Source organism: Sylvia atricapilla, chromosome 10, assembly GCF_009819655.1.
Source record: "Sylvia atricapilla isolate bSylAtr1 chromosome 10, bSylAtr1.pri, whole genome shotgun sequence".
NCBI classification, from domain to species: Eukaryota; Metazoa; Chordata; class Aves; order Passeriformes; family Sylviidae; genus Sylvia; species Sylvia atricapilla.
In genome coordinates, this window is record NC_089149.1 from 2,299,460 (window position 1) to 2,371,548 (window position 72,089).

The window sequence follows — 72,089 nt, forward strand, 5'->3', positions numbered from 1 at the left end:
CCTGTTACAACCTTGGCTCAATTTGTGCAGGTGATTATTTCACACTCTTCTCATCCTTCAGTTCAGCACTGTGGAGAGTCTGTAATTCCTGCCCTCCGTGTGCCACTGTCCCCACTTGCTCACTTTCTGAACTAACCTGTTGCCACTCCTGCTTTTTGTCTATTTTTAGAAGAGGAAGATGAGTTTAGATGTTCTGGTGGTGTGTGAGATGGGTAATGGCTGCACTTGTCCTGTTGTGCTTCAAAAGCATCACAGGAATTTAAAAATATTACCAATATTCCCGGGCATGCACATTACTCCAAATGCATCCTGATTAATTATTCATGTTTAATGTATTTATAATGCCCATGTACAAGCACATCATTAAAGTGAATCATGTTTTTAGTAAAAGCAATATATTTTTTTATATTCTTCCCCCTTTGCCGGTATCATTAATTCTGAGAAATGTCTGTTGCAGTTTAGGTGGGATTGTGATTTACCTGGCACCTGAGTCTTGATGTGCTTTGGAGCTCATTTTATTCTACTAAAGGGTGTTTCTGTTTGAAACACAATGCTCATAATAAGAAATAACACACAGATTTGGTCCCCGAATTCCCAAAACTCACAGAATCACAATGATATCACAGTGATATCCTGAGTGGGGAATGAGCACAGGGATCATCCAGACCAGCTCCTGGCCCTGCCCAGGGCACCCCAAAAACTCCACCCTGTGCCTGGAACACTGCCCAAATGATATTTTCTGCCTAAAATCCATCATTTTGACCCACCTGCCTCACCCAGTGACTCTGTACCCTACAGATCTCCTAAGCAACGCCCTTCAATCCTTCCCCAAGCTGAATTTTCTGCATTCCAAAATCCTTTCTGTTCCTACATTTGTGACAAATGTTGCTACTCCACTTTTCTAGGCTGGTGTTTTTTTTTTGTTTTTTTTTTTTTTTTTTTTTTTTTTTTAAATCTGGAGTGCTTTAATTTGCTACCAGTGCAAATAATGTCTCTAACAACTGCTAAACTCCAGCTGGCAGCACCTTATGCTAATGTGGCAAATAATAGGACCACTTTGTTATCAAGCAAATAATTTAAAATACTTAAAGAAGAATTCATTATGATCTGTTATAAAAGCGGGGAGAGAAGGCAGACAGCTTTTCACAAGGCCATAAAACATGGCTGGTGGAGCTCACCTCACAGCACAATCATCCAGGAGTAAACGATGCCATAAAATCAGCCTTGCCATCCTTAATTGCTTAATTAACACCGGATTTTAAAGCAGAATTTTAATACAAGGCGCTGCTCAGCGCTGCAAAGATTCACCTGAGATAAAATGTAGGCGAGTGAAGTCACTTTTAATTTGTTTACAGCAGACCTCGTGCCAGCCTTTGCTGCAGCTGTTGTCTCAAGGATCAGCTTTGGATCCTGATTCTGCCACTGCAGGGCAGGACCTGCCAAAATATTCTGGATTTCTGGGCTGCCACCCTCCCAGGTCATTTGTCTGGAAGAGTGATGGGATCAGCATGGAGCAGCAGGGACATTTTTAGAGGAATATTTATTTATTACTCTGTTGGACCCCTGGGCACTGAGAATTCCATCCTTTCTGTGCTCACAGGCACTGACCCCTGAGCAAACACTGCACTGACCTGAGGCCGTGGAAAAGGCTCCCAAAATTGAGTGACAGCCCTGGGATTGTGGGTGTGGAGTTTGGATAGAACTGTGGGATACCACAGGGTGGGAAACTCAGAGTTTAAGGGTTTAGAATACAATAACATATATGAAGCAAGATGGGGGTTTTAGGGTGGAGGCTGAGTCCTTCTTTTTCACCTTCTTCTCCATGGCTCTGGGTGGGATTTTGTAATTGGGTAGAAAAATCCTCATTGCGGGTCACAGGTGGTTGGTTATTGGGTTAAAAGTCAAAATAATTGAGGGGTCATTTCTTAATTGGAAAGTTTGTACTTAAAAAGCCTTGAAGGGAGAGAGAGATGGGGCTCCTTTTTTAGTTTGTTACCTAGAAGTGCTGTAGAACTCAGGGTTTGTGAGACTGTAATTAGATAAGAATTAATAAACATCTGAGTCCCAACAAGAAATACTGTCTGGAGCATTTAATCCCTGGCAAAAAAAGAAGATAAATCTAAGTGGTGCCCCCTGTGAGGACATTACTCCACAGTGCCACCATAGGATAGCATCCAGTGATCCAGGAACAGAGCCTTTGACACCACAAATGGGACCCAGATAAAAGAACATCTTCAAATGTGGAGTGCCATGTTGTGGACCTTCAATTAATTAAGCAATTAATTAACTGATACGGGGTCTTTTCCTGAGAGGAGCTCTGTGTGGTGGTGCTCTGTCTGTATTTGTAGAATCTCACAAAGTTATTTGCTCCCTAAAACTCCCTGAGGAGAAGTTGTAGCCAGGTGGGAGTTGGTCTTTTCTCCCAGGTGACGAGAGGAAAAAGCCTCAGGTTGCACCAGAGGAGGTTTAAATTGGATGTGAGGAAAAATTCCTTCCCCAAAAGGGCTGTCAAGGATTGGGACAGGCCCAGGGAGGGTTGGAGTCACCATTCCTGGGAAGGTTCAGGAAATGTGTGGCTGTGGTGTTTAGGGACATGGGTTAGGGCAGGACTTGGTGTTATTGGACTTGATGATTTTGGAAATCTTTTCCAGCTGGAATAATTTCGTGATCACAGCTTGGACAGGCTGCACAACGAGTTATACTTTAGTTTTTCTCCTGTGTGGTTTGGTTTGATTTGGTTTGGGTGTCGTTTTTTGGCTTCTCAGGTTGGTTTTTGGATTATTTTTTTTGTTGTTTGGGGCATGGTGAAGCCCAGAGGCTGTGAAAAGAAAGCTCAGCCTGTATCAAAGCTCTCCCATTTTACACTGTTCCTCCTGAGAGGTTCACAGCCACACGTTGATGTCATTAACTCGGTGCCAGCTCAGGGATAATCGATGGATTTGCAGGTGACACTCTCCCAGATGGGAACATCCCTTTGACTGATGGGTCCCTGCTCCTTTGTCACTTGAAATTAAGCCAATAAATTAGCTCCAAGTTCTGTGTGGAGTGAAATGCAGCCGGAATGGGAGGCACATTCCCAAGCAGAGGTGTTGGGGCTTTCCAAAAATTCAAAGTGACCAATTTAAAGTGCAGTTCAGACCATCATTTTCCAATTATCCTGTTTGCTCCAGTGCTTTCTTGAGGCATTTATGAAACCCTCAGCACTTTACTGAGGGTTAAAGGATGGTTGCAGAAAACAAAATGTTTTATTTATTTACTTAATTTATTTATTTACTTAATTACTTAACTTATTTCTTATAATAGTAAGGTGTTTCTTAAAATAGTAAAGAATTTTTGTTTCTTAAAATAGTAAAGAATTTTTGTTTCTTTAAATAGTAAAATAGTAAAAGTTTTATTTCTTAGAAATAGTAAAGTAATAGAAAATAGTAAAAGTTTTATTTCTTAGAAATAGCAAAGTAATAAATAGTAAAAAAAAAAACTTTAATAGTAAATATGAAAGTAATTACAGGCTTGTAACAATAAAATTAATCAAATTAGGTCTCTTTTTATAGAAATTCCATGAGATTTTTTTGATGCTCCTCCTAGCCCATGAAATAATTGCTCAGCCTGGTGCTCCTCTCCTGCCCTGGGAACAGCCTCCATGGGAATTGCTGGGCTGGTGGCTGCAGCAAGGCCACCTGCACACAGGTGACACGTCTGCCTGTGCCCAGGGACAGTCTAGAGACTGGAGGAGTTGGTTCTGTGCGAAAATTAAATCCACTTTTTTCATTTCCCAGTTTCTGAGGCAGCTCTGCTCAAAAAAAAAAAAGGATTTTTAGGAGGTAACACCGTGGTGGCACTTTGCTTGTTTATTTATTGAGCTTTATTGTGAAACACAGAAGCTGTAGGATCAGGAATTTGGGAGTCCATGGAGTATGGGCATGTGAGCATCAGGAATTCTCTGAAATCCCATTGCAGATGTGGAAATTCCAAAAGAACAACCAGGAGCCCAAGAGGGGTGCTGGTCTCAGGGCAAGGTCCCCTCACTTTCCCCTCTGCCAGCCACAAAAGCTTCCTGTGGACACAGCCTTGAGCCCAAAATAAAAATGCTCTGGGAATAAAATGTTCTTTTGCAGCTTCCCAGTGCTCCCAAACAGTGAAAAATGAAGGAAAAACAAGTGTATGAAATCCTACCTTTGCCTTTGACCGTGTGAAACCCACCTGACACCAAAACTCCTTTTCTTGCACTAAAAAAAATGCATGTTCTGCTATGCTGCTCTTGGAAGCACGCTCCAAAGGGAAATGTTTGGATGGAAGACTTGAAAAATAATTATTTGTTTCCCTGCAAGACACCCTGTGTGATCTAAGCACATAGAAATAGCTCTCCAAAAATAGGAGCTATTGTTTCTATTTGTGCTGCTTCATCAACTGAACCACTTCATGATCCTGTTTCTTTATCAAGGAGACATTTAAATGGAGGAAATGATTTTTAATACTAGGGCAGAAATTAATTTCATGCATCTGCTGGCAAATGCCTACTATCAAGAACCGAGTAAACAAACATTTGCACATCTGCTCCTGCTCTGTGACAACAGGATTCAAATCAGAAAGGAAGATGGGGTTTGCTTTTTAACTTTCTAGAGGCTGTGGTTTGCCATTTAAAATGTTGTGAGGTGCAGGAGAAGAGCAGAACATGATTTTGTAGCTGAGATGAGGTAGAAAAATGTCCTTGGTGGTGTTATGACTCTTTGGTGTAAGCCACTGCTTTTTAGTTTAGTGTGTTTGAGTTTGGTGTTTGAGCAAGTCCAAATCCTGCACGTGGGGTCAGTGGGAGAAATATCTCCAAAAGTGTTTCTCACCCTTTTTTTTTTTTTTTTTTTTTTTGATTGGGGCGGTAAAATCTGAGGCAGCAAATCAGTGTCATTGAGGCTGCTCTCCTTCTTGGAGATGTGCTGCTCTTGGACAAGCTGGAGCCACAAACCTGATAAATCCCTGGGGTGTGGAGGCAGACCAAAGCAGCAGGTCTGTGCTCTTCTGAAGCTTTGAGGAAGTTTCCAGGTCTTTCCATGGCTGTTTTTGTGTGGTGTGAAGGATTTGGAGTGAGTAGGGACAGCCAAAAAGTGTTGGTGCAGAGTGAAATAAAGATCTCATTCGATCACACAGAGCAAATACATTTGGCCATGGAATCATTGTGATGGTTTGGGTTGGAAGGGACCTTAAATCCCATCCCATTCCACCCCTCCAAGGGCAGGGACACCTCCCACTGTCCCAGGCTGCTCCAGCCCCAATGTCCAACCTGCCCTTGGACACTGCCAGGGATCCAGGGGCAGCACAGCTTCTCTGGGAATCCCATCCCATCCCCTCCTCACCCTCACAGGAAACAATTCCTTCCCAGTAACTGATCCCAACCTGCCCCCTGTGAGTTTGAAGCAGTTTTCCCTTTTCCCAGAGAAAGCTGCTGGCTAAAAGGACTCGTTTTGGGAAGTTCTGGCTCTCTCTGCTGCCTGTTTGCTTTCTCGAGTGTCAGATGCCACATGAGCGTGTGTTCAGACTACAGGCTACAGTGGGAAGTGCTCTCTGAAGAGCATTTTGCCTAAATACTTCTGCAGTGTGTGTGCTGAACAGAAATTAAATTTCCTTTGGCTGCAGCTTTACTCATGGAGTGTGTTTTGGATGGTGGTGAGATTCCAGGAATAGCCATAGAGGCACCAGAAAACACGGGAATGTCTCCATGGGGAGGATGGTGCCAGACAGCTGATTACACACTATAAATAGAGATTTAAATTTGGTTTAAGCAGTCTGTGGAAAAGGCATCATTTAAATCAGTCATAGACACATGCAGTACAAGCATAATAACATATTTTATCTCTGACAGCGACTGGAGTTAATTCTCAGGTTGGATTTTTTGACATCTGGCTCCTCACAACACATCCCAAAAAAAAGTCCTAACAAAGCAAGAACTCTGATCCTGCTCAACAAATCGAGCTGGAGAGCAAATAAAACAAATAAAGGCAGGAGTTCTACATCATTAGCTGGGATCTTCTGAGTTCAGGTCACCCTTTAATGGCACTGCTAAAAGAAAAGCAGAAAAAGAAAAATCCCACCCCAAATCTAAACCTAAGTTGAAGGGTAAATCTAAATCTGAGTTGAGAGGTAAATCTAAATCTAAATTTAAAGGTAAATCTAAATCTAAGCTTAAAGGTAACACTGATTTAATGTCCTCAAAAACACGGAGGAGAAGATTAGGGAATGTGATTGATTATTTTGGAAATAGAGTTTATGCTTTTAAGATGCACTCAGGAATTCTCCTGGTTTTCTTGTCCTCCTGTGTCCCTCATATAAAACGTCACAGAAGGTAAGTAATGGATCAGAGGTGCCATTCCCAGAATTTCCCCTCACACAATAAGCAGGAAAACAGAGCATTTGTTTTACCCTTTTACTAAACTAGAAGCAATTCTCCTTCCCTTGAAGTCAGTGAGACTTTTCCCATTATCCTTCTGTGGGGCCCAGATCTCAGCCCGAAAATTGCTGAGGTGGAGTCCAATAGAAAACCTGTTGGGGTCAATGGAATTTCTTCTCCTGGTTTTAGTGGATTTTGCCTCAGGCCCAGAATGGACAGGATGTAAATATTCCATCAGGGGTGATTCAAAATGCTGAGCCCTCCTTTTGTTGCTCCTAAACAATAAAATACAGTTTGTTAGCAACAAGGACACAGATTTTTATTTTTTTTCCTGGGGCTCTTGTGCACCCTCCCTTCAGAGGAATCTGAGGATGCTCTGTATTGTTTAAATGTAAAACTCATTGATAGTTGCACATAAAAAAAGTCACATTTCAGCCACCCCAATTAGGCACAAGACAAACAGAAGAATATTTTTTCCTCAAAATTAAAAGCACTAAATCTTAATAGAGGGAAAAAAAAAAAAAAAAGAACAAAACCAAAAACCAAACCAAGCCAAGTGTCAGGCACAAACATCTTGAATTAAAATAACTTTTTTTTTGGATGGGTGAAACAGAGCATGGAGTAAATCTCAAATAAAATACCAGCACCCTGGAGGATTAGCTGCATGCTCTATTTCCCCCTGACAAACGTGGCAGGGAGTGCTGGGCACTCACCCCTGCCCTGCTGGAGTCAAGGTGTGTTATCTCCCTGATGCAGATCCAGCCAGCCCTTGTCAAACCTGTTGAACTCGGGGCCTTTCAGATTGTACTTGTTTATTGGAGGTGACAAAATGATCACGCTGCTGGAAAATAGTAATGTGTTTATTTTTTTTTTTCTTTTCCTACAAGCAAATGCAGCCGTGTGCTAGAGCAAAAATGGGATGCGTTAATTAATTTGGAGCCCCTCACGTACAGCCACTTTAAAAAAAGGGGCTCCAAATTAATTAACGCATCCCATTTTTGTCCTAGCACATGGCTGCAATTGCTTGTATGAAAAATGTGATTAAACCAAAGAAAGCTGCACCTTGTTTTGTTTCCTGATTGGGAATTTGGATGCTTTGGGAGCTGAATGTGGTTCCCCTTTTAAATTGACTGTAAGTGAGGGGCTCCAAATTAATTAACACATCATATTTCTGCTCTAGTGCATGGCTGCATTTTCTCGTAGGAAAAAAATACAATTAAACCAAACAAAACTGCATCTTGTTTTGTTTCCTGGTTGGGAATTCGGATGCTTTGGGAGCTGAATGTGGTTCCCCTTTTAAACTGACTGTGGGTGAGGGGCTGCAAATTAATTAACACATCATATTTTTGCCCTAGTGCATGGCTGCATTTTCTTGTAAGAAAAAAATACGATTAAACCAAACAAAACTGCATCTTGTTTTGTTTCCTGGTTGGGAATTTGGGAGCTGAATGTGTTTCCAGCCCCCAAGAAAGGAGCTTTGTCACCCTGCAGGGATCAGCAGGTTATTTCTCACTCCTTTCCCTGCTCTGATGTATGGAGGTGAAAACATGTGCCAAAGTCATGTAGGAAACTGGAATCTGCCACGAGTTTCTGGTGTCTTACACGAAAATTGACCTTTCCACGAGACTAAATGGGGAGAAGTCAGGGAGAACAAGGCACAGAAGATCATTTGTCACTCTCCAAGCCCTGGCTGTGCCATCCCAGGGCTGTCTCCATCCCTGCACCTGGGGAAGGGCACGAGGAGGCACAGGAGTCACCGAGGAAGGTGAGGGAAGGGATGAAGGCTTGGAGAGGAGGTGTGGGAGGGATGTGATGCTTTTCTTTCTTTTTTCTTTCTGCACAGGAGAAACCTGAGCACTGTGACTGAGTCACAAACCCACGGCGTGGAGGGGGGAGTTCTCAAAAGATTGCCTTTTTTTTTATTATTATTTCTCTGTGTATAGATTTTCAAACATGTTACCTCTCTGTATTTTGTGCCTTATAAGCTGCACACGTAAAATTTTTTTCTCTTGAAAGCAAACCTGCATGCCTAGAGGCCGGGGTTGGGAGTAGTTAAATTAAATGCTCTTTTCATGGTGAAATGAGGGCAGTGGAGAGGAGTGCTTAAAGAAAGGAACCGTAAAGCCATCAGGACATTATCTGCCTCCTAGGTTTGACCTCACAGCAGGGCAGCTAAATCCATCCAGCAACTAAACGATTTTACTCTGTAAAAGTCTTTGGAAATAGATTTTTTCTTTTTTTTTTTTTTTTTTTTAGGAATTGATTTCTGGAAAGGGAAAGAAAATGAGCTCCATCGTGCAAATTATATTAATTACTGTGCAAAATGGTAATATTAGAGGTATTTAGGCAACTTATGTGGAGATGCTCTGCTAAAACTCCAGCCCTCTTGTAGTTAAAATACACATTGAACACAAATTTAAGGAGTAGTCCAATAAAAATGAAAAAATGGTGGGGTTTTTTTCCCAGATAATGGGATTGGATTTTAGAAGAAATGGTTGCATAAGGAGGGTTAGATTAGTTATTTGACACAATTAACCCTCTTGGTATTATGCCAGGTATTTTCTTTCAGCCCCATCCTGTTTTCTCCAGACAGGGAATATCCATGGAGAATTTCCACTAGATCAGTGAGGGAAAGGAGGATGGGGTGAGTGTTGGTCTCAGTGCTTCTTCCTGGAAACAGAGAGGGGAAAAAGTGGTAAAATGGCAGAGTGGACCAAAAAAAAAAAAAAAAAAAAAAAAGGCATCAAACGAACCAGTCTGATTTGCAAACAGAAAGAGAAACTTGGCCAAATAATTCAGTGCCCAGGTTGGAGCAGCTCTTAGGGGTTATAACTGGTGTAACTCGGATTTATGTAACTTGTAATTCAAGCTGACACTGACTTTGCCACCTCCGGGAGGGTCATTCCGTGTTGCTCTTGAGCAATCTCAACACTGAGCAAACCATCCCTCATGCCATGGATTTAACACTTACAGCTGACACTCTGCTGAAAAAAAATAGCTTTAATTTTGGGGGAGGAATCATCAACAAATGAAAAAAAAAAAAGGGTTTTTTTGTTGGCTGTCAAAGTCATCCTTGTGTCTCTCGGCGCTTTTTTGCGAGGGCGGCGTCTGAGTTTCAGAGCATCATTCCAAATTCCTGTTTGCATTTTTTGGACCTCGTTTGAGGAGCCGGAGCCAAAACCCAACTGCTGGTGTTTAGTGCTGTCCTGCACCACTGGTTTTTGTCATTTGAGGATTGCAAAGGATTTTCTCCTGGTTTTTTTGGCATCTGTACACGTGGCACGCGCTGCCCAAATCAGGGGCTGAGAGTGTGTGCAGCAAAATTAACAGAACCCAGTCCAAGCTAAAATATGAGAGGGAAAAAAAAATCAAATATTGATGGAAGTAGCTCCTAATTTTCCCAGAAAGTTTATCTGGAGCACTGCCATTCTGCGTTAATCCTCATGCCCAGAGCTGGGATGGAAATGGTTTTTTTGGTCAAAGCTCCCCTCAGTCTCCACCACTGTGTCCCAGCAATATTCCACAGCTCCTCATGTCTGCTGACCAAAAGGACCCTTTTTCCCTTTTTTTTTTTTATTTCTAATTTCTTTTGATTTGTCCATGTGCAGTTTAGTTAATCTACAATAAAAAATTTCATTTATTTCTAGTGGTTTCCAGCTCCTGAGCTGGCTGAGGGGAAAAGTGCCACGTCAAGAAATGGGAACTGAACCATCGTTAGTGATCTCATGGAAACCTGTTAAAATGTAAGAGTTGAATTAGTTTTTTTTTTTTTTTTTATTTTCAGGTCTATTTCAGTTTGATTCTGGACTCTTTTAACTTGAGGATTTTGTTCCATGCACCAAACAAAGGGGATTGTGTTTGCTCAGGTCTGGAGATTGCAGTGACTTTGGGTTTCTCATCCCCTGAATCCCAGGATGTTTTGGGTTGGAAGGGACATTAAAAATCATCCAGTTCCACCCCTGCCATGGGCAGGGACACCTTCCACTGTCCCAGGCTGTTCCAAGCCCTGTCCAGCCTGGCCTTGGACATTTCCAGGGATCCAGGGGCAGCCACAGATTCTCTGGGCACTCTGTGCCAGGATCTGCCCACCCTCAAAGCCAGGAATTCCTTCCCAAAATCCCATCTAATCCTGATTTCTGGGTGTTTGGAGCTAAATTGTCTCTCCCCATCTTTCCTGTGGCTCCCTTCAGGTGCTGGAGGTCTCAGTTGGGTCACCCCAAAGCTTCTCCTGCCCAGGCTGAACAATCCCAGATCCTCCTTGTGACTCACCCCTGGTTCAGTTCCCCCAGAAAGGTCAGAAATCCCTACAGACGGTGTTTCCTATTGCAGGAGTTCTTGCTTCCAAAAATTTCAAATGGGAAATGGAGAGCTTCAAGTGGGAAATGGAAAGTTTCAAGTGGGAAATGGGAAGTTTCAAAAAGGAAATGGAAAGTTTCAAGTGGGAAATGGGAAGTGTCAAGTGGGAAATGGAGAGTTTTGAGTGGGAAATTGAGAGTTTCAAACAGGAAATGGGAAGTTTCAAGTGGGAAATGGAACGTTTAAAATGGGAAATGGGAAGGTTCAAATGGGAATGAACAAATTGCATTTGCTCTTTCATCTTCACGTTTGCATAACTCAGAGGAGACTCTGTCCCCTCAATTATGTTCTGGGAATTTTGTGCTTCACTTCAGAGGTGGTGTAAAAGGCAGCCTGCCTGTAGGATCTGTAGGATTTTGCTGCAAATTCCTCCTAATTCCTACAGTTCACAATTCGAGGTGAACCTCTTCTGGGAAACACAACTTTCCAAGAGCTTGGTGGGATGGACTTTCACACAACTCTGGATTACATCAGGCCCAAAACTGATCCAGGGGCTGTTCTTTGTCATTTTTTTTGGACTCCCCCTTCTCAGTGAAAGCCAAATAACTCCCAAATGTTTTGAGTTCCAGTGCTAACACTCACAGGGATGTTCCATGAGCTTTACAGGGGACAGCAGAAGCATGCAGCTCGTTTCTGAAGAGGCTGAGATTTGTTTCCCTGTATTTGGATGACTATTTTTCATATATTTAAATGGCAGCATGGATGATGTACTTCAGGAAAGTTGGGAGCGTTGTTTATTAGAAATATTTGGCGATAAATTATTTATTGAGGGAACTAAGTCAGTTCTGAGCTCCTTGTCTGTAAACAATCCAAATATTGATTTTTAGAAATTATTTTGCTAATGAGCTGGAGCTCAATTTATCAGAATAACATGAGGCACTGTGCAGCTAATAATGCTGTTTATTAGCGTGATACAATCAAATTAATGTTCAGGAAAAATCAACATCATGAAGGTAAGAATTATGAGTGTGTATCAACATGTCTGAGAAAAAAATATTTATATCCAGGGGAAAAAATCATGGAAATTCTGCTACAGAGGGATGGCTGATCTCTTAAAAATATCACAATAAATAAATTTATGGAGAGCAGCAGAGGTGAGATCTAACAGAGGGTATTTTGCATTCTGGCTCTGAGATTCCAGCTCCAAAATGAGATAACAAATCCCAGCTCTCGGATTCCTGTTTCAGAAAAGAAAAAATTAAAGCAGAAAGCCACTGACTGAATTCTGTGGAGCTCATGAGCAGGTGTGTAATTGCACAAAATGCCAACGAGCACTTGGCAACTTAAAACAGGGGCAGGACTCTGCCAGGGAGGCTCAGGAGCTCTTGTGGAAGTTGTTTATTCCAGAATTCCAACAAATAATGACTTTTGAGTGCTCTGAGTGCCCTGAGAGGGGCTTTTTTGACAGGAGAATAACAAGCTGTGCTGTTCTAGAATCATCTTTAGTCCTTTAGTGTCCCTGTGATCAAGAAGGAGACTGCCCAGGGAGTTAATCATTGTATCATGGGAAATTTCCCCGGGAGAGATGGGAAAGGTGGGATAAGGACCTGCATTAGCTGGAATAAGATTTAATTTAGGATAATGATTATTAATGTATTAATAATGACTAACATTAAATCTCCCCCTCTGGAACACTGGTGCAGGATTTGTATTCATGGAAGTTTATTTTTTCTCAAAAAGCTCTGGGAATATGTTGCTATAGGACACAAAAATGAACAACACACACACGGTCAGGTTGTCAGGGCAAAAAAGAGGGAAGTTTATTTTCTGCTTCAGCTTATACAGATTTTGGACAATGACCAGGGATTGGAGGATGAAGGTTCCCACCTCTCCAACCCCTCTGGTCAAATTAGAAGTCCATCAATTGTCCCTCTTCAAGAGAGGTATGATAAACCAAAAGGACAGTTGCTATAACATCACTTCGTTTACATGAAAATCTGTAAAAAAACTCCACTACAAAAATGCAAACATCAAAAAAACTAAAAAAAAAAAGATCAAGGTAACAGGAATACACTGCTGAATGAGAGACAATTAGGCAGGCTGAGAGCATTAGGAATAAACTGTCCCAGGGCTTCCACAAATGGCAATCACAGAATGATGGAATGCTCTGGAAGGGACATTAAGGATCATCTCCTTCATCCCCCTGCCATGGGCAGGGACACTTCCCCCTGTTCCAGGTGCTCCCAGCCCTGTCCAGCCTGGCCTTGGGCACTGCCAGGGATCCAGGGGCAGCCACAGTTGCTCTGGGCACCCTGTGCCAGGGCCTCCAGTGAGGAATTCCTCCCCAAAATCCCACCCATCCCTGCCCTCTGTCAGTTTGAAGCCAACCCCTCTTGTCCTGGCACTACAAGCTCTTGGAAATGGTCTCTCTGTGTTTTAGAGGCAGGGATGAACATCTACCTTTGTGTACAGAAAAAAAAAGAAAAGCAATTCATGAGAAAATTACTCCTGAATAGGAAAAGAAAAGCATAAAAATATTTTCTTTCTACCCTTTTTTTTAATGAAATCCTTTTATATTCTGGGTCATTGCCATTACAGGGTGCTGAGCCAGTGGGCAGGACAAGTGACTTAGAAAAATACAGAATATGTGAGGTAACACCAAACTTTCCATAAATTATTTCACCTCCGAATCCAAGAATGTCTCCATTTCCCAGATCCTGGCTGGACTTAGCATCTTGGATTTTGGCTGGCTCTGATGGGAGTCCAGAAACTTTGATCCATGTCAGAGCAGCTCTTGCATCTTCAGCAAGGGAAGATCAAGGGAATAAAGAAACCACAGCTCTGGCAGGATGCAGGAGTGTGGGACAGTGAGCTAAATTAATATGAAATATGTTCACACCTTAACTGCTGTTGCAGCAATTGCTCTGAGCAGGGCACAAACAGAAAAAGCAGGTCCCAATTATTTACCGTGGCTGGGAATCATTACTGAAATGTGAGCCTTCACCTGGTGCACTTGTGCTGAAGGATTTATCAACACTGACACTTCCCTATTTAGGTCAGTCCCAACAGCATCCCTTTGCCTTTCAGAAAAATCATTTAATAATCAGTCTGGGAGCTCTGTTAAACACAAGCTGGGAGTTCATTGTCATCTGGCAAAACCCCAGCCTGCACATTTGGACTTGGCTCTGCTGGAGAAGAAGAATCATCCTTTCGTCCACCAGAGGAGCTCAAAACAGGACAAGTTGCCAGTTTTTAGATCAAGCCAGAAATGGAAGTAAAATTATGCAGTATCAAGCATGAGATGGTTAAAAAAAAATCCATTTTTTTTTTTTCTGAAATGAATTGGAAGTCTAGACTGGTCATTTGAAATATTGCAGCTACCACATCAATAAGAGATAAGAGAAATCTCCGTCCTTGCCTCCAAATTAATCAATTGCACATTGATCCAATAACAGAGAAAATAATTCTGTAGCCTTTTCCATCTTTTCCTTATCACAAAGTGATCAGTATTTACACCAACTTCAAGTGTTTCCTTATCTTACTTGCAGCTAAGAATGTTGTTTCTAAATGCTAAAATACTTTCAGACTTTTAGAAACTGGCAGAACGGACAAAATGAATGGTTTTGGGTTTTTTTTTTTCCTCTGGAAGAGACCTCAGGCCTGAGCTCCTGTGTGGAGGCAGAGGATGGTCGTAGCACGGGGAGCAGGAGAGTGTGGGGATGGACAGACCTGGAATGGGAATTGAGCTGGGAAGAAGGAAAGGCTGACAGTGTGCCAGGAGCACGCTGGTGGCTCCAGCAGTGCAGGGGCTGCTCACAGGGTGGAGGCACAGCTTAGAACCAGCCTCACAACTGATCTTTTCCCATTAATATTTTGGGATGGATTTAAGATGAGTGAAATCCCCTTCGGAAAGAGAAATGGGCCAAAACCTGTAGCGTGCACTGGGTAACCCAAGGGGTTTAAAGGACTTTTAAAACTCTTTTTGTGTCGCCCTAAGTTTTCTTGCCTTGTGAGTGTTTGCAGTTTTGTGGTGGAGATTCTCACACAGCTCCCTGTAAACCTTGTATATATTTAGAATTATCTACTTTGTTTTCATATTTCTCCTCTGGGAGCAGAAAGATGATTGATGGTGATGTTCACCCACGAGGTTGAAGAGGTGTAGCCAATCTTTGGCCTTCTGTAAAAGTGTATATAAATGGAGTCAGAAATATAAAAAAAAACCTTTCCTGCCTGACTTTCTGCTGCCTGCTTCATCCTTTGTTAATTCTCACCACAGCTCACCAAGGGGTGGCCCCAGATGAGTAAAATCGATTTCTTGTGCCCACAGAAAGGAGCAGCACTAAACCTGGAATTCGACATACAACCAGAAGCTTTTAATTTATAGATATTTTTAGCTGTTCTCCATTTAGATTTTTGAAATTTTAGATTTTTGAAAATTATATTTCGAAGAACGGTTGGATTTGATGTTCTTGAAGGTTGAGAGGGACCTTAAAGCTCTTGTTCTTCCTCCTGCCATGGGCAGGGACATTTTCCACACTCCCAGGGTGCTCCAAGCCACATCCCAGCCTGGCCTTGGACACTTCCAGGGATGGAGCAGCCAGAGCTTCTCTGGAGAACTTGTGCCAGGGCCTCCCATTTTATGTATATATCTATATACTAAAAAAATACAGAATATTTATATATAAAGCTCAGCTCTGTGCCTTGGTAGTGCTGTGCTTTCCCTCCCTTCAGGCCCATGAGTTCCTTGTGCCTCCTCAAAAGTTTAAAAAATATTTCCTCAGGAAACTTTGCCGAAGTGTTTTATTAAAATCGTGCTCCTCCTGACACATTGATGAAGTTCTTCTCTAGTGGAAGCTCCAATGATTTTAATTTCATCAGGAAAACACATAAAAATCAAGCAAGAGGAAAACCATCAAACCCTAATAAATCTTTTAAAACAAATTAAAGTGGTGGCTGAGCTGACATATTCAATTTTCAATAAAAAAGGATTTTCAGCAAGCCACAGGCATTACTCAAAGACTTAAATCTGCAAAACCAGGATTCTGCTTGTTTGTTTGCACTTTTGAGTGCATTAAATCAACTGGGTGGCTGATCTGTGAAACACTGCCCACACTGTGCTTCCCAATGCTGGGAGTTGCTTATAAATAACAGATAAAGACAGAAAAAAAATGACTTTTCGATGAACTTTCTGTGCACAAATGCTGTGAAGTTTCACGTTTGGGTCATCTGCCAGTCAGATAATTTAGGATAAGGTGTAGGATTTGGGTAGTCACACTTAAAGGATTTTTTTCCTGCATATTTCTCCTGAGTAGTGTTGGATGTATCCTAAGTGTCTTTGCTTTGTTGCCTGCTCAGTTTAACATATAAACACAAGGAAAAAAAAAAATCCCAATCCTAACTGGAAAATTTCCTTCCTCCAAGTGTCCGATTTAAGGATAATGCACCTCAGGAATAATCTTAACCATTAAATTACAAAGCAGGGTATTGGTGCAAGTGTTCCAGATTGCAGACAGCAGTGCTGTGGGAAGAAAGTCCTTCTGGGGTTCTCTGTGAGGCTGAAGGGAAATGTGTGGATGAAAGGCAAATGTGTGGATGAAAATGATGATTTAGGATTGTTGGTTTGTGTGTCTGGCCTGCCTGGAGCCCAAAGAGCCTCCTCATCTCTCCCTCCCTGATTCTGCAGCCTCATTCCCAGTCAGCTGGCAGAGGTAAACCCCACACTCATCCTGCTTCCACTTTTTTCCCTTCATTTCTCTTGTCCTGTGTCACCTTTTTCATCTGGTGGGCAAAGGGCTGGTCCCCAATGACTGAGTAACCTCCAGAAAACTCTGCACTGTTTTCTAACAGCAGCCACAGTTACTCTGACTTTACTCACAGCCTGAGCTTGATGCGTTCCTGATTAATTAGGCAGCATTTTTTCAAGCATGGAGCAGTTTTAAAATACCTTTTCAGGCTTAACAAGTGGTGCAGGCTGGATGCCACAGTTTTTACAGCTGAGTTCATTCAGCTTTTTGATGATTTGTGCATTCTGCCCCACAGCCCACCTTTGGGTCTCTCCCTCGCTGCCTTCAAAGCTTGGGCTGCTCTTTTCCTAATGAAATAATTAATACTGGTGACAGAAAAACACGAGGTGTGAAGGCAGCAGGAAGAGGGTTGTGGCCTCTAATTAAAACGAGTCCAGGAGTACAAAAGAAATTCCTCTTTTATAATTATCATCTGTATTATATTTTTAATGAGTGGAACATCAGGAGGTGGGATGTTACTGATTGCTTCCAGAGCTGAGTTCCTCGAGGCACTTCAGCTTTTTTTCCAGGTAAACTTTATTCATCTTCTGGTGTGCAGGACATAAATCTTTATTGGGGCTGGTGTGTCAGTAACAGCACGGTAAAACTGACTGCTGAATATTCCTGGTAATTTGTGGTGCTCTGCAAAGGTCAGCCCTGGGCTGTGGGAGAGGGGGAGCAGCTCCCAGCACGGGCACCAATTTATTTTGGAATTTCTGCCTGGTTAAATGGCTGTCAGGCATGACAGCTGCATTTATAGCAGGAGTTAATGCTCTAGGATCTGGCAGGAATCTCTGATTCTCCTCACCTCATCTTTAATTCAGCCCCACATTTCCATCTTGGTGGGCACGGGACGGATGTATCGCACACGGATGGATTGATCCTTGTTTTTCCTGTTGAGGGTTTGCACCCTCGTGGGGCTGAATTTGTTGGTGGTGGTGCCCATCCTATTCACCAGCCCTGAAATGGAGGCATTCATTTAAAGCCCTCCAAGGCAATATAAACTCCCTCAAGAATTACTGTGGATTTATAAGGTTTAGGCAAATGTTCAATCTCTGCGTGCCCAAAGTCTACACCAGAATTAAAAGGAAGATAAAAACACCCCAAATTAATATCAGCTCCCCAAAACAGACTTTTATTTTAACACACAGCATTCCTGCTCTGAGGTTTGTTGACGTTTAGGGTTATTTTACGAGTTCCTTTATGAATATTCCAATTGTTTATTAGAAATCCTTATTCCTCCAGGTGAAGAGAATTTGTTATATTTATCAGAAATTCTGTACAGATTCTCCTTTGTTACTGGCACAGAGCTTTTCCTTTCTTTAAAACTTTGTCAGCAAGAAGATAGTTTCTGGCAATAACTTAATTAGGAGGGGAAAAGGCTCTTTCTTCTCCTTTTTACTCCAACTAAAAGGCTGCCCATGATTTTGTTTTGTGAACCATGGCACAGCCATGGACTCGATTCCATTTTATCCCATCTCCAAAGGCACTGCTGCTTTGAGTTCCATCTCAGAGCTCCCTGTCCCACCCCTCCCCACTCCTTTTTTTGTTGTTGGAGTTAAATTGGAGTTTGATGGTTCAATGTTTTAAGATCAGCAGCAAACTTCGCGCTGGAAGAGCATCCCTTAAACTGATCTTGAACTTGAAAGTTCTGAGACCTGAGTTGTCTCTCGTTGCTTTTTAATTATCTCCAGTCCTGCAGAATGCAGAGCTCACATTTCAGCGTCTGTGTTGTGGAAATTGTCTGTATTTTATTTACGCAGCTGCAGGTGAGGTGAGAATAAAAAGAACTTAAAAATAAGCTGAGCATGAACAGCTTGAAACAAGCTGAGTGCTAATTGTGTTACTAATGCCACCTTCATCCTCTTTTCGATGAGACAGAAAGTTTTAGAAGCCCACACTTGTAGATCTGTTGTGAAGATGTTCAGAGCCACAGCAAAGTTCTAGACAGAGCAATTTCTTTATAAAAATAATATGGAGAGGCCACTTCATATGCAAATGATCAATTGCCAGTTGACTTAGGTTCAGTCTACTTGCTATTTCTAAAGACTTTTTAAAATTTTAAAGATTTTTTTTAGGACTTTTTAAAATTTAGTTTGGAGTTTGTAGGAAAATTTCGTCTGGGTGTAAAGGGAGTTTTGATAGATCCTGGGGAAAAAAGAAAATGTGTATGTGTGTATATATATATATATATATATATATACATATGAGAAATAAGATGGAAAAAGCATCAAAGCACTGCTTTGGAGCACTGCTGGACAAGCTGGCATCAGGAATGGCTGCTGGAGAAGTTACTCTGATGGAGTTTTATTGTGTGAGCTCTTGGCTGAGGTTGTAGCAAACAACGGGAAGGGACAAATATAGGACAAATATCAGCGACACAATCCCAGGGAATCCAAACTCCTGAGGTATTCCTGCCTGGAAAACAGGCACAGGGCAGCTGGGTGTGATGCCTTTGGGTCTACCTAAAAACAGAGGCCAGACAGAGTTAAGGGAATAAAAAGCAGTTCTGTTTATTGAGGGGCCTCCAGGTACATTTAGGGCAGACAAAGCCCCCAGGGAATACACCCAAAATTGACCCCGGGTCACGGGTTTGCACACTTGGATCAGTTGGGGCCATTGGCACATTGGGGGCTCATCTCCCAATTACAGCTCCAGCTAATGAAGTCATTGAGCCCAAGTTTTCCCCCTCAAAACTCCCTTTTGTTCCCATCTCTGGGCCCTGAGGCAGTGAGGGGTCCGTGATTGCCAGGCCTGGAGAGGAATTGTTGTGTCTGCCCAAAGTGGGGGAGCAGCAGCTGACACTGTGTGTGGGGTTTGGGGGCACACACTAAAGGGCTGCAGCAGCACAAATGGGTGGGAAATAGAAAAGCTCAAATCCTGAGGCATCAGGTGTCAGGGGGAGTGACAAAGTCTCAGCTTGGCTCTGCCCAAAAGAACGAGAAAAGGCCACAAGAGTGGACAGCAGAAAAACCTTTGGGAATAAAAAAACCCCAAAAACTCCCCTCCTTCTCACCAGACGAATTTTGCATGAATTATGGTTTTGTCATGCCAAAATGATGAGTTTTGATTTCTATGCTAATTCTGGGATCATTATTTATTGGTATTTTTAACCTTTGACTGTGGCACGCCAGTAAAGCTTGCAGGAGGTGGGGACATTTTGGGAAGTGCTGCTGTCACATCGTAACTTGGTGACAATATATCTACAGCTACAGATGTTGGCTGTGTTATTTTATTTATAGGCAATGCAAATAAATCCATTGTGGGTGAAAAATAAATGAGGCAAGTTAGCCCAAACAGGTGTACATCCCTCCAAAAAAAGCAAAATGATCGATTATTTAACATTAGTCTTCTATGAAACAAATTAGGAAGTTATTAATTCTCAAAATCTGTATTTATTCTGCTGTGAAATTTCTCTACTGCCATTCACAAGATGTTGCACTTGTTCCTAGGACTTCTGAACTGAGCTTCAATCTTAGCATTTAAAACCTCTTCCCAATGCTCAAGATGTTCTACATATTTGCAAATTTTGTATTATGGCACCATAAAATCCATGAAGTGCTTCGAGCATTTAAACTGTACAAAGAAGCGACTGCAACTCATCCCTTTGCCTCGAGTGTGATGGTTTTTCATGTCTCCAAAATGAATAGCAGGAGAGGGAATTCCAGGTATTTATTCTTAGTCTCAATTGGGCCTTTTTCATCTGTACAATGGGTTAGTTAATGGTATTTGAACTTTTATTCAGGGGAAGAATTTAGTGTTCTGCCTTGGTAAGCATTTTTTTTTCTTTGCCCACATGCTCCAGCGTGACACAGGCAAAAATAATAATATCAAACCGTTGCCTTTTTGAAGGAGCCATTATCTTTTTTATTAATCATCTGATGAGGGGGATGCATTCATCTCACAGCAGCAATTTCTCACGCTCTGCTCCTGGTGAATGGAGCTTTTGTGAGGCAGCAATTTTACCTTGACCTGTAACACAGCTCTGAACCTTTCTCTCTATGAGGAATTGTTCCAATTCCTTCTCTCCAGCGCTCAGCATTTTACTGAGTGCCAGGAGCTCCAGAATTCAAAGAGCTACATTCCCTTGCCTGTGTTCAAACCTAATTCCATCGGCATGAAAAAAAATTAAATTATGTATTATCAAAAAATCAGGATTTATTTTCCGTGACGCTTTCTCAACTTTTATGCATCTGGATTATCGTTAGCAGAAGGCGAAAAGTAATTTTACAACAGCTGCTGAGAAGTTTTACACCTCCCTGAGAGCTGCTGGGAGATGGTTGGAGATGTTTCCCAGAGCAGCTGTGGCTGCCCCTGGATCCCTGGAAGTGTCCAAGGCCAGTTTGGACAGGGCTTGGAGCAGCTTGGGACAGTGGGAGGTGTCCCTGCCCATGGCAGCTGGATGAGCTTTAAGGTCCCTTCCAATCCACACTACTCCATGATTTTTTGAGTGGCTGTGAGGATTTAAATTCCTCTTTCCCTGCCTCTGGCAGCTCTGTGTAGCCCTGGTTCTGTGCCTGAGGTGTTTTGGTTTTCTGAAATTCTTTTCCCACAGAATTTTCTGTAAACAGGAGAAATGTTTTTGTAGCTGTGACTTTGTTATTCATTCCTTTTCCTAGGAGGGACTTCTCCTTGATGTCCCTCTGCTCTGACCAATGGGAGTGAAGATGTTTGTCTTTGTGTCACCAATCAGATTGGTCTGTGTAAAATAGTATAAAAGGGAGACACATCCCAAAAATCAAGGAGTCATTTTCAGCCTTCTGAATCTCAGAGTCTGTGTCATTGTGGTGTGAAACAGTGTCACTCTGCACTGGAGTGTGCGGCACTTTGTGGTCCGTATCTTGTGTTTATGAACTCCTGCAATGGAAAAAGAGCTAATGCTGCAAGAATTCCATGATTAGTGGAGTGCACATCCCTGCTACTTATGTTTGAGCTTCATGGATTTTTTTTTCACTTTTTTTGAAAAACAACTAATGCTGCAAGAATTCCACCATGAATAGAGTGCACATCCCTGCTACTTACTTTTGAACTTCATGGACTTTTTAATTTTTATTTTTTTTTAACACGGTTGTTTAGGTATTAATTAATTTAGGTATTAAATCATCGTGGATTTAATAACGAGCAGAAGGGAAATGGTAAATTAAATTAACTGCTCTGCAGTAAAAACCCCACAAACACATCCCTTCCATCTAGGTTTGATACAACGCAATTAAAAACAGGATAGAGCTCATCCCTTTGTCTTAATAAGCATGTTAAATTAGCTATTTCCTCCTCAGAGGGAAACACGCTCAGAAGCAAACTCCAGAATGTTTAGGAATGGGAGAGGAGTTGATTTCTTGTCCCCTGCTATTTGTAATCTGTGATTAAGTGGTGTGAAATGGGGCTAAGCCTTCCTGGCGCTGCCTTAGAGCGCTTCCTCCTCCCCTGTGCGCTCCAAATGTGTCTGGAACAAAAGTAGAGCAAGGCAGGACTAATCTCCATTTTCTCCACAGCCCTGGAAAATCTTTCCTAGTGATGTAAACTCCAATCACATGTTTAATCCCACAAATCTGGAGTTTAGGGAGGAGGGATATTAAAAAAAAAAAAAAAAAAAAAAAAAAAAAAAAAAAAAAAAAAAAAAAAAAAAGAGAAAGTATATGGAGCTCCTGTATTCCATGGTAAAAGGAATTGGAAGATGTGTTTTTGTCTCCACGTATAAATTCAATTTCTTTTTTTTTTTTTTCTCCATTTGATTGCATTTTTGAAATTGGAAGTCCCAGAGAGCAGAAGTTGGACTGCAAAATATTTGAGTGGATACCCAGATGTATTATCAAATATGCTTTTAGTGATGCTAAAAATGAACTTATTCAGCTGCTTTGCTGTTGTATTTCCACCTGCAGGCACAGGGAAAACCCACCTGCCCATCTCCTGTAGAAACACTGAGGGATCATTCCCTGCCCTCAATGCTGCAGGAATAAAAGCATTACTATGAATAAAACCTTAATTTGGAAGTTCTCTAAGTCTGATTGCATTGATGTGATCACGACTTCGACCTTTTTGCCAGTTTGATCTGGAAATGGTCCACACTGCACCTCTTTTCCTTTTAATCTCCGGTTGTGCAGCCAAAATTAAGTTTATTTTATTTACTCTGATTTTTACTTGCATCAGAATAAAGGGAGACACTGTGCTGTGGTACCAGGTAATCTTCTTTCCCCTATGGAATTGTGCATACCTGTGGTTCAGTGTGCTGTAATAAACACAGCTTTGCTGAAGCAAGGTTGTAAAACAGATTATTATTTTATTAAGAATGATAGAGACACACAGGAGTCACCATAGAACAATAAAAAGAGGAAAATTCAGGATCTTAAAGCAGCTTAAGGAAGAAGATGTGTAAATGGAACAGGGAGGACCCACAAAAATGAAAGGTCATTTCTATATAACAAATATATAGTGCACTTTAGGGCTTTAAGTTGCTGAAGAGACCTAATGGTGAGGCAGAGAACAAAAGAAATTGGAAGCAGAATATTGTCAGAAACAGGAAACAATAAAATAATTGAGGGTCACCGAATATTTGGGGAGGAGAATGAGAGAAATGGGAGATATACTGCAGTGCAGGACTCCAGATTTTAAACCTGTTTTGGAGGTAATTTGGCTGTGGCAGCAGATCCTTGGGCAGGGAATGTTGGAGCCAATCTTTTGGGTAGTACCGACCTCTCAGGGATTTATGGAGAGCTGGTTTTGGTGAGAAACCCCCACTGAACTTGTTCATTTTCTTATAGTAACGAAGAGGTAGAACAAGTCTTTCCTGAGGTGATGTTCTTTATAACAGAAGCTGCATGCCGTGGTTTTAGTCAGGTTCACATGGGGGGAATGTGGGATCTCCTCCTGCCTCCAACAGAAACAGCAAAATATCAGCTCTGTGCCCAGGGCAGGGAGAATTCTGTCTCCAGGGCCAGCTGCACTCCACAAACTCACCTTTGGAAAGCAGCAGCTTTGATTAAAAAAGGGCAAACCAGCAGGAGCCATTTCCATGGCCTGGAAAAATTTAATCTCCTTGACTGTGATCCTGGAGTTTGGTCCAGAGGAGTTTGTGGTGGTGCAGAAGTGAAATACTGGAGCGTTGCCTTGCTGCTTTCATTTGTAGAAGACATGAAGGTCCTAATACAAAATTAAATTCTTCAGTGAGTGGCAGCAGTTTATTGATCCACAGAAATGTGTAGTGGTTAATAATTCGTTTGTGAAAAGTATTTGGTTGGTTATTAAACATTATTGAAGTGTCCTGATTCATTCATCTCCTCTCCCCCAGTTTGCTGGCATCATGGCACACCACAAGGGCCTGGAGTGAGTGGACAAGAGGAAATAGATTTAAATTGAAAAGGAGCACATTTAGATGGGATATTTGGGAAGAAACTCCTCACTGTGAGGGTGGGGAGGCCCTGGAATAGAATTCCCAGAGAAGCTGTGGCTGCCCCTGGATCCCTGGAAGTGTCCAAGGCCAGGTTGGACACGGCTTGGAGCAGCTTGGGATGGTGGAAGATGTCCCTGCCCATGGCAGGGGTGGAATTGGATGATTTTTAAGGTCCCTTCCAACCCAAACCATCCTGGAATTCTGTGATTCAAATCAGGTAAGTTCATATCTTTTATCTACCTGGACCCCTTTTAGGGATCTGGACCTTTCCAATAACCTGCTGTAGAACACCAACATCTCTATTCCAATGTCTCGTATTGTATCTGACCCTCGTTTTTCAGTGGAATGAAAGCACTTAAAATTGAAATTTGTAACTGCCATAATCACTCTGTGAAGGTAAATACAATTATTATCAGTGTTCCAGTAAAGAATTTGGCTCTGTGGCTCCTCAGCATACAGTGGACGTTCACAGTAGAGTTGTTCTACAGCAGGTACTGACTAATAATGGAAGTGCTTCCTTTTGATTAGGCAATTGTACCTGCTAATTAAACTCTATTTAATCACAGTACCTTCTATCTAAACCTTGTTGTGGGGAATATCTCTTAATGAGCACATGACTTGTTTGGGTGAATAATTCCACTGCATTGTTGTTTATTAATAACTTTATCAATAACAGAGCTGAGGTGCTGCTCTAATTTCCCCAGTAACATCCTTGGTGGGTTTTACTCATTCAGGGCATTTTCATTTTAAGGAAGAAAAAGGGATTTTCCTTTTAAAGAGGCTCCACTGCTGTAATTGGCTTCAGTGGAGCCTCAGTGGTTCCCACCAGCATTTATTTGTATCATTAAAGGCATTTAAAAATATGATCTCGTGAAGAACAAAGAATATGATTTTAAAACAAAGTCAAGCTCATTGCTTCATGAAATTCCCTTTGAAAACTCCAATTTCCTGCCTTTTCCCCTCTCTTCTGTCATGAGAAAAGTTTGGAAGCTTGGTGACTCAAAGTGCCCACGTGCTGTTGTCATCCTTGCCCTCCTCCTGATGGTTTCCCAAATCCAGCCTGGGAATCCACTTGGGAGCAGCTGGGAATGTTCTTTTTGCAGCAGCAAGTTTGCTCCAAAGCAACCAGTGCACCCATTTACCAGAATTTTTGGTTTAGCTAAATTGTTATAATTTTTAAGATCAAATTTAAAGCAGGAAAGCGGGAAGCAAACCCGATTCTCTATTGGAAATTGTTTCTTGTTAAAGAAAAGGTTGTTTTCTTTTAAAATTAATTTCATTTAGCCTTTCTTTTAGTTCACTGACAACCAGCTGGGCCTTTGACTTTTTGAATGCAGTTCTCTTACTTAGAGGCACCTCTGAAGTGACTCACTCAAGCTGTGGAAAATGGAATAGCACCACTTTAATTTTTAATTATTTTGTAGGACGTGTTGAGAAAAGAATATATGACTGCAGTATATTCAATATGTGCATCACTCTAAGATCATTTATTAGGTTTCAGCTGTGTTTGAACTTCCAAAAAATGGGCAAATTTGTGGTGCTGTAGCTGCAAGAGAAAAACAATGGTGACTAATAAAGTGTGAAAATCCAACCCCTCGCTATTTTAACCCCATCAGAATTGTCCTGGAGCAGAGTTCATTTGCTCTGCCAGTTCCTCCCCTTCACCTGCCCTAAATGTCAGAGCTTCTGAGGGATCACAGCTCAGCCTCAGCAGGTGGGAACGACCCAGCGTGGCACAAATATGAAAAGAGAGTCAATAAATAGCCACGATTTAAATACACGCAATGCTGGGACAGGAACCATGATCAGACCCATAATGTCCAGCTCCTCAAAGAGCAAAAAATGCTTTTGTTTCTTCAAATGGCATTATGAAAAAAAAAAAAAAAAAAAAAAGGTAAATTGCCTTGCCTGGGCATCGTGCTTGTCTGATTTAAGAGCTGCTTAACTCCCTGTCTGAAAGGCCAGTTCCAATTCTTGCCCATGTGATTCACCCAGAGCGCAGGGAGCTGGGGGAGATAAAAAGCTTGTAGAGCTGTTAACACTATTTTATGTTGGAATTGATGCACCAGGCTGCCAAGTAGCACAGATGCTTAATACACTCAATTTGTAAAGGAGATTTTAATCTTCACGAGTACATCTCTTTTCACTTTCAGTCCTCGGCGAGAAGGAGAAATATTCATCCAGGCTGAGGATACTAAACCAACTTAAAGAAAAAAAAAAAAAATGAAGCCCCCAGGCCCTGAGATGGCCACTAATGGATCTTGAAGTTTGCCTGTGAAAGCCCCTGATATTCAAGTGTATAAATTCCAGTTTATTTCAGTAAATCACAGCAGGATGTGAGGCAAAAAGCTGGACAAGGCTCCAAAGCCTCCTAGGAAATGGAGTTATTTGGAATGGTCAGGACTGAAATTCAGCTTCTGAGAGGAGTAAGGGCTTGAAGAAGCTGGAGTGAAAAAGTGAGGAATATTTTGCTTTTATCTTTTGGTATTTTTGTGTGTATAATTAAGGAGGATCACAGTCTGTAAGCTCTGGGTTGAGATTTTAATTATTGTGGGGGTTTGTTTCTAAGTGTGGGTGAATTCAGCTATAATCTGGTGAAGTTTTTTTCCCTTGGCTATAACAAATGTATTTTTCTCTGGGACATTGTTAAAATAACATCACCAGGTCTGTTCTCCAACATCACTCCCTCATGGCTGCATTCCCACCCTGTGACAGTGTGGTGTCTGTATTTATGAGTTATTTCAGGACATTTCACACCCTTTTCAGATTTAACATTTGGTTCGTGGTTGGAGATTTAAATCTGGCTCCTGCATGATGAAAATCTGGGCAGTGGGATTTGTGACCTTTGCAAACTCCACACAGGAGGAAGGAATTTGTTATAAAAAATATCTGTAATGGTCAAGGGGAGGGTGGGCACCATTAAATTATTGGAATGCAAGGAGCAAAGTCCAGGCCCAGTAATTCCATGTGGGGACAGCTTTGCATTTGGGAGTTGAGTTACTCAAGGGTGTTTAATTCTGGGGTTCAAACTCCCAAAGAGGATTGGTACTTTGGAAAATGGCAGGAAAACTGGTGGGGTTGTTTGCCAGGGAAAGAGTAGCTGCAGTTTTTGGTTAAAAATCCCAAAACTCAGTCAGGTCGATGGAGTGACTGTTATCAATCCAATGATGATGTCATCATCATCCTCATCATCCTCATCATCATTACTGACCAGCTCATGCAAAGTCCAGGCAGACCAATGGGCTCATTGTCAGTGACTTCATCAGGATTTGTGTCAAGCCCATGGTGAAAATTCAACTTTCATGGAACAAAATTCTGGTACAGAATACAAACATATCTTCATCCTTATGCAGATATTTCATATTTGGGTTGATTGACAGCTGGTAGAAGCTGTATTTCTGTATTTTATCCCTGTCCCATTTGCAGTCCATGGCTGTGTCCCCCTCTGATTCAGGAAGGGGACTTAGCCATTTCCCATATAACATTTTCTTTTATTTTGTCTGTCAGGGCCAGAAGTTGGACTCAATAATCCTTGAGAGTTCCTTCCAACTCAGATTTTTCTGTGATTTATTATGTCTAAAATGATGAATCTACCTCAATCTCCCTATTTTCCCTCCTCTTCTCAGGCTAAATGACACCATTTGTTTGGCTCTGTACTGACTCTGGTGGGAGCATTGCTCACACATGGTGACTGATTTAATGAACATCACATCATTAAACCCCAAAATCCTCCTGAGAAAGCACTGCAAGACATGAGTGGGACTCCTAGGAACACAAGTGGTGAGTGTTTCATCCCATTATATTGGATGAGCTTCTCTAGGGTAGGTGTGTTGAGAGTCAGAGCTCCCTTAATTATCATTTTTTGGCTGGTTTCTGGTCTGGATCACAGATCTAGACTGGCATGACCTGTCTGAGGCATTCAAAACTCTACTGAAGTGCTTGCCAAAGCAGGATTGCTGTGCCTGGTGCCTGTGATCAGCAAAGGAGCTGCTGCTGAAGGTGTTTCATCCATTGTGCAAGCTCTGGGGATGAAGCCTATTTAAATATCCACAGGTTAGGCAGCGCTTTTCATTCCTGCTTCCTGGAGCATGACAGGGAATCTCACCCGCTACCCAAGTGCAAATAAACACAATCATCACTCCTATCATCATGGATTTTCCGCTTTGCTTACCCAGCCCTCGGCTCAGAGACATGCTCAGACTCCAGTGACTCCTGTAACAAACGTGAGAAGTGGCTCTTAGGGCTGCAGAGTGGAGTCATTTGTAATTTTGCTGTTTAAGCTGCTCTAACGGAGCTGCATCACTGTTTGTTTGTTGTTTTGTTGGGTTTTTTGGGGTTTTTTTGTTGTTTTTTTTTTTAGGGAACAAGTTGTTGTGGCTGCTGCTACACATAACTCCAAAAAGCTTTGTGGTAATAATACAGATAAGCCAACGCTGCTCATAGGAAAAATCCAGTGTTTATAATAGCTGGAGAACATTCCTATTTGTATTTCAAATTTCTCTTGTACACAGAAGCTGGAATTGATTTCACGCCAGCCTCGGTGCTTGGGCTGTCTTTGCTCTTGCAGGGAGAAGAGGCATTTGAACGAAGAAGATCCTGTTGTTCTCCTGCAGTGGATTTGTCACTTTTGCTCCTGTCTGAATTGAAAAGGAAGTGGAATGGGAAGGAAATGTCCCCATCTTTCTTTGAGGTGTGGGTAAAACCCCTGCCAGCGGTGGCTCTCGGGGGCAGCACTTGGGGTGACAGTGGCTCCTGGCTTTGTGACAGGGTGGAGGTGGCTCAGGGGACAGCTGGGGTGGGGTTTGGGGGCTCTTCTCCATGGCTCCTGCCAGCACGGACCTCTGGAATGGGAGGGAGCTGAGGGAAGGGGCTGCTGTGGGGAGGTGGAACCACGGGATGGTTTGGGTTGGAAAGGACCCGTGAGATCATCGAATCCAACTGTTCCCCAAGGCCAGCACCAACCCATGTCCCCAAGTGCCACAGCTCTAAATCCTCCCAGGGATGGGGACTCCAGCTGTGCCAGGGCTGGACAGCCCTTTCAGTGAAGACATTTTCTGAAATACCAAAAATATTTTCCTTGGTGCAAGTTGAAGCCATTTCCTCTGTCAGTTGTAACCTGGGAGAAGAGACCAACCTCCCCTCAGGGAGCTGCAGAGAGAATCCCCAAACCACTGATGGTGGAAAAGCCCTCCAAGACCGTGGAGTCCACCATCCCAGAGCACTGAGTGTCCAATCCTTCCTTGAACACCTCCAGGGATGGGGACTCCCAAACCTCCCTTCCAATCCCCGAGCACCCTTTCCATGGGGAAACGGCAGTGAGAATGCCCCAAGATTCCCAACAAAATCACAAAAATCCACTTGCAGCTCTTGGTGCACAATGTCCCTGGCCATGGAAAAAGGAGCAAACATGTCTGAGTCGGGAAAAGTCCATCACGACCCAGAGATGATTAAAAATACAGAATAAAAACTTACCTGGAGGGGCTCATGAGCACATCAAGGGTCTCTGTGCCAAATGATTTTATAATGGCTGAGGAAGAAATTATTTATTAGTTCATCAAACATAAAGGAATAGTTAATGAGAGCATTCATTATAATCTTTGTTGTGGCACATAATTAGCAAGCTCTGCTTCTGTCTCAGTGCTGTTGCTGAGCACGTCTGGGAGAGTAAAATGTGTGATTTATAACAATATTACAAGCCACAATATTTCCCCCCCAAAATTAATGAATCCTAGCAGAGAGAAACAGGGAATGCATTTACCAAGATTTGAGTCTGCTCCTAAAATAGCAAATTGTGAGCCAGCAGCAAGTCTTGCATTTTTTGGTCAAAATTTGGGACATTTCAACCTGGTGGAAGTCACATTTCTAGCAATGATCATCATGACTGGAGAGTTTGGGTTATTCATAACCCACATTTCTGTTATTGGGTTATTCATAACCCAACACATTTCTGTTTAACTTCCTCATCAGCAGGTTCCAGTTTTAGTCCATCCTTAATTTCTAGAGAAGCTTTTGATTTTACGAGGCATTTGGCCTCCAACCTCCAAAGTTCTGGGCCTTACAAGAAAACCTCTCACTGGGGAGGAAATGGAACCTGACCTTTAAATCTGGGCCTTCATCATCTTCTTAAAATGTAACAATTCCTCTGTGGTTGTTTCAAACGCTTTGAGTATTTCAGACCTTTTAACTGCTGACCACTAAAAAATTCCCAAATCCTCACTCACTAACATTAATTTAAGGCTATTAACTGCTAATAAAATTTCACCTCCATCACAGTCTACAGCACAGAATTTATGCTAAAAAAAGCATTTTATGGGCTTCTAATTTTGTAAGTGCAATAATAGAACGGCCCAGGATCTTATTAGGGTCATTGAATAATATTCATGTCTGTCTTTCTTTTTTTTAATCTCTTTTTTCTTCTAAATTCTGCCAAGGTGGCTATTTTTGCTTCTTTTAACAGAGTCTAAAATGCAGAATTCTGAATAGATATCACATACCTGGAAAAATAATATGGAATTTGGGGGTTTGGGGGCTTTTTTAAATGCATTACAGTCCTTTTTGAAAATAAATTACCTCAATTGGGTTGGGGAGGTTCCAGCTGGATTTTAGGAAAAGTCTCTTCCCTGGAGGAATGCTGAAGCACTGGAAGAGGCTGCCTGGAGCAGTGCTGGAATTGCCATCCAGGGAAGAGCTCAAAAGATGCACTGTAGCTCTCTGGGATGTGATTTTGTGGGAATGGGGATATTCAAAGGTTGGACTTGATCATCTTGGAGGTCTCTTCCAGCCTCAAAGATAATGGAATGCTTGAGCACTTCCCTGAACCAGGGCTTGTGTCATTTGATCTGGCTTTGCAAATATTCTGGATTGCTTGAAAAGCCTCAGCGTATTTAGGAGCATAAATAGAGCATCAATAAATAATGTGGATTATTAGAAAGCCTCACACATCCTGATGTGCTTCCCGCCATTAGGAAAAAGGCTGCAAGGTGATTAGGAATTCACCAAGAGGATCCACAATTAATGTTAATCTGCTCACAACTCACTAATGGTTAGGTTTTAATGATTTTTAGATCCACTGATGCTTGTGGTGCTTAGCCAGGCTTTCATTTTTTATCTTTTTTTTTTTTTTTTCCTCTGCAAGTAATAATTGAGATAAATATTTTAAGATGTAAGTAGGGCAATATTTACTTTTGTGCTTCAAGTGCAGGACTTGTGATATCAGCAATGTTTTCTGACAGTTCCTATCCTAATGCAAAGCCTTTTGGTCTTTTCTCTTTCAGCATCTTCATCCTTCCAGTGGAGTTTTCTTTGGATTCATTGTTGTTTGTACAAGGTCCTGGTCCAGGTGTGGGGCTCAGTTAAACCAAACCAGCTCAGAGACCTTCTGCTTGAAGTGAAATATCTTTTACTGGGACATGGAGACAGCAAAACCTTTCCCTTCTCCAAAAATACCAATGAAATTCTGAACAAAGCTAAAAATAACCCAAAATAAAGGAGAGATCCCAATGGGTGGTGGATCTTGTCTTATTAAATTCTGCATCCAGTCCCTCTAATGTTGGGGTTTATTCATGGTGTTAAGTCCTGTGTGGATTAATTAGTTTGCTGCATTTTGGAAATTAATTTGGTTTTGATTATTGGTTGTGTTTACTGTCAGTATTACAAGACCAGAAAAAAAGATAAATAGCAAGGTAAATCATCTCATTTACTGGGAATTAGGGGGCTCAAGTTGAAGTGCTTGTTTAAATATTATTATATATTTGAATATATATATTCTAAAAAGAAATATTGATTATTTTTTTTTTTAATGAAAGCCTTAGTTCCAACTTGTACTTGAAGCAGAATTTTTCCCTGATTTCAGAACACTTGAAGGAGAACTCCAGTGGATTTAGGAAGATATTAACTCAGCGCTGAGATGGATGGGATTAAGAGGTCAAACTGGAAAGAAACAGAGCAGAGCAGAGCCTGAACCTGACACACCAATCCGTTGTTTTCATAGATTTTTAACCAAGAAAATGCCATTATAAACATCTTCCCTGACCTCCTGTGTATTGCCAGGCAGGAAATTTAATCCCTGATTCCTGCATTAGGGGAAACCTCTTCTGCTCCGTTTCATAAAAAGCTTGTCTTGTTTGTTTTGCTGGGTGATATTTTACCTTCTCAGAGAGGAGAACATCAGCCATCAGACAGCCAATTTCTGTTCCCATTGCTGGGGATTTCTTTGAGGCATTTGGATATCTGCTGTCTAAATAAAGGCTCCACAAAGCAAACCCTGCTGAAAACAGCGCAGACACCGCTCAAATCTCTTCCCATCACTGCTCAATTCTTGATTTTTTTTTTCCCCCTCCCTCTCTTCAGATTACAAAAAGCTCTTTGTTTGTTCAAAAGCCTGAGCCCACCTGGAGCCTTTCCTCAGCCTGGTTTGGCCATAAATCCAAGATGAAAATCCTCACTCTAGTCTCAAGTGGGAGATTTGCTGAAGGAATGACACACAATCAAGGTAAGATGAGAGTTTTGTAATTTTTTTGTTTTTTTTTTTAACCCATCTCCAGCTCAGGAAACCGGAGGGAGGAGGTTGGAATTCTGGCCAAAAGGTAAATTAGAGAGGAAAATAAGCTGGGAAAACTGCTGAAAAATGTGTTTTGGAGGGACTGTTACATCTCCCACTCGTTTCAAACCCAGAATTGTGTTCCCTACATTGAGAAAATCCATTTTTTTTATATCCTGGCACACCTTCAGTGACTGGATTTGTCTGCCCTCACTTTATTATGACAAGAAGTGAAATCTCAGGGGAATTTAGGCACTTAGGCTGTTCTATTCAATCACTGTAAATATGTAAATATGTTTTTTATATAAAGAAGTCTGAATTTTCTACCAAAAATAAAATAGGAACTATGCACAGTGTATTCAGGTATCTGAATAAAAGGTGTGGAAATACTAAATTTCACTAAATCAGAATGCATTGCCCCCCAGACATTCCCAAAAAGGCTAATTTAAGAGTTTGGGGATTTTGCAGATTGTTTAGATGAGTTTCTCCACAGTCTGATTTGTGCTGCCCACATTAATGGAATCACCACGTTCTGTGGTATTGCTGTAATCACTGCTTTATCTTAATTATAAGTAATTTGCAAAAGGTATTGGAGTGGAAAAACAAACAAAGGAACAAGAAAAATCTCAGCAAAATGCAGTTCCAGAAAGATACAATTATGTTATTGATTTCATTATCAAACATTAACTAATTTGGGGTTTTAAATCAGCTTTTTAGCCCAAGTGTTGCTCTGAGAGCATTGAGTAATCCTAATGTTTTGTTTTCCATGTTTTTATTAGATTTTCCTCTGGAGGGAATTTTTTGAATAATGAAGGTGGATAAAAAAAATAATCTGAAATTATGTTTTAAGATTTTGAAAGTACATTTGTACGAGTTTTAATCGTTCTGAAAGAGGGGAGCTGGAAAGGGAAAGACCAACTTGGCCCAGAGGAGCTCTGAGGTTGAGGTCAGAGTAAAATTCCTGTATGAAACACTTGAAAAATACAAACTCTGGGGAAAAAAAAAAATCCTAAAGAAAATCAGGAAGAGATCCATTTGCAGAAGAAATTAATTTCAGCATGAAATCCAGCAAGTGGGAGTGAAAATCATTATACAAGGGGTACCTGAGGCTATTGGATGGTTCAGGGACCCAAATGCAATCTGTGCTCTGGTTTGGTTCCACTGGAATTTTCAATCAAGGCTCGCTGGAAATTCCTCTCTCTCCTGGTGCTGCTTTTGTCCTTGGCTGGTTTGGGTTTTCTTTTTGTGGAGGAGTTGAAAAAGAGACACCAGAGGGGGAAGAAGGAGGACAACTCTCCCCCAGCCACTGTGGACACAGATATCTGCGGGTTATGAAGGTGAAGGATGTCCCCATGTGTCTTTTAACATAAATAAATTTACCACAGTTTGTCAAAATCTCTGTTTTTTCATGAGTTTCATGGGACAGAGGTGTTTTCCTGGTGCTCTAACCTGACCCAAGCACTCGGCGTTGTCAGAGGTGTTTGCTGTTTGTGCTGCTGCCCCTCTCCCGTTTCAGGTCTCAGCTGAGGGAGTATTTCTGATGTGCACTAAATCATCTACAATCGTGTTTTCCAGCACAGTTTTCTATCCTTTTTGCAGACCATAAACAAGAGAGGAGCTGGCTGGCCCAAACACAGGATGGGGATCCATAACCTTTCCTGAGGGATTGATGACAATCCGGGACACTGGTGGGCCACCAAGGGGAGAAAATTCATCTCATTTGGTAATCTGGAGGTGATTAAATTTGCAAACAACTGGTTGGAAACTCTTGTGGTACATTTTGTGCCCCGGTTTGCTCCCCTGACTGGGAAGGGAAGGCAGCTCGACCTTGGTGGATCCAGCTCCTTGGGGCTGAGCAGGATGTGAACAACCAAAACCCTTTCTGTGCCCTGTGCTGGGTCTGAGCACCCAGGACACTTTATCACTTTAAGCTGGTGATAAAGCAGAACTGTAGGTGAATTTATCAGCAGGAACCTACAAGTCTGGGGGATCTCATCCAAGGAAAGGCTGGAAAGCCCCAGTGGATTGGGAAGGTTTGCCTGGCAGACACAGTGAGATTCTGAGGGGAGGATTCTTGGGTTATTTTTCCTCTTCTGTGCCCACCCAGGGACACCAATGCTCTGGTTTTTTATCTGCTCACCTGAGATTCAGATGGTGGTTGGAGAGAGTCTTTGGTCCTCTGGAGGCCTGAGTCAGACACGAGAATGAAACAAAGTCTTCAAGGTCTTGTTTTTTCTCGGTTTCTCTCGTTGTTTATGAACTCTTCTCTCACAGAGTTCTCTGTGCCCGGCCGAGGTGTTCTCTGCTGGGACACAGGACGGCTCCCCCTCGATGGGAGCTCCCTGTCCTCTGGTACAGAGAATTCCCTGTGTCTTATGGACAGTGATGTGCCAACACCTGTCACCTGCACTGACAGGGTCACCTCTGCTCTGCCCCAGCCCCTGAAACTGCTTTGTGCCACGTCACAGCAGGAGATGGAGGCCAGGGGAGAACAACCCAGGGCACTGCCCTAAACCCTGCATTTGTCCCTCTGTACCTATATTCTAAAATCCCAAAACTACACAATTTTCCACCCTGTGACACACTACACCACTGTCTGTCACACCTTTGTGACTTGGAATTCTTCTCTCAGTGCTGGAAGCTTTTTCCATGGGCTGAAGTCAAAGACTGTGTTGTGTCCTCCAGGGCTCTGTGCCAGGGTCTACAACCCCCTGGACAAACCCCAGACCCCCTGTACAAACACCAGACCCCCTGGACAGACCCCAGAGCCCCTGGACAGATCTCAAACCCCCCTTCCTCGGGTCCCAGTCCTCTCTGCCGAAGTCTGTGACCTTCCAGGGTGTCCAGAGGAATGCCCTGGACTCCAACAGAGGATGAGCTCTGGGTAATTTATCGCTGGCTTCTGTTTCCAGGTGAGTTAATAAAAGCTCATTTCAGTCAATCTGCATCCACTGGGTATTGTCTGGGTGTCTCTGTGGCTGGAGTGAGGCTGCAGTCACACCTTGGCAAGGGGAGCAGGGCTTAAAGCTTCTGATGTCCATGAATTAAATGAATCAATCTCTCCCAACACACTTTAAATTGATCTTTGATTGGACTACATGGCCCTTGGATAAGACACCCTGGTATTAGTCAATTTGACTTGGAAAGATGATGATACAAATTCAAATGGAAAGATGATCTATATTGAGCAGCTGTGGCTCTGCAGAGTGATTTTTTTTCTTTTTTTTTTTTCTTTTTTTTCTTGTTTTTTATTAGTATGCTGCTCTGTTTGTGAAGTCCTTTCTGTGAATACTGATGTCTGAGCCCAGGGCTGTGTCCAGAATTGCAAACTTGAGCATTTGCATTAACGATCTGTGGCCTGTATTATTGCTTTAATCCTGCCTTCAAATTGCTCAGAATCTATAACACAAAATGCTCCTATATCCTCTGCTTAAAAGAACCTATTTATGTCTAACACAGTTACTCAGAGCTGCCTGCTGGTTTGAAGGGTCTGTCTTCAAGCAGTTTGAAATTCATATTGAAATCCATGTGAAGGGCTTGAGAATGTACAATTGAGATGAAAGTCCTGAATTCCCAAGGGAAGGGTTTTATCCAGGCACCTGGACTGCAAAGGAGGCTCCTCGTGGGTAGTTTTATGTGCCAAGTGGAGCAAATATTTTCCTTGATTTCAGCAGGATTTGTTTGACCTTTGCACAAGTGACAATGTTAAAAAGTGAGGTGTGGGGTGATTTCCAGCTGATTTATTTTTGACTAACCATAAAGCAAACGCCAGCAATTTTCACGGGTGTGGAAAAGGTGAAACCTCAGTGACCTACCTCAGATGTTCTTTAAATGAGGCTTAACCTCACAAAGAAGTGTTTATTTCAAAATCCAGTAATTACCTGATTTATTAACCAGCTAAACCAATGTCTCCTCAATGTCAGGCACCTTCTGCTTTCAGCTTCCCTCTCTCACACGCAACTCCACGACCAAACCTGATTTCCAACCCCAGCTGATTTCAGCCCATAATTAAAATTTCATGGCTAAATTATAAATAACCCTTTCCCCTTATCCCCTGCCAAAGAAGATTTGCAATGGGACGAGTGACAAGGCAGGGCATTTTTGAATTGAGATCTGGAGGCTCCATGGTGTCAGCTCCTATGGAGCTGCTGCAATGTGATTGCCTTGTCAGCTGCATCAATAACAGAGGGCCAGGATCAATCTGTAATGAAGGGAGATGAGGCCATTTATCCAGCTGTAGCACTGGGATCCTTCCCCAGGAACTGGAAGCTGGAATTACCGTGGTCAAGCTGGATGTTGCTCTTCACCTGCCCCTAGTCTGGAATAGCCAGCAGTAAATCAAATTAAACCTCCAGAGCACAACGTGTTGCTCCTAAAGATTTGAATAAAAGCAGGTTATATTTCAGGGTTTGGAATGTAGCTTATGTCTCTAAAGCACAGAACACAACATTTTGTCCCTGTTTTGCTGTTTCTAAGCTTGGTGGTGTGTTTTTTCACGTGAGTTTAGCTGGAGAGCTGTGGGTGAAAGGGGGAGGAATGAGAACCCCAGGTGGCTGCAGCCAGGAGGGTTAACTGCACCTAAAAGCTGCTTGGGCTCTGCTCTGCTGGGGATCTGCAGGTCGTGGAGGGACATGGAGGAGCCCAAAGAAATCCTCTGAAGCCAAAAATGACACCTGACCTGATACTTCCTGCTGCTTTTCCCATCTCAGGCATGACTCGACTGTTCCACATCCCTGCAGCATGTGCCAGAGGCTGGATGCCTACTCTGGACAGATCCTTGGGAAGGCATCACAGCTTTAAAAAGGCTAAAAGCCTGCTCAGGATCACTGTTCCCCTGCAGGAACTTTCCTACCAGCCCCTCTTACACAGAGTTTCGTGCTCCATTTGCCTCCAGCAACGTGGCTTTGTGTTCCCATCCCAGCAGGGTCGCTCCACCTCCCAGAAATACAAGCAGGTGGTTTTCCAGGTAACACCTGGAAGTTTGGTGTCTGGGAGAGGTGCTGAGCTGCTGGAATGCAGCAAAGCACTGACAAGTGCAACAGGGCTGTGTCAGTGCCAGCTGAGGGCTGAGCTTGGTTTCTATAAAAACGATAGAATTTAATCCAGAGCTGTGGTTACAGCCTTTGCAGCAGCAAAGATGTGTTGGGATTTGTGATCTCTGCCTCTAATCCTTCCATAAAATTAGTGGTCTGGAGGTGGGCAAGAGGTTGATGATTGAAAATTAATAATTAGGCAGTGACAGGAGGGGGAAAGTCAGGATTTGCTTTTCACCTGTGTCCCTGCAGATGCTGTCACAAGCATTTGAGGCAACATCCATCCTCCAGAACCACCCCCTTGGTGATGGTGTGGTTCCAGCTGTCTGTCATCAGTCAGGATTGGGTAAAGACAGCCCTGACAGGCCAGCCAGGCATGCCAGAGGGACACAGAGGAGATTGGAAGAGCTCTGGCTGCCAGGAAAGGCAGTTCTGCTCCTTGCCAGAGCAAGGCTGACAGCTCCAGGGCTGTGGGCAGCCAGCCTGAGGGCAGCTGGGAGCTGGGATTAGGCTGCTGATCTCCCCAGGATCTGGGAGGGAATCAGTGCCAGCCCTGGTGTGGGTCAGCAGGGCCAGGGGGATTAGGGAATAAACCTCTTCAGCCACGCAGGTTCCCTCCAGGGCAGGAGGAGTCCAGGCAAAGTGGATTGTGGAGGGTTTTTCTTGAATTCTCTCTGCAGTGTGACTCTAAAAATTCCCCCCTTTCAAGCGTGTCTTTGCTTGGGGCTGATGATAAAGAAAGAATAAGACTCACAGAACTTTGCATGTTCTGAGAGGATGTACTGGAAGTTGTGCCAGGTAAAATGTGATACAATATTTTTATTTCCACCTATTCATTGGCATGTGTTGGAGTATTTTTTTTAATTCACATGTTGCTTTTAGTTGACACAGAATTTTATGGTTCTTACTATGGATGTGCCACTCCTGCAGCTTTTTCCCTCACTGTTCAGCTTACTCCTCATAAGAATTTCTCCTTTACTGAGTGACTCAGGTTAAACCACCCTTAATTTAACAAAATTAATAGTCTAACTTAATATAACTAATAGTTATTTAGTAATTGTTTTGTACTGTTTGATGAAGAAAACCTGTTTCAACCAACACAGGTTAAAAGTGACAGAAAAAAAAATGAGTTGTTCTAGAGAAATCTCTGATAGCGTCTTTAAAAAATTAACTTAATACAAAGCACAGTTCATAATTATTTGTATACTTTTATACTGAAGGTGCCTGAACATTCTGATTTAATGTCAAAGAATTAAAACCTGAATTAAATTAGTAACAAAATAGCTAATTAGATAACTCTGATAGTGACTGTGTACCTGGCAATGTGTTGTCCCACCATTACCTGAGTTTTAATTGAAAAGAAGCTCTTGGCACTGAAAGACCTTACAGAGCTGGACGGGTTGGTAATGAGGAACCAAATTAAATCAGAAGTCAGCTTTTTCCAAATTTGATATCTTTCTAAAGTTAATTGGGATTAGTTAATCCACCCACTTGTTTAACTTGTGAGTCTTGTTGAAACAGAATCATCACAGACTGGTTTGGGTTGGAAGGGAGCTTTGAGATCTCTATTCCACCCCTGCAATGGGGAGGGACATTTTCCCCTATCCAAGTGGCTCCAAGCCCTGTCCAACCTGGCCTTGGACCTGTCAGGGATCCAGGGACAGCCACAAAATTTCCTGGTAATCTATGGGAGGACCTCATCACTGTCTTGGTAAAGAATTTCTTCATCAATATCCCAAATTACCTAAAAACTACTCCAAGTGCAAAGACGGACTGTTGGTGAAGATCACCAACCAACTTTGCATTAAATAAGACTTTTCTAAATCTTTCCACTTGAAAAACGACTTTTTGTGAAACAAAAGTACATAAGATTTGACAACACTTCTAGTGTTTAATCTTCCTCTCCTCAGAAAACATCCCTCCTCTGGCAGGTTGCCGCTAGAATTCCAAGCCTTAAAAATAACCCAAAACCCATCTCAGAAAACTCCCTTTTTGACCTCACTGGAAGGAGCCCTCCTGATGCTGTTTTACACCACAATGACACAGACTCCGAGATCCAGAAGGCTGAAAATGACTCCTTGATTTTTGGGATGTGTGTCCCTTTTATACTATTTCACACAGACCAGTCTGATCGGTGAAACAAAGACAAACCTCTTCACTCCCATTGGTCAAAGCACAGGGACATCAAGAAGTCACTCCTAGGGAAAGGAATGAATAACAAAGTCACAGCTACAAAAACATTTCTCCAGTTTACAGAAAATTCTGTGGGAAAAGAATTTCAAAAACCCAAAACACCTCAGGCTCAGAACCAGGGCTACGCACAGGAGCTTTCAGTGCTGTTTTCCACCAAACCTGGGCCCTCTGGGCTTGGCCAAGGACCAAGGTCCCTCTGAAGTTTCTCCAACCAAATCCAAGAGAAATCACCAACAGAGCTCTGACAGTTTTACACCACAACAACACAGATGCTGAACTTTAGAAGGCTGAAAACAACTCCTTTATTTTTGGGATGTGTCTCCCTTTTATACTATTTCACACAGACCAATCTGATTGGTGACACAAAGACAAACCTTCACTTTGTCAAAGACAAACCTTCACAATGTCTTCACTCTCATTGGTCAGAGCAGAGGGACATCAAGGAGAAGTCCCTCCTAGGGAAAGGAATGAATAACAAAGTCACAGCTACAAAAACATTTCTCCTGCTTACAGAAAATTCCCTGGGTAAGGAATTTCAGAAAACCAAAACACCTCAGGAACAAAACCAGGCTACACCCTCCTGCTCGCTGTGACATTCCAAAGAAAACTGATATAAAACCCAGCCCTGACAAGGAAGGGGAGGAAGAACGTGTCAGAGCCGTGGCTCAGAGGGGGAATGAGTGAAGGGTGGAGAGTCACAGCTTGATGAGCTCGACTTCTCCAGCTGACTGAGCACACGGAGCAATCACTGAGCAGTGCCCAGAGCCCTGATTTTCGCCTCCCTCAGTGGAGTTTTTGGATGGATATAACCCCACCATCCTGACTGAAATAATGCCTCACTTATCAAGCTGTGGCTGGGAGGATTTTGTGCTCAGAGCAGAACTGATGACTGAAAATTTCGGCTCCTGCCGAAACGCAAATGGGAGAAGCCGCTTTTGTCAAGATAAATATGTAATTTTTAATGTTCAGATGAGCCCATGGATTGATTTTTCTTCAGCCAGTGAAACACGCCCATCCATTTTTTATAAACTGGCATTTCAGAAAAATCACGATTTGTAAAAAAAAAAAAAAAAAAATTAAGGCGCGCTTCTCATTTAAACACAATACTTAAATATTTACAGTAAATAAAGGCAAGACCTTCACAGTCTATTAAAGCAGAAATAATTCTGCTGCCACAGCAGCTGTGTGAGGAGTTTCCACTGAGAAATGAGGAAAATCTCCCTGTTTTGGTTTGCTTAAAAAAAAATGGATCATTTTCTTCTTTCACAGGCAATTTTGCTGTCGAGATGTTTCTCACAATGACAAGGCTGGATTCACACCTGCCCTGAAGGAGATTGTGGAAGCAATTCTGTGCAATCCAGGGGTCTATGGACAGGGGATTAATACCCCCAAAAATGCCCTCAGCAGTTGCACTTTCAGCTCATGCTTAACACAGAAGGTTATGTAAAGTGTGACATGATAATTATGGGACTTTTTAAATCTTAAAATATGATATGGCAGCATTTTTTTTTGTTATTTCTTTAATTAGTTTTTCTTAGATTATTATCTCAAACTTCTTACATTTATGTAAAATTGTAATTCAATAATATCTTTCAAACTCCCTGGTTTTAATTTTTAATACATTGGAAAAAAAACCCCAAACCAGAAGGGGAATAAGAATGACTCAAGACTTGTCCTTGACAATAACAACTATTTTTTATTGCTTTTATGATTTTAATATTCCTAATGATTTAAAAATCTGTTCTGATGTTATTCTGGAAGAGGCCAGATGGCCAAATAATGTGTAGCATGTAAATTAAATCAGCAGTCTGATCAAAATACTTATCCCAAAACAAATACAGGCTGTGACAATAATTCCACAACCATTTTCAAACAATAAGAAAAAGAGTCTTGTGCCAAAAACTGTGCTTTAAGTATTCCTTAAAATTGCATTAGTGGTTTTCAATGGAAAGAACGTGGAAATCGATGTCTTGTGGGATAGAGGGAAGTATCTAGACAATGTAGAAACATAAATATTATTAATTATTCAATTCTTTAGAAATTAAGATTTTAGTACTGGCTTTTTATTTGGGGTTGAAGGGAGGTGGTCTGTGCTTGGGAGTTGTGTCCTGTGCCAAAAGTGCAGGAAAAGGTTTGTGGATGTAGGGTTTTCCAGACTTTTTGCTTTAGAAATTGTTCCCAGATGCTGCCCCAGCTCCAGTTAAACCAGTTAGGCCAGTAATGCAAACCAGTTCATAACTGTCCAGGCAGTCCCTGGCCTAACTGGAACAGGAATCAGGGTTAAGGATATCCCAAAAAAGATTAATCCCAAGTGATTGTGGTTTCACATCATTAGGATTGTTTAGGGTGTCCCATAAAGTCCTTTCCTTCCAAATTGCCAGCTTTAATTTTATTGTACAAAGGAATGTTGCTGAGTCCCAAAAATCTGGGTAAAATGAGGTTTTTCTGGAGCAAGAAGCCTCATCTCATTTTATCTCTCTTTCATTCTATCCAGCAGATCACTGGAGATTGTTCTTGATTTGCTCTTGCCAGAGATTGCCCCTCTTTATTAATACAGTAATACTGAGATTTAATTAGACCACATATTTTATTTTACTTCCCATCCTGTCATCAGCAAAAGGTGCAAGGAGAGCAGATCATAAAACATGTCAGCTTTTGGAGGGGGGTCACTCCATCAGCTCTGCTCCGCAGGGCACGGAGCAAGGTCATGGAAAAAGGGCAGCACGGAGGAGGAGGAGGGAATAATGGATATTCTCAGATTGGCTTAGATCTGCTCCTGTTTAAATCAAAGTTTTAATGTGGTGGGACTGATTCTGGCCTCTTTTGCAAACACCCTGTGGTGAGCAGGATCCTCCTCGTGTGGAAATGTGCCCAAAGGAAGGAGTTCAAGCTGAAGTTTGGTGGCAATGGCTGAGTGACAGCAATGCCTCACAAAGTTTTGTACCTCTAAGTCCAGTCTAGGTCATTACTGACACAGAGCCATTATCACCTCATGAATGGCATCAAATGGCCCTCCAAATGTTAAGTATCCCATTCTGCAATTGAGCCATGAGGCATCTTTCTGTCAGTTTTCAGGACAATCATCGCGCTGCTGAAACCTCCCCTTTATCACACCCAGGAAAAGCCATCCCTTGCCAAGGGTGGTCCATATCCCATGGCTAACCTGCCATCCTCATTGTCTGTAGGACAGCACGAATGATTTATTTATGGTTTGTGTCCAATATGATTTTCTGTCCTGTCATTGTCTCACATTAACATTTGTTCTTGCTCCACCGTGGAGGTGATTTGGGGTAGTAGATATTTATTATCTACTTATTTATTATCTATTATCCATTTTAATCTATTATTTATTAGATATTTATTATCTATTTATTATCTACCAAGGGGTAGGTAATTAAACTCAAAAAGTGCTTTTCATCACTGTGCCTTCTGTTGTTATTTGCAGAGGTGGCTGAAGGACAGTGTTGATTTTATCAATGATATTGTGTCCATTTTATGTTTCAAGACACAACTGTTAGTCCAGCCCCAATAATTCTAAAGCTTCAAAACTGATACTGGAAAGCCTTATGAATAAAATACTCAAAGTTAATTTATAAGAAGACTTTCTTTTATTTGGTGTCATGCTTCCCCAACATCCTTCTGGATCCAAGTGTCCACAGCTCCAGTCTTTGTGAATAGGAATGGGAAAGGTTTTTCCTAGTCAGGGTGGGGATTTCTTCCTTTTCTCTTCTGGGTACGTCTCTATTATCATTTACTTTAAGTCCTTTTTCCCCTTTATTATGCGTGCTGCATCTCAGCTGCATTTGCAAAACTTCCCAACAGCTCCTCCAGCCCAGTGAGATGTGAAGGACAACATTTTGTGACCTGGTGGCAACCTGAGCCTGTCAGACCCTGGCCATGTGCAGCTTCACAGAGGAAGGACAGGCAGGTGAGACGTTTGCTGACCAGGGCTGAGGTTTTAAATAACACCAGCCCTGCTGGAACAGTCTCTGCTGAAGCTGGAGTCCTTTGTGAGGGTGACCCTCCTTTGGGCCAAGAGGTCACTCTCCTTTGCATAGAGAAGAAAAAAAGGACAGTTGGAGAGAACAGTGAGGAGGAAGCCAAGGAACTGTCAAAATGTCTTTAGGATGTGAGCAAATTATTGCTTCTTAATGTGCTTAAAAGACATAGAACTGAAGGACTGAAATGAAAACTAGTAGGTCTTTTGGTCTTTTTTTTTTTTCAGATGAAGTAGAAAGAATCTGTGAAGTTTTCCTGTATCTCTTCCTCTTTTTTTTTTTTTTTTTTTTTTTTTTTTTTTTTTTTTTTTTTTTTTTTTTTTTTTTTTTTTTTTTTTTTTTTTTTTTTTTTTACCCAGAGTTTCTAAAATACTGTTTTAAATAGGATTGTACTCTCCAGCCTTACACTTTTCCAGTTTCCTCTTAGCACTGTTTCTACAAGGCTTGTGCTGGTGCCACTGGAACTTTCATAGCCAGCCTGCTTCTCCCCATCCAAAGTGGAAAAGTTTCAGCAAGGCTGAAAATGGAGAGCTATTAAAAGCCCAGATCCAAATCCAGGTGGAGCGTGGTGTGCCAGCTGCTGGAGAGGAAGGACGTTTGAGGTAAGCAGATGCTTCCCTTGTTTGGAACAAACAAGGTTTAAAAGTGGAGGGCAAGACCCCTGTGCAAAGGGATGCTCAGGGAATCATTTGAGGCCAACTGTGCATGTAAAATCAGGTTAAACCTGTGCACAGCTCGGGCTCTGGGTGACAGCTCCCATCCAGGTGCAGAGGTGCTCCTGTAGGACCAGCACATCCATGGATTAATGAGTTCTCACCTGCCTTTTTCCACGTGTGTTTGCTCCAGCCCAAAAGGAGGTGAGTACAAATAGCTCTGGCTTCAGGAAAACGCACAGGAAGAAAAGAAAGCAACCTGGCTCAGCAGTAAAACCTGAGAAATTACAGATTTTCAGTCTGGCAGTGCTGAGGAATGCTGAGGAATGCCCAGCAGGTAAAGAGGAGGGAGCAAGATTTGACTGGACACACCCTCACCGAAGTTTCCCTTTTATAAAAGGAAATTAAAGCAGCAGTTATAATCCAAATATATTTTGATTTTTGAAGTGAAACTGCTTTCTGCTGCCAGGTTGTGTAAAACTGTTAAAAATCAGTTTGTCCTGCAGAACAGGTGGGTTCCTTTCTATTCACTGTGATAACAGGAGGGAATCTGATGGCCCCATTACCTCAGTTTCCCTCTCAAGGAGCCTGTTTCAGACCAGCTCTGTTAGCAGTGAAATGTGATTAGAAGCTCTGCTAGGCTTCAGAGAGGTCTTTCTTCCTCAAATGCGAAAATATCTTCTCATTTAATAGACCATCAGAATCACCAACTTTTCCACACCATCTTCCTAAAACAAAATAAATCAAGTAAATTTGAAATGACTTAGGAAAATCTTGTGGGAAACTGCACTTTGTGGTCCAAATGCAAAGATTTCAGAGCCTCCTCCAAATCTTTTCTATTTTATGTATTTTTAAGGCACGACTCCTTTTGGTCTATTTTGTTTTTACTGGTACAACGCCTTCTAAAAGGTTTTATACATACAGAAGAATGGAAATACAGGCAGCAGCTGAAGCAGTTTCCAAGGAAAAGCAAGAGGAGGATGATTTACTGAGGGCTGTAATGAGAAATAGACTCTCAGTTTCATAAATTCAGAGTAAGTCCTGGCACATCTCCCTTAACTGATGTCCTCTGCTGAAGCGCCACGCGACTCCCGGGTCCATCCACCGGGGAAAACACACGGATTGCACTGGGATATTCAATAATGCAGGAGGCAAGGAGGGGAAAATCACTTCAGGCAGAGAACTGCTCACAGCTCAGGCCTGAAATCCCCAAAAATGAATGGCCAAGTCCTGCCCTCCCTGCGATCCCATCGGGAAGATGAGTAGTCCCACACAGCTCCTCTCATTAGATCCCGAGCAGCACTGAGGAATTATTGGTGGAGGATTGCAGGATGAGAGCCTTGGAGGCAAAGCTGGAAGGTTCTTTTAACCCAAGGATTGCTGTTGCCTGCTGGAATCTCCAGGAAAATCGAGCGTCTTTGAGGGTGTTTGGTTCTGCGCTGCCGATCAGAGGAAGTGTGACAGTTTGCCTTGGGAATGCTCTCTGGAATATCTTTTTACATCACTGAGAAGCATTTTGCCTGAAGGTGTGAATTTCAAATTGTGCACTACGGATCTCGAGATGCGGAGCTGGGAAAAGGGGAAGAAAAGGGAGAGAAATCCAGTAATGTAGATTAATAGAAGAAAATGAGATCTACATGAGAGGTTTGATTAAATTTGGAATCGGCTGCTGGACCAGAAAGATAGAGCTAAGTAAAAGCACGGAGTTAACTAAGGGAAAAATGAGTTTGGAGCAGGAACAGAACTGAAATTCATCTTTGCCAGCGAGGCAGGAAGCTGGAGTGACCTTGAGAGCTGCTGTGAGCGCTGTGCACATGTGAGCCATGGGAGAGCCCCTCGCAAAGGCAGCTCTGGGGCTTGTTTTGGTGCATTTAGCACGGAGCTGCCATGGACTGAGTGTGGCAATCTGTGCTCAGTCTATAACTCAGCCCTGCTGAGAAAGCAAGGAGCTGTGGCAGGGAGACTCAGGCTCCTGGAATCAGCGTGGTTTTATGTCTGAAGGAGCCTCAGTCTCTTTGTGGTGCAGGAGAACTGGACTTGTCATTAGACACGTAGATCAGTAGGTGACAGCCTCAATTTAGATGGGTTTTTACGAACAGAGGGATTTTTTTCCTGCCAAAAAGAAGCATTTCTTCATGGAAAAATGTTGTTAAACATTGGAAGAGGCCACCCAGGGAGGTTTGGTGCTCCCATGCCTGGAGGTGTCCAAGGAATGCCTGGACATGGCACCCAGTGTGGGGAGGAGATCAGTCACAGGCTGTGTTTGATGGCCTGGGAGGCATTTTCCAGCCTCAGTGATGGTGTGATTCTGTGATGGGACCTTGGTGAGTGGTGATAAAACCAGTGGTGACAGTTTTAGGGTCTCTGAATCAATAGATGGGTAAGTTACTGCTGTGCCATGGCCGGTGGTTGTCCTAAAACGTTTGGTCTTAAACTGAAGAAACTGTAGAAATCCTCTCTCCATGGGGAGCACGGCCACACCCCAGACCAAGGCTGTCCTGTGTCCCAGCTGGTGGCTGAGCTCCTCTGGAGGGTGTTCCCCAGCCCAGGTGAGATGAACCAGCTGGGGAAGGATCCTGCTGGGCAGTGCAGGACCATAAAATAACCGAGGGTGGAAGGGAGCTCAGGAGATCACAGCTCCTGCCTGGTGCCGTGAGCTCTCACTGCTATTGCTGGGGCTGCTCTCCTCACTGTTATGTGCCCAGAGGGATCCATAAAACACTGAGGGAGAGCAGAATGGTACAGTGACACCTTGAGAAAAATCCCAGACACGTCACTGTCCCGTTTGGGCACACTTCCCACTAACGAGACACTCAGCAGCGCCTTCCTGCAGGTATTTTCCACCGTGCTCATCCTCTGTGGGCTCGTTTTTCTGCTCCCGTGACCTATTTTTTTGCTTTCTGTCCAGTCACAGCCACTTCATCTCCTTATTTTAACATCCTATTCTTTCTGCCCAGACTATCTTTTTAATTTTTTTCCCCCTGCTAGTTAACAGTAATTATACAGCTTTTTAATGAGTTTTGATTCATTTAAGCTTGCTTTATGTGCCTTACAGCAAACCCCCTGCTGGTCTAATTTTATATAGTGTATTTAATTGAGACCCCTTTTGCAAGTACACAGTTTGTGTGTGGCAAGCAGAGTCCCCAACCATAAATTCTGCTTTATTCCCACTCTCCTGATTAGATTTTTATTTGCATTACATTAATGTTGTGGTTTTTTCCCCCACTAAAATGCTGTCACGTACATTTTAACCACCCCAGCAAATTAATTCTTGCTATATTTAATGCCATACAGAGAAACGCCTTTATGGAGCTTCTAATTGTTCATTTCAGGCATTCCAAAATTAGTTCCCTTTTATTAATTGGGGAGTCACTGCGTTCTGGAGAAGACAGAAAGCTCTCTTGCAAACCACATTAGCTGGACAGATGTTCTGAAATGTGTTAAATATTACCCAGTGAGTGGTGACACAGCCCATCAGTCATGTCAGTGCCACAGCCACTCTGGGATCTGCTGTGGGGTAAATGTGCTGCAAGGGGCAGTGTCAGAAAGGAGGAACTGGCACTACAGACAGCAGTTTTATGTTGAGGCAAAAGCAGGAAGAAAATCATAACTTAAAATAATGGATAAGTGTTATTATCCCAAATGGAGAGTTATAGAATGGTTTGGGTCATCTCATTCCAACCCCCTGCCATGGCAGGGACACCTCCCACTGTCCCAGCTGGATCCAAGCCCTGTCCAGCCTGGCCTTGGACACTGCCAGGGATCCAGGGGCAGCTCTGGGCACCCTGTGCCAGGGCCTGCCCACCCTCACAGGGAACAATTCCTGCCCAAAATCCCATCTAAATCCACCATCCAGCTCAAAGACCTTCCCCCTTGTCCCATCACTGGAACAGCATTGAATGGAAACCTGCAACACTCAACAATGCAATGAGAAAGGAGGGGACTTGATTTGGGTTTCACTGGTGGTTTGGGCTTTTCTCTTGGTTTGGGTTTTTCTCTTTGGGTTTCACTCTTGATTTGGGTTTTTCTCTTGGTTTGGGTTTTTCTCTTTGTTTGGGGTTTTCTCTTTGGGTTTCACTCTTGGTTTAGGTTTCACTCTTGGTTTGGGTTTCACTCTTGGTTTGGGTTTCACTCTTGGTTTTCCCTGGAGCTCAAACACTTTACAAAGTGTCAGGATCACTTTATGAGTCCCAAACAGAAAGTTCAAGCAAAGCAAGAGCTGTCCAGGCAAAGTTTTCCTGAGTATATTTACCATGTGGCTAAGAGGAAGATGAAGATTTTCTTTCCAGAGTGGTCACCAAAAATAACCCACCTACCTCCTGGCTAAAATTCATTAACTGGGTCATCTCCATCCCTCTCTTCAAACAGATCCTATCAGGAACACATCTGATGGGATCAGAGTGTCTTGGGATGTACATTTACATACAGAGAGATAAAAAGGCTTACATAACCCCAGGAGCAGAAAATTCATCTCCCCCAGACAAGTGCCAATGCTCCCTTGCTAAATCCTGCAGGATGAGGTTTTCCTGCCGTGTCAGCAGCTCCATGACAATAAAGCCAATGGCACAGGTGTCCTGAGAGCCAGTTTCAACGGCCACGAGGCAAGAAATGCCAAGTTCCTTTCCTTTTTCCAGCTAAATGGATGATGTTTGAGCAAAGAACAAAATCTCCGCATTATGGTTCTTTACTAGCTCGTTCAAAACAGCCCCGAGAAATATCCAGAGCTCTTTGTTTTATAGCAGGGTGTTCAAGGCTATTTAATCTTTTTCAGAAACGTGGCAATAAAATGGAATTTTCTGAAGCCTTCCAAGGAGCCAGTCAGGGCATGTACTGACAACATCCCAAGTGTTTAAAACCATGGGCACAAAAAGAGCACTCCAACAATGAAATTTCAGGTTTTAGGTGCTGGGTGTCTTTGAAAAGCCTGTTTGCTGAGTCAGCATTTTAGATTTTGTCCTCCCTCATTCAGGTTTTCCACAGGATTTGCATAAACCAGCTGATAGGTGTGGCCAAGGGGAGCTGTGAGGGTGAAAGATGAAGCAGTGAGGCTCAGGACAGCCACTGGCATCTTGCTCAGCTTCCATATTGTAGTGCTTTGTATTTATTTAATGTATTTATTACACATTGGTTTTACATTTATTTATATAAATTATATTTGGGTTTTTATATTTATTTAACATATCTTTGTTACACATATTTATTTCCAGCAATATCTGTTCCCAGTGTGTGTCCTACAGTGCTCCCAGAGGGATGAATTGGGGTTGGATGTGGGGTGGCCTTGGAAAACAGAACTCAGTGTCCTGGCTGGAATGAAGAGTGCTGCTTCCTGAGGCATGTGCCTAACTGACCCCAACTTCATCCCACAGAGGTCTCTTGTGGTCCTGAGGAGTTCCGTGGAAGTCTTTTAGGAAATGTGAAGCTCAGATGTGGTCATTTGGTGGTGGTCAGACCTTACAGTGGACAGGGATGACCCTATGGGCTTTGTGCTTCTCCCAAGTCAAGAACTCTCCATCCACTCAAGTCAAACTAACTCAGGATGGAAAAAAATCTCTCTGGGATTAGTTGATAAAAAAACTGAGCAATGAATTCATTCAATCACATCATGGAAAATAAAAAGTTTCTGGTAGTATGAGAACACTTTGATTAGCTGTACGATCAGCAAAGAAAAAAAGCCTACCATAATAGTCACAAAATCTATTGAGGTTTATTTTTTGCTGTGAGCACTTCAATTTTCTGCAAAAGCCACAAGCAAACAAGACTCTTGAACCATTTCAATCTACTCTAAGTCCGGAAGCACAGTCTCTGTTGGCATCTCTGCATTTTATTATTGTGTCAAAAATTAAGTGAGAAGCAGAAGCCCTAGTGAACAGAAAGCCCCTGTGTCTCACGTGTTACAGGAATCATTTTTGCCCGGCTCTAAAGAGGCAGCTCCAAACCCCAGCAGGATTTTGGTGTTAGCTCACAGAAGAGTCAATGTTTGCTCAGTTCTCTCTTCAAACACTCCCAGCATTTTGACCACTCGTTTGAAATCCTCCAGCGTTCCTTTGAAGGGTCTTGCTTTCCCTGGGCGTGGAAACAAACACTGGATGTTCTTTGTGACTCCTTTCAGCCGGTTTTCCTGTGGTGCCATCCCAGCTCTGTGGGATCCCTAACGGGGAAAAAGGATTCAGGACCTGGAGTTGTGATGCACTCAATGCTTGTAGCAACTGGGGGATATTCACTGAGCCCATGTGAAATCCACAGGATCTCCTCTGTTTATGGATAAAGATCAGAAAATTTTCACCAAAAACTCTGCTGTTTGCGTGGGACAGAAGTCCAAAACCCACAGGAGATGCTCAGAGGAGAGGAAGGACATCATTGTCTCAGCAACAGCAGGAAATTTTTTAGTGTCTAAAGGGTTTGAGGAAGGTCAGCAAAGCCAGAGAAATCCTTGCAGAGTATTTTCATGCCATGCTCTCAAACAGGATTGGAGTGTTACATTTTCCACTTTGGAGCAGAGTCCCTTATCAGAAAAGGGAATGTTTTGATCATGTTTGTACCTAATTTTGATCAGAGTGTTTCCCATCCCTGCTGCTGGAAGTGTTCTGCCTGTGTGCACTTAAACTAATTTTTGGTGCTTCTGACACCATCATCTTCAAAAGCACACCAAGAGTTTTAATCCAGCAGGATAAAATTGATAACTTTTATAATGACATAATTATTACTGGGAGCATTAAAGAAATGAATATAATTACTGCATTTCTTTAAACTGGTGTTATTTTTAGCCTTGACTCTACAGTGACACATTGGATGACAGCATCCTTGATATGATTTTAAAATTCAATGTAATATGTAACCCATTATGTGTGAGCTCCCATTCCTGACAGGTTACCTGCCAGTTTCCTAATTAAAATCCTGCTGTAACTTCCAAATTAGTGACTTGACCTTCTCCACCCTTGAAATTAAAATAAGAATTCAAATTTCAGAAATTTTTTGGGGGGGAGTTTGCCCGTTGTACACTTCTTGTATCTTCTCCATGGACATCAAACATGCTGCTGGGAAGGTGAGAAGTCCTGTGCACCCAACAGGAGGTGAGTTCTCCAAAACTGCTGCTGCTCACAGGACTCTGGGTTTACCCATAACATAAATCTCTGCTCCCATGAGTAAGAGCCTGCCCCTCAGGCTGGCATTAATCTGCAGTCAAGAAAATCCCTCTGGGCTGGTTCACCTGGAAAAAAGGGGCTGGAGCATCACCAAAAGTTTAGGAGGGCATAAAAAGGGTCCCTCTTAGCCTGGGATTTTTATTTTTAAGTGGATAACCATGTTAAGCTTTAGACTTTTTCATTTTCAGTGAATGAGTGCTTGAGGTTCCTTTCCAGCCCTTCCAGAGCTGTAAAGAAAAGGGAAATTAATCCAGTGGAAACAAATCGAACAAGAATATACATCCCAGGTATCTCCTCTCGAGGTTTTTCAGCTGAAAACCTGCACTAGGTAAGGCTGTTTACTAATCATGTCCTAAAACAAGTTTGAAATCTTTTCTTTTTAATTGGATTTGTTATAATGTTGAAAAATAGCCAGATGTAAAACAAGATCTTTATTAAATCTGTCAAACCTTATGTCACTGGGTGACAGGGTTGTGAAGGCAGGATGTGTTCAGCAGTGCTTTTAGGGAGTGCAGCTGGAAATTCCTGTCAGAAGTTCCAGAACCAGAGTGTGATTCCTACGTGGAGTGTGTGTTTTCCTACAAATACTCTCGGGTTCCTGGGAGTTTTCTCCAATTTCAGCTCAGCACAGGAGATCCTAAGATTGTTATCAATTATATTCCTGGATGGAAGCTCTGAGGAGATGCTGGAGATGTTCCTCCAGCCGTGGGCAGGGCGTGTTTTCAGGGGGAAAAAAAAAAATCAAGAAAAAGAACTAAACTGAAAAATCACAGTAATGTTAATGAAGGGCCTGCCTTTCACAAGCTCAGGGGGAAAATCAGCTGCATTCTAAACTGAAAAATTACTCCCCATCTTTTGTTAGCTGAAGTAATGAGGGTGGAGAGAGGTTTGGGTGTCGCTGCCTAAATCCCGAGGTAATTTATGTTCAGTGTTCAAAAAGGGAAATACCTCTGCAAAGGATGTAAATCAAAGCAGAGCTAAGAGGGAAAAGCTGCATATCTTATACAACGAGATTGCTGAATGGGAGTTACAGGTGTTTTTAGCATAAGTATGAAATTATTGGAATAAGGGAGACACGGCTGAGTGAGAAAAGTGATTTGGGATTTTAAACATCAGGAGTTTCGGGGAAGGATGTACAAAATTAAATTGGAGGTGTTATTGGCAAGGGATTAGGGAGGCTTGCAGAGAAATGATGGATATATTTAGGTGATACAGCAAAGAGTTTTGCTTTGAAATTTAGAGCAGTGAAAGTGGAGAAGTGGCTTTGGTATTTTGTCTGCAGGGAATGAAAATCAGGTCATTATTTAAAAAAAAATATATTAAGTAAACAAATTAGTGCATCAATTACTGCGAAAGTGCATCAAAATTGACAGTGCATCAATTACTGCTGGATAATGTGTATGTTGATAAAGGAGTAAAATTGGAATATGGATTTTGGAAATGTCAGCACTTGGAACTGAAAAACCCAACCCCAAACCTGCAGCAACGCACTGCCTGCAGATTTCCCAGTCCCAAATTCTCAGCTGATCCCAAATGAGCCATGTGCTGGGGGTTTGTATGAATGGTGGCTGCATCCCTGGGGAATTTCACATCTGGCACAGCTGGATGGAACACAGCCTGCTATTAACTGCAGATGAGCTCTGTTTGGTTTGGCCTGTCTAACCAAGGGACAGAAAAAAAAAAAAAAAAGGGAAAAAAATTATCACTTCCTTTGCTTCCCATTTTTCTGTTGGTTCTCCTATTTCTGCATCAGCTCTTCCACCATTTGATTTTCCTGGCATCATGTTTGCCTCCTAAATGGCTCCTCATGGAGCAGGGCATTGATTTCTCCTGCATCTTCTGCATTTCACCTCTTTTCCTGCCTTTTTAAGCTCTTTTTTTATCTCTTTTCCGTGCCTGTGTCACTCTGGTGGAACAGCTGCCACCAAATTAACACCCAAGTCAGCTGGTGCCTCCCTGTCCCTAAACCTGCTCTTGTCAGACAGGAAACATCCCTTTCCTTCTCTTCTTTTCTGTTACGTCTTGTTCTAAACTGATTCCTATCAAAAGATTGGCCAATCCATCTGTCCACCAGGTTCTTTTCTAATTTCAGAGAGATTTGCTGCCACTTTAATTTCATGTTGCAGCCACTTCCCTGTCTTGCTTTGAGAATTAATCTCTCCAAGCACTTCAGCTTTCTCCTTTTCTTTATTGCTGCTCTCTCTTGCTTATTATTTGCTCCAACATGCATCAAATTCTCAAATAAAAACCCGACAGTGGCCTTTCAGGAACTGTAAATATTGATGGTCCAGGTTTTCCTTGGCTTGCGTGTTGATTCATGTGGTGGCTCTTATCAAAACTTGTGTGGTTCTTTCTTCCCCCTAAAATATCTCTGTAGGTGGTGACAGAGGAACAGCTTTAAAAATAGGGATCAAAGCCTTGGAAAGAAGTGAAATTACTGATATTGGAGACTTATTAGGGAAAATAACTTCTTCCCTGAAAATGTTGTTAAGGCTTGGAACAGACTTACCCAGAGCAGTGGTGGAGTCGCCACCAAATAAAAAATAAAAAAATAAAATAAAATAAAATAAAATAAATATTTTTAAAAACATTTTCACCATCCAAATAAAAAATATTTGGATGTGGTCCTTGGGGACACTGTTTGTGCTGGGACTTCTTGATCTTAAAGGTCTTTTCCAGCCTAAATAATTCCTTGACTCCCTAAGTTTTGAGTTGCAGAGTTCTGGCCGAGATAATTGGAGCAATAAATATGAGAAATCTCATAAACCGTGCTCTGAAATACAGAAGATATTTGAGTCTGGTGTGGGACAGGCAGTTCAATCCACGGAATGGAAATGGGAGCAATTAAAAGCTTTCAGAACCTTCTTCTGTGCCGTGGCTCAATCAATATTATTGAAAATCAAAAGGCAGAATTACCCAACAGAGAAATATCACTTAAAAAAAAAAAAAAAAGAAAAAAAAAAAAAAGATACTTTTTGTTCAGCTTGGAAAAAAAAAATTAATCCAAAAGAAAGAGGATTTTGAGGGTGGGTTTTTTTTGGCAGATCAATCCATATTTCTGCATGCAGGTGCTTTCTTTTGACAGGCGTTTAAGGGAAAAATGGAGTTGTTAATGTGGTAGGTGAAGAGGGGGGATTTCCCTGTCTGTGACAGAAACAAGTGGGATAAAATATCCATTTAATATGGGATGTAGAGCTGTGGTCCAGCTGGAATGGAGCCCCAACCATGAGGTGAACTTGAATTTTAAAAATATATTTTTAACACAAAAATTAGAATTTCAAACCAACATGAAAACAAGGAGCTCTCTTTCTCTCTCTCCCCATTGTGATTTTCTTTGAGGTGATTGAGAGGACATACTGAGGATTAATACAGAAGCTTTGTCGGCAAGGCAATTTTTGTTGATTGATAAATTGCCTGATATTTTGAAATTTAAAAAGTGGATAGTGGAAAATGTCCCTGACCCTGGCAGGGGGTGGCATGAGGTGATGTTTTGGGGCTTTAAAGGGAATTTGAAGTCTAAGACTCTGCCTGTTCTATCTCTGCCAACCTAGGCTAAAACTAATACTGAAATTTTTTAAATCAGAATTAAATTACCCAAATTCTCATTGCAAGGCCAAATACCCTCCTGCCTGATGTTTGCTATACGTTATTGCCTCAAACCAATGGAAGAACATCATCATTAACTTTATTTAATGGTCGCCACCGACTGCAAACTCATTTAATTATAACCACGAGGCGAGTGCACGTAGTTAGACTGATTATTTATCAGCCAGAGGTTGATGGCTTTAATAGGGCAGTAATCTCCTAATGAATGCACTTTAATTGTCTGTATGGAGAGGCTGTGGAATTGTTATTTAAAGTGCAGAATAACCCCTGAATTGCAAAGGCCCAGACAGAACAGGGCGAAACGCTGCTTCCCAAAGAAGTTCCATTCTGGAGTGAATTAAACTTGAACCAGGGTCAACCACCTGCAGTAAAACCCAGTTTTTATAGCCTCTTTGGCTTTGGAAATGTTATTCTTCTCTCTTTTTTTTTTTTTTTTCTTTCTAGTTTATGGTGTGTATATGAGTGTTTCTTGATTTACAATGGAATGTTTTATTAAAAACGACTCTCATGGTGTCTCTGCACCTGCAGAATGCTGAAACTGGAGGGATTATTCACAGACACACAGTGAAAAGCCAAAAAGTCAGCCCAGCCTCACCTCCTGCTCTCCTTGGGAACAATAACCATCCATGGATTTTAGGTAGGCTGCAGCAGAATGTCATGAATTTATTCTTTCATTGTGATTTATACCAGTAAATATTTTATTAAGGGTTTGAGTTTATATTTTTTCAATAGTCATACCCAGTGCTGGAACTCCTTTAGGATATTGGTGTTTTGCTTGTTGATTAAGGTAAATTTGTGTCTTTAAAGTATTTCAGAGTGGTTTGTGGTTGGAATTGCTCAACATCCTTTGGAGGATGGTCAGTGACCACAGGGAGCATCACAAAAAAACCCAAAATTTGGCACTTTGGGGCAGTTCTGTCAGGATATTTGGGCTGTGTGGTTTCTGTACCAATGCCAGGATTCAGGAATATCCAATTCCCACAGTGTATGTAAAGAATTAGACTTTGAGAATCATTCCTGACTCTTTTTTCTTAGCTTTAGTATCTTTAAAACTTAGCCCTTGTCATGTTTTCTGTGGCCCAATCAAACAAATATCACATGAAACTCATCCACGGAATCTTGGAATAATCTTTATATGGAAAACAATCAATATCCAAATTAACAGCAGGAACGGGCTGTTAAACAAACACAGCATTAAAAACTAATTAGAAATGCATAAGACTCAAAAGGAAAAAAATAACATTAGAACACAAAAAAACGCTGCAGGTTTTGAAGCAGGGGAAGGGCCCTCTGTGGTTTCTTGGCTCCCTTGTGCTCCAAACTTCCTCCCAGTCCTCTGTTCCCATTTAAAACTGGCACATGGTCATAGCAATGGATTTCATTTCTTCCCCCATTAAAGCATCCAGATTCAAAAATACAAATATGAAAAGCACGGAGTGAGTAGGTGGAAATCCTTTGTTGTGGAGCCAAACAGAAAGATGGACATTCTGTAATTTTCTGACACAGTGGGAGCTCTGCACAGGGTGGGGGGAAAAAAAAAGAGCTCTTGAAGCCACATTTCCCTTTATCAGTTCCTGTGCCTTGAGTGCACTTTCTAGTTAAAACTTTTAAATTACTTTAATTACAGCAACTAAAAAGGGCTGCTGCAGGAATTATTCCCACGCAAGTGAAGAGGTCATTAAAAGTTGTGGCACTGCAGCTAATTTGTGAACAATGCAGTGTGTGAGGGGCTCCAACTGCAGTAATTACATTCCAAGATCCATTTGCATTTCCCTGCAGCCCCTCCCTCAAACCCTTCTGCCTCATAAATACCAAATCTGTCATTATCAGAGATTAATAATTGGGAAGCCTCACACCAACCCACTGAGGTGATGGTGAAATAAATCCCTGACAGGTCAAGCTTTGCTTGGGTTCACTTGGAATTTTGTGAGCTGAGCTGTAGTGGAAATTCCCAAGGAAATGATGTCTCTCCTGTAGGATTCTGTTGGGAAGTGCCAGTAAGGCTGAGCTTTGGCCAACTTTGGGATCACAGAAGGTTTGGATTGGACAGGACCTTAAAGCTCATCCCACTCCCAGCCAAGGGCAGGGACACCTTCCACTATCCCAGGCTGCTCCAAGCCCTGCCCAACCTGGCCTGGAACAGTGCTCCTTTATCCTTAATTCAGACTGCTACAGAAAATTGGGAATAAAACCCCTTGACCCAGAGCAGAACTGTTTTTTATAAACATTGCAACAGCCTTACGTTGTCTTCTTTCAGTGACAAAACAACAAAATTCAGGTGCCTCACCACAGGTTTGAAGGCTTAATTTTAGTTTTCTTTAAGAAACAAAAGATATTTTGCATTAATAACTACCTAAGTCACAGAAGTCCCATAAACATTGGGGTTTTGGTTTTTTTTTTTCCTCCAGGAATTTCGGCCTATATCTATTTCCTCATGTTATGACATAAAACTGCTTTTCCTAAACATTAGAAGCCCTTTTCACCCTCCTATTTTTACAGCCATATGTTCCAAAGCAGTAAATTCCAGCTTGGTTGAACACTTAATGTGATGTTGGCAGCAGGAGCCAGGGTTTTTTTTTTTAAGCCCTTGTGATACTTAAAACCAGCAAAGCCCTTAAGTGTGACAGAAGAAATCAATCCTGAAAAGCTGATTTTTGCTCCATCTTGTAGATGATGCTTTCCACCTTGAAAACAAGCTGTGAAATATTAAATTTAAACATAGGATGGTTTCTTTCCAGTCATCCTTTGCTCAGCAATGTTAGTAGTGTTAGCACAGACGTTGCCACGATGGGAGGAGGTGGCTGATTTAAAAATGACCCAAAAAATTTGGGGACCTGTGAGTTGGTTTCCTCTGAGACAGCTTTTTTTGCTCCCTCTGAGGTAGATTTAATCCCATCCATGATTAATTCCAGCAGGAAATATCCCACTGCAGGCACCTGGGCAGCCAACTTGCCCCAGACATGGTGGGGAGGGATAACAGGGAGAGGGAGAGTCTTTGGGAATATTTCACGGTTCCGAAATTGAGAATTGTCTTTGTTGTGATATTAACAATCTATTAATGTTAAATTAAATTATATTAACTCATTCCTGCCTGGGCAGTGCCTCCAGTGCATCCCTTGGAGTAGGGTCCATCCCAAGTCCATCCCAAGGAATCAGGAGGGTTCTTTAAAAATAAACCTTACTTTTGTCCCAGTCTGTTAAAATTCTGTGTTTTCCTACAATCCCAGTCTGGGCAAGGACTCGGTGAGATTTTGAAGTTACCTGAGATTTTCAGTTTTAAATTTTTATTTATTTTCCTCACCACTTTTAGGCAAATGGATTTTGTTGCCAGACCCTATGCATTTCTTCCTCTTTTTTTTTTTAATATAAAGTAGTAACCATATTTTATTGTTTCTTTATAGACAGTAATAAAACACAGCCCCGGAATGGATGAGGAGGAATACAAAAACAATTGCAAAGAAAAAAAAGCACAATATAAATGTAAATCAGGCACGTTTTTACTTTTCAGAGCTGTGCTGGGCTTTTCATCAGCTGGTCCATTGTGGTAATCCTTTCCAAATTGTTTAATTTTCTCTTCCAAATCCATGGATTTGTTGGTCTGTATCCTTATCCTCCACAAAGTTTCTTTAATGGAGATCCCACTAAAGCCAACCAATATCCTGGAGATTTCTGGATGTCTTGGTGGAGCAAACATTTATCTGGAGTGGGGAGAAGATGGTTTAAAGAGAAAAGAAAAGCTGAACCATTTCATCCCACTCTCCACAGTAAATAATCAGTCAAAAAACCCCTAAATATGTAATGGGATATCAAAAAAAGTTGGAAAAAAACCCCAGTTCTCTATATTATTTATTATTTGGACAAGTTCAGTAGAAAATACTTCTGAAAACTTTGACTTGTTTCATGTTTTTGTGGGTTTTTTAATTTCTTCCTGAAATGTCGTTATAAAGAAGTTATAAAGCCCAACTGCAGAAATCAGGAAAAGTGAAAATAGTTTCGTTTTCCATCAGAATTATCTGTGGTCAGATCCTTCAGTGAAATCCTCTTCTGAAGAAGGCAGAAAAAAAAAATCAGCTTCTATAAAATGCTTCCAGGAGAATGAGGAGGAATGAAAGGAGTGACAAAGTCCATTTCATGTTTCGTACCCAACTTTTTAATGCATTTTTTCATTCTCAAGTCCCTTTCAGGTGAATATTTCTGCTTCCTTAAGTCAATGCTGACCCTTCTTTTGTGTCCATAGAAGACTTTAATTAAAGCTGACGAGGGAAAAGACCATTGTTGAAGAGAGAAGCAGCCAGTGAGGGTTATCTGGAACCAAACCTTTTGTTCCCTGAACAGAACTGATGGAAATAGGAAGGGCAGCAGCCCTTTGGATGAGGGTTGACCCATGACTTGTTTTATAAGAATTATTACATTTAATATAAGCTCTATTGATGTTAAAACATGACACAGGCTTGGAAGATTTCTTTTTCCTGCTTTATCTCTGCAGTCACCACTCTTAAAATTCTGCCATTATTACAGAATCAGCCCCAAATAAGTTATTAAGAGAGAGGAATGTTTGCATTTAAAGATCTTTTTTTGTAATGTAGCATGGTTCACCCTGTCAGCTGTGCACAGGGTCATTTATGTCCCCTCGATTCTGTTTTCTTGCTGTGTTTGAAATAAAAAGTGATTTTTAAAAAAAAGTATGGCTGTGAGAAGTTGGGGAAGGTTCTTAGCACTCAGGTGTGGTAAGGAATGCGTGTTCTGGCTAAAGTTTGGCATCATCCAAAAGATAAAATTTGGAGCCTAAAACTGATGTGGAAATGGAGCTGAAGCTTGGAGAGGTTGTGGGCACCAGAGTTTGAGACATCAGCAATTTTTGCAGACAGGGAAATGGAGTTACAGGTGGGATGTGCTGGGATGGAATAAGGAGATGGGTGAGGACTTGAGCATGGGAATGAAATATAACTGAAGTCTTTTTTTATTCCAATGAAAATCCCATCTTGGAGCTGAAGGCAGAAATATTTAACTAGAAAATGTAGCCTAATCGTTGCTGGGAAAACCCCTTGGAGGAGCTTTGTCTCAATTCAATATTCCCACCTCCAAGAGGGTCAAAAGCAATTTTTTCAGGACAATGTTGTCGTTATAGTCATGGAACAAACACAGGAGATAACAGGCAGCAGTTATCAGAAAGGTCAGGAACAAATTAAATAAAAGATTGGAGCTGTCAGGATTTTAGATTGTTGTGTGGAAGAGACAAGGGATGTAAAATATATTGACTGGGGACATTATTTAATGCTGGTGGTTGTGATTTCCATGCTAATGGTGATATTTATGCTCAGAAGGAGTGATTTTTTTTCTCAATAAATCCACTTTTAAACATCTTTCTTACCTGTGTTTTAGTATTTATGACATCCCTGTACCCTCTTTCCTTGGAAAAAATTTGTTTTAGTCACTGTTAATTGTTGAAATATAATAAAATACTTTACAAGGCCCTTTCCAACCTATCAGATTCTGTGAAAACACAGAAGAGAAATGGATGAGTGGCCACAGTTAAACTGTTTAATGGACGAGGTAAAAGTGCTCTTAATTCCAGTCATAAAAATTAAAAATGGGGAAAAGGAGCAATCAAAGACAGCACTTCTGGTGTTTGATTTTTCATTTCATAAAATAAAAATCCCCACAAACACCCACCAAACCAGTCAATAGGGGCCCAGTTACCGTGATGCACCAAACCTTTTCCAACCAAACCACGGAAATTCCCTACACCTGAGCATTCCTGGGAAATTCTTTAGACTTGATCATTGCAACATCTCAGGAGAAAAATGGGTTTGCCCCAGGGCAGAAAAGATGAAGGATGCTTGAAACAAATCTCCTGGAAGAATGATACTTTTCCTTTTGCTCTGTGATTTTTTTACAATTTAACATAAAATTTTCTCCACTAAAGGGATGTCTTGACTGCAGCAGTCAGTGACTGAATCATTGAATTATTTCTGAAGGTGCTTGGAGCTTTCCCCACCTGGAAACTGTCAGTCAGAAGACATTAAAATACGTGCACTCCATCTTCTCAATCCCAGCTTGATAATTTAAAATAAAACTAAACCTCACTGTCGTATTTTCAGCGTATCATTTACTTTTCCATTTATCTTCCTCACTTGCTTTTTTAAACTTTTATTCTTTTTTTTACAGTTAGGCTGCAATAAAGTATTTGATTTTATTTGATGGAGACCTGCTGGAGAGATGGTGCTTTCTAAGAGTCAGTACACATAAATCAAGATTCAAGAGTGATGGACCAAAACATGGTTTAAGCTCAGCTTCTACATTTTTTAATTATTAGGATGATGAAAGGGATAATGAATTTGGGAAGGAATTGTTCCCTGTGAGGCTGGGGAGAATTAGAATAGAATTCCTGGAGAAGATGTGGCTGTCCCTGGATCCCTGGAAGTGTTCAAGCTTGGATGAGGCTTGGATCAATCTGGGATGGTGGAAGGTGTCCCTGTCCATGGTAGAGGTGGAATGGGAGGGATTTGAGGTCCCTTCCCACCCAACGCATTCCAGGATTCCATGAAATAAGGATCACATGCATTAGGTGGCAAAGCCTGTGGGGCTCTCTTTGGGCGGATTGACAAGATTTGCTCTGGGACAGAACCTGCTGTGGTGGGGCCTGAGGAAATCTGAATATTCATTGGGATGCCCATTGGGGTCTCCATTGGGGTCTCCATTGAGATCTCCACTGGGGTCTCCATTGGGATTCCATTGAGATGTCCATTAAGATGCCCATTGGGGTCACCATTGGGATATCACTTTTCTTCATGTTCAGTCAAAGAGATTTTTTTGTAAGAAATGGCTGAGTATGTGGATACACATGATTATGTGAAGGAAAACAAAATCCCAGCCTCACAAATTCTCAGGAATCTGTGCAAGAGGAGTTTGGCTTCTCTGAGGTGCCAAATAACTCGCTGAGTGCAATTCTTGCACTGATTTTTGGTAGATTCCCATTGTAGCCATATCCCTGGTGTTTCCCAGAGCTCTCTTGTGTCTCTGGCTCTGTCTACACTTCGAAGGGGCAAACAGCACATGAAGGATTATTCCAAAAGAGCATTTCCACTCCTCAATGTATTACAAGAAGCAGCTTTAATAACTGTGTGGATAGCAGAGGCTGCGCTGCAGCCTTTATAAACACGAGGAGATGATGGAATGGAATATTTTGTATACAAAGCTGAAATATCATTGACACCCAAAGTACAGCACTTACACCCGGAGTGCTCTCTAATCCATTTTAAATTGAACAGGAATTCTTCAGGGAAAGCGCCATCTCTTTTCATCAGTGTGTTGTCTCTTTCAGAACAGTCATTGATCCTATAAAAGCCCCACTTTTCTGGTCTAGCCCATTCCCAGACACGGGGTTGGATTTGCTGTGCATGGCTATTTGCTGGCAATGGGATTTAGGTTTTGTTATGGGTTTTTTTATTCAATAAAACTTCCACCTGGGGGTTTATGACGTGGCACGGGAAGGGCTTCAGCCTTGTGAACAGAACACATCTAAAATGTTATTCTTTAGGCTTAACTTTATTGTCAGAAGTAGATATTAAAAAACATCCATGCATTTGTTAATTAGGGAATAAATACATCCTTGGATGGATTGGCTCATGTTGTGAGCACTTTGCCTTTCCCTGGTTGCACAGAACTTGTGACAGGGCTCAGAGAAATCACCACTTCTCTAATAAAGTTTTAGATTTTTCTGTGAGTTTTGTGGGGGTTAGGATTGATATGATGCATGAGAAAAGCCACATCCAGCTGGGAGAGATGGAAAGGAACGTGCAGGCACAGCGTGGCAAGCCCTGGGTAATTATCACTGATTTTTACTTCATTTTTAGATTAAAAAGTTGCTGTTAGCACAAAGTTTCCTCTGCTTAGAGCTTGTTTTATTTCCACCAGATTTGCTCCCAGCATGGAAGCTCTCTGTGGAGCCAACCTCATCTTCTGGCAGGGACGTGGAATTGGATTCAGGTTTCAGATGCTCAGATTTCAAACCCCAATGGACGCTCAGGAGCCAGAGCAGTGACTCTGAGCAGTCAGGGCAGACACAGCTCTGGGGGTGAAGGGCTTTGCACAGAACCACTGCAGCAAAGACAAAAGCTGCTCTTCTCCATCAATTTTGACCAGGCTTTGGATGTTGTAGGATTGTCTGGCTTTGATTGATGTTGCCTCCAGTCCCCCAAGGGCTTTGGTGAGGAACAAAATGTTTTGGAGAGAGAGAGAGACAAAGCTGGAGCAGCGGCAAGTGCTCCTTCCTTCCAAAAGAAAATAAATCCAGGGCTCATCCAGCCCATTCATCACTTCTGCCCCCTCCGTGTCTGGAGTGGAAAACTTCCGAGTTTTCCACTGTGAAACTCCCTGGTGAGACAGAAGGAGGTGGGAATGCAGTTTAATTGAGATGGAAGCTCCCCATTCCTCCTGAGGGATTCTGCAGGAGCAAAATCTTTATTTTCCTCATTCATGTCATCGTTCAGGGGGTGGGTTCATGCTGTGTGTTAGAGAATGTGGTGTTTTCCCTGCTGATAAAACTACCCCAAATCGCCCCAAAATAAAGTACATTATTTAAAATTAAATCATGCTTTATTTGGCTTTGCTGCCAAAATACAGGAAATACATGAAAAATTACCGGCAATGCTGGATTTTCAATTAGGATTTCCTTCTCCTTGGTGGTTTTCTTTGTTATACTCAGCAGAAGATACAGAGAAGGAATATGACATTATTAGGGATAAAAGTGATGCTGTCCCAAACTGAGGCCTGTGGAAGTGAAATGATTTTTTAGAGAAATTTAAATTATTTCTGGTCAGATTGGAAGTGGAAAATGTTTGGGTCATGCTTTATAATTGCCAGATTAGACAGTACTTTTGTGTGGGATTAAAATTATTATTTTAGAGTCAGAACCAACCAAAACTGTGGCCAGAGAAGGCAGGAGCAGAGAGAGAGTTTGTTAAACTGGGCAATTTCCCTCTGGGAATCTTTTTCTTTAAATATCCCCCTGGTGAGCTCTGCTTTCCACGTGGGGTGAACCCCATATCCCAGTCCCCACAAAGCTGCTGTCAGCTCCTCTGCGCATTTGTCCCCCATTACTATCCTAAAATATATTTACCCAGCTCCCAGCATTCCTACTGGAATACCACTGGATGTGCTATTTTCTTTTATTAAAATGAATGTCTTGGCCCTGTAGGTGGATATTCCCTATTCCTGTGAAGAATGGGAGGCTGGAATGATTCATTACAAATGTTTTGCAAGAGTGGTTGCCCAATGCCAACTCTTCCTTTAAAAATTCTCTATAATTTTGGGCTTTTTTTTTCCCTTAAAAAGGCTTGGGAAGGCAATTAGCTTTTTATCTATTTATTATTGTCTCACCTTGGGATGGGAACTACAAGAGCTTTGATAAATGGGTTCAAAAGTTTGTCCAGCTTTAAAACTGCTTTTATAAATCTCTGCTTTCTGAGGCCCTGGCACAGATTCCCACAGAATCCCTGGCAGTGCCCAAGGCCAGGTTGGACACTGGAGCTTGGAGCACCTTGGGACAGTGGAAAGTGTGTCTGATATGGGGGTGGCACTGGATGATTTTTAAGATCCCTTCCAACCCAAATCACTCCATGATTCTCCATTGCTTTGGACCGACACACAGATATTTATAAATTTAAACATCCAGGAGTTAATTCGTTGTTTTATTCACATTTTTAGCTTTCAGCAGCTCTGAAATTAATTACATTTTTTCCTCTTTCTTCCCCCCCATTTGCATTATTATTCTGGGTCTGCTGTGTGAAATGACAGAGCTGTGTGGTCAGGTTGGCAGCCAGGCTTTGCCCTGGGAGCAGCCACTTCTCCATGACAACACAGAGTTCTTGTTTCTTGTAGCTATTTAAAGAAGTATTTCTTGAAACCCTCCCAGCCTGACGTTACTAAGCAGAGTTTTCATGGAATTAGCAGGACGAGTGGACACAAATGAAATTCCCCCATTAATTGCAGCCTGACAGATTTGGATCTCCCTCCTTTTTTCTCCTCTGTGCTGTGGGATGAGCACTGGGAGGTGAACTGGGACATTTCCCAGCTCCTCCTGAGTGCAGAGAGTGATTTTTCACTTTTGAACCAGAGAAATGACATCTCAGTGGTGGCTGCAGTGACCTCCAGCCCGCCCACCACGGGCCATCAGCCCCTGAGCCCTGTCACACCCGGGACTGTGCTGGAAAAATGTCACAGTGTCAACACTGTTCCCTCTCCTCTTGTTCGATGTCCCCATCAGTCGGGCCCGAGGAGCTGAAATGCCAGCAAACCCCTTTAGAAGTGGAGCAGTGTTTGGGAATGTTTGGGAATGGAATTCTCATTCCCTTTAAGCGCTCAGCCCTGAGGAAGGAATCACTTTACAGGAGCCAGTAAAGGATGGATTAAGCTCCAGCTTTGAAGAACTCGTCTCCAAAGGGCCTCAAAGCCACTGTCTAAAAGCGATATTAGCAGCATCAGGAGCTGAAAAATTTCACCAAGAGATCTAGGTCAGTGCAGTGTAGGGAGAAACAACAGAGCTGATGTCAGGGTTATTACCCAAAATCTGCCTCTGGTAGTCTGGGGGGATTTAAGTCATCAACTGTGCTTTCATTTGAAGAGTTTGGGGCATGGCTATGTCAATTGGCATCCTCATGTTTGGGATTTGGCTCACCAGGAGAAGTTCTGCTCCAGGGTTTTGTTTTAAAAGTTTTCAGTCTCTGCTGTGGTAGAGATTTTTCTGTGTGGTTCATTATCCATGAGTGTGGACTGCTGAGGATGAAATCCTGAACCTGCAGCCAGGGGAGGGTCAGGTTGGATATTTGGGAAAATGCCTTCATGGAAAGGAGAGTTGAGCACTGGCACAGGGCACTGGTGGACCCACCAGCCCTGGAGGGGTCTCAGAGCCATGAGGATGTGACACTTGGGGACATTCAGGTTGGACTCGATGGTCTCAGAGCTCTTTTCCAACCTTAATGGAAAAGGGAAATGGAAATGTCCTAACCATGCTGATTGTGTCAATTCCCAGCTTCCTTTGGAACGGTCCTTTCTGGGGTTGTGCTGTTCAGGGAGGCACAGCACCATGCTGTGACCCTGCAGGTGACACCTGGGGACAGTCCCCTGCAGGGTTTGTGACATGTTAAGCCAGTGGTAATTCCCCAGCAGGTGATGCTGATAAAATCCCTCCCTGGACAAGGAGCAGAATGAGCAGAGAGGAGGATGGGCAGGTTTCTACAACCACTTCTGCATCCTGCTCAAAACACCTGCAAAAACAAGGCCTGTAGTTCTTTAAAGTTCTGTTTGGGGAAATCTTTTTTTTTTTTTTTTTTTGCAAAGAAAAAGTGATTTTTTTGCTTCTTTTTATTTAAAGGGAAGAGCTGTGGGAGGTGCTGAAGGCTGTGGACGCATTATTGTTTGCATTGATATTAAATGTGTATTAGAGAGTAAAAGCTCATTGGTGTGTACAACAACATCTATCAACATCAGCCTGAAGATCTGAAGCGAAGACACAAAATTACAGGTTTGATGTCTGGAGGTTTTATCAAGTCACTCCAAAACCTCCTGTGCTTCAGACGGATATAAATAATATTATTTATGTTAATCTACATTACAGCACTGAGACCTGGGAAGGACCTGGTCACAAAATTTTAATCCTGAGCTAATGTTTTAATGTTGTACAAAAGTAAGATTTTGCGTTGTTTTAGCACTCTAGCTGAAAGCACGATTTTAATAATAAGATAATGGAGAAAAACAAAGATGACTGGAGTGGCTGTGACAAAATTATAAAAACATTCTTTTCTTCTGTGAATGCTGATGGATACCAGGAAACCACCTCTCTAGCAGCTGGGTAATTTGATTTTGTGTACCATTACAGAAGATAATTAAGCATCTGAGAGGAGAAAAAAAAAAAAAAAAAGGAACAAAACAGCAAAAAAACAAAAAAAAGAAGAAAATTACGCCAGAATAAAATGAGTTGTACAGCTACAGGAAAGCTATTTTTAAAGAAATCAATTATTCCCTGAAACATGAGAAGCTCCATTTCAGAAATTGCAACAAAAGGAACTGCTGGTAACCACCCCAATACATCTCCATTTCTCAAAATAGTACAAGCACTTGCAGAGAGAAGCCAAGTCATTCATTATAGAGCACCCCCAGGAGAGAGATTTTCTCCAAGTGAACTCCACATTCCTCTTTTGTCGAGAAAAGCAACCCTGAAATAAAGACAAGTGCTTAGAAAGAAAACCCGAGTGGCATTAAAGGTTTATACATTTATGGGCAGTGGAGGGATTTTGTGGGTCAGATGGTTCATTTACTTCTTCAGAAGTTTTAAAATCCTTGAGCTTAGATAAGAACTCTCTCTTTAGGAGTGGCTGGACTGTAATGCATCATTATTTTAAATAATTGACCCTAATAATGAACTTATTAAAGTGTTCAGGTGTTAAAGGACGGAGAGGAAGAGGTTACATCAGGTTTGATTCACCACTAGAGATTTTGCTTCTGCAAAAATGACAGCATTTTATGCAAAAGTCTGGATATAATTCCTGCAAAGGCAGCCAATACATACAGTAGTATTTTCACAATAAAATAGATTTTCCACAAGAGAAATTACAGTTTTGCAAAATTGGCAAGTCAAACACGGAAAAGAGCCCTCTCAAAATGGATTTTTTTTTTTAATCATGCCATTAGTTTTTTATAATAAGACAATAAATTACTCTGTTCTGCTAATTTATAATTTGGCATCGAAAGATATTTCACTTTGGTAAAGGATTAGCAGGGCTGTTGTGCAGCACTCAGCCAGGTACAGAGACTTTGCTTTTAGCTCTTTTCAAAGAGGTTTGATGCTTGCCATCCCAGCAGAGCTTTCCCTGGGAATGGCCACGTCAGGGAGCTGGAAAAGGGCCCTTGGCAGGAGAGATGAACTCTGGACCTTTTCTTGGCAGATCAGCTCAATGCACAAGAGAGCTTTGATCAGGTTGTGCACAATTCAGAGCCTCTGATGAGTTCATTTGGAAGCACTTCTTCAACAGGAACAAGGAAATAATCTCAATTTCCTCACGGCTCTTCCCTGTGTTTTCCTGGTGTATGATGCTGCCCCTCGCTGACATTTATGTTCTCCCAGGAGCAAGTTGGGAGCTGAATCAACAAGTTTTTCAGCATCGTCCTCCCTCTCTGAGACCTCAACATTCCCTGAAAAAAAGGATGAGGCCCTTCAGTTGTAGCCTCTAAAATAGGGCAGAAGAATGAAATTTAGAGTCCATGTGGCCGATATTCAAAGCAACAACATAAAACAGACTTTTTTTTAATCCTTTTGGGGTTTTTTTCTTTGCTTTATTCTTGGGCAAAATTTTTTTTATTATTATTATTTTTTGAGTTGACATTGTGAGCTCAGTCAGTTTGGCTGATGGTGAATGATGTATGAAAGGGAACAATCCCTGCCCATGGCACAAATGAAGAGCCACTGCAGGCAGATGAAGCCTTTGTGCTGGGCTGTTGGTTGTGGTCTTTGTGCTCAGCCTCACCACGAAGTTGGAGCATAGATGGAAAGATCTGAGGTGTGTATCCCATTAAAAAAGAGGGAAAAGTTGAGAAACAGGCACTCAGAAGTATTTGTTGTTTTCCTTTTCTTGCCATCTCTCTGAAGAATCCCCTTTTTTGTCTGAGTAAATCTGGTAGAGTTTGATTTCTTCTTTTTTTTTTAATAAAAAATTCCTTGTGTCATACCTGTGGATAAATTCCTAATGGTCTTCTGGGAAAGCACAAGAAAAATCACAGTTGTGATGTAATTATAAAATGCATTCTGCCATGCACAGGGAAGGGAATAAACCAACAAGTTCAGCTTTAACTGAATATTTAAAATTTTTTTCAAATATTTAGTTGAGCAACAGTCTGATAGGCTAAATATTTATAATTAAATAGACTGGCTTTGCATTTGCAGACCAAGGAGTGTAACGAGGATGATGTTTGGCAGATCTTGATGTTCTGAGGGTGTTTATTTGGAAAGTTCCTTTCCTGGGGAAATGGGAGAGTGAGGATTTCTCCATCAGCAGAAGATTCTATTTTTATGTCTTGTCTGTATTTCCATGAGCATGGTGAGCCCAGCCCTGCTTGTTCCTTGCACCACTCACAGAACACTTCTGGGATCTATAAAACCCGTAATTAACATTCCCAGCATCAAAAGTAACTATTAGCTAAAGTTTCCTGAGTAATTTGTTGTTAAGGGGGTGGGTTTTTTGCAACATTTTTCATAAATTTATTTTATAAACGAGACCAGATTAATGCTGGGCAGTTTTAGGCATTCCTGCACGTAAGTTTATGTTCATGAAATAATGAGGGTTTTTTTATTTTTAAATATTGTATTTATCATATTTATCTGGGATGTATCTTTGAGTTCAGAATTGACCTTTAACTCAAAAAAAAAAAAAAAAAAAATCAAATCTTGAGAGCTCCAGAAATCTGAATACTCTGCTGCTGGAGGATAATATTTGTGTTCAGATTTTCCATCATTTACCATGTGTCAGTTGTCGTGTCCCGAGGAGCCCAAAGGAAGGAAGTGACAAGTTGTCGTGACAAGTCTGCCATGAGAAGATGGTGGGATGAGCAGACAAAAATAGATGCAGACATTGCTGCTCTTTTCTGGGCCTCTGTAGAGATGAAATCCCTGAGAGATTTGAGTTTGGGTTTGCTGTGTCACTGCCTGGGAACTCTCACGGTGGCTCTGGGTGCTGCTGGGCAGGGAGCCCTGGGGATGGGGAAGGAAGAGATGATCTTTTCAACAAGCAAAGGAACGAAGGTGCCGTGGGTGTGACTGAAATGCAAAATGCCTGCAGAGCTTCTGCCCTCTCCCTTTGTGTTTTCCTCTGAAGCTGGAAGTATTTGAAGGGTCAGTTGTGGGTTATTTTAACCATGATTTTGTTGAAAACTTCAGCCTTCCTACGTAGGAATAACTGGGGAAAACCATCAAAATATAATCTAAACTTGAACAAATGTAGCAAAAGCAGAATTTTCATAGGACAGGATGGCTTGGGTTTGGAAGGGACCTTAAAGACCACCCAGTCCCACCCCTGCCATGGCAGGGACATGTCCCACTGTCCCAGGATGCTCCAACCCCAACGTCCAACCTGGCCTTGGGCACTCCAGGGATCCAGGGGCAGCCACAGCTGCTCTGGGAATTCCAGCCCAGGAATTCCTTCCCAAAATCCCATCTAATCTATCTTCTCATATCTGGCACGAGTTCGACCTACAGTCACCTCAAAATAACTAATTAACACTCACAATTGTTTGTATTTTCCTATTTCAAGTAGGATTTCAACTTTGAGGTGCAACATTTCATTAGGATTCGAAGTTCCCTGGATCTATCCACAATCCCCAAAGACAGAAAGAAAGCAAGAGAGGAAAGGAAAGTCAAGACAAGTGGAAGATATTTCATATGAGAGGATATAAAAAACTACTTAAAGCCATGTCCCAGCCTTTTTGACAAGATTAAATTAATTAAAAACAATGAATCACTTAAAGTCCAGTGTAAGTTAATTGTACTTTGGCTTCAACAGCTGCAAATAATCCCAAAGTCACTCATGAGTCGTGATAAATAATGTATCCCTCAGCAGAAATCAGGGATTATTGCTTTCTCCAGGCATTGAAGGGTCTAATTGGAATTGTTTTGCAGCTGTGTATGTGCCACTTGCCCCTTGTGGATTTCAGTTATCCACACCTCCTCCTAATGCAATTGTACATTACCCAAATGGGGTTTTTTTCTTCTCCAGTTCAATAGATCAGGAAGGGTAAGGTCACCTCAAGCTCTGTCCTGCAATTCTTTCCAGTGTGTAATTGAACATTTTGTTTAAAAATTGACATTCGAAGAAGGAGCAACATTCATTTCACTCTGGAAACAGATGCAACGTGAATTTATTTGGTTCTCAAGACTGTCCTTATCAATGCCTAATTCATTTCTCCACAATGTCGGGAGATAAAGAGAAGCTTTTGATTCCAACTCTCCTAATTCATTCCAGCTTCCTGCCTTGAAGCAGGTCGTGTTTGCACGTTCAGGGATTGATCACAATTTGTTAGAACAAGATATAATTCCCCACTCATCCCTTGCTGCTGATTTATAAATGGGTTTTATGGGCCCATCTGATCTGTGCATGCTGTTCTTGCATTTCAAGGGGCTTTAATACATTTATTTTGATGGCAACTTTTTGTTTAATAATAATAATATGTCAGTCTTACATCCTGGCTTGCATAAATAATTCCTGCCCCAACTGCACGTTGCTCACACATGAAAGTGTTCTTCAAATCATTCTTCAGTAAATGTCTCCAGAAATTCACTTCACACCGAGAGCTCATCATGTGCCTGGTTTATATCTGAATTCTCTGGTGGGTGAGGAAATCATTCCTGGTGCTCATTTTGGGGCTGCTGACCTCTGACTCTGGGCACATTTCAGTCATGGAGCATCTCTAAAAAATGCAATAGTGATTTTTCTTTTGCCTGGTATTGAAGCCAATTGATCAATGGGCGTTGGCCAATTTTAGTTTGATTGGAAAATCTCGTTATTTCCTCCTCCTGATACAACATTTTTACCAGACATGGGAAAAAAAACCCCATGAAATGTAACACACTTGGAGTCTGGAGGAGAAATGTTGCAGAAAATTCTGATTTCAGCTCCTCTGGTTTTAAGCGCAATTAAGAGCTGTTAATTCCAATATTTAATTACTTAATTGTTATAATTTAAATCAGCTTCCGTCAGTCTCCAGCTTGTACTACGGGGCCATCTGAAGAGACTGGGGGCTGTTTGCCCTGTTGATGACCACGTTTGTGGAGAAGTCCAGAAGAATCCCCTGGGGGTGAATTTTCACCAGAATGATGGGCTGGGGTGTGGTGGGTCCTTTGGGAAAAAAGGGAATTGTTTGATTTAAAGATTTGTACGGTATGACAAGATGTTATTTGTTAAAACCACAAATATTTCCAATTTTGAGGCAGATTTTTTGCTTTCTGGAACTGCGTGAGGCCCTTGTGGAGCCACCCCAGGGTTTGTGATGACCTTCTCCTCTTCCTCCTTGGGGTGACAGCAGGGTTCAGCTC